This window comes from Medicago sativa, chromosome 7 (genome assembly GCF_051527215.1).
Source record: "Medicago sativa cultivar Bolivia chromosome 7, Bolivia_mono, whole genome shotgun sequence".
Taxonomy (NCBI): Eukaryota; Viridiplantae; Streptophyta; class Magnoliopsida; order Fabales; family Fabaceae; genus Medicago; species Medicago sativa.
This window is the reverse complement of record NC_140755.1, coordinates 98,331,750-98,400,698: the sequence shown is the minus strand read 5'-3', so window position 1 is coordinate 98,400,698 and position 68,949 is coordinate 98,331,750. Positions and strand designations below refer to the sequence as shown.

Here is a 68,949-nt window from a genome sequence, read left to right as displayed (position 1 = left end):
ATTTTAAATTTAAATAAAATCAAATCTAGTTTATAAAATAATCTCAATAAATCAACTTTAAAAGAATCTATAGGCAATTATTTGAGTTATGCTCGATTCCGATTAGTCGGTTGATATTAGCATATGTTATTTGAGTTTCTACTCACGTCCAGTTGTTTTGAAGTATTTTTTCTTTCCTTGATTTCTCTTGAAGATTGTCTAACACTACTAGTTGATTGAATGTGAGATTAACTTATATGTATCGTGTAAAACTTTTTTACACATATATTCAATCAAATCATAACAAATAGATGTGTAGCAATATTTTATGAACTAACCTAAAAAAGTGACATCATAAAAATGATTTGATTGAGCGTATGTATAAAAACAAAAATATACCGTCGGTGTATATAAATTAAATTCAGTTTTTTTTTTTTTGAGACAAAATTCAGTTATTTATAAGTTAGTAGTTGATTGAATCTCGTTCAAAAAATATGTATTGAAGATTGTTTTTCTGACATTCATAAGTTCATAATGACACATGAAAAATACCAAATTGCCCCTAGCGTTAGTTAACTACCGCTGACATATCTGGCAACAGTTAACTGCCGCTGGGTCCCAGCGGTAGTTAACTACCGCTGAATTCATTTCTTCACAGCTTCACCGGTGAAAATGTCTTCTTGTGAAAACAACAGTAATCCAGAAGAAAACAATTCTTCATGAAACCCATAAATTTCTTTTCCCCCGTTTTTTTCCCTTCATTCACTCACCCGCATATATCCCTTATTATTTTTTCAATTTGATTCTTTTTTCTTTCATTCACTCGGTCAACCTCAATCGATACCTTCTTCGATCAATCCAATTCAAAACCTATTTACACCAGCCCCTTCAAATTGTTATTTTTTTTTTATCATACTAGCTTCAAGTGTAGTTCAAACTTCAAATACAAAATCATTCTAAAATTAATACATTAAAACAACACAGACCAAAACCCATTCTTCAAAAAGAGTTTGAGGATTTGAAGTTTCTGGGAAATTGGTGAGAACGAAGCAATTGAGAGTCGATTTTGGAGACGAAACAAGATTCGCGATTCATTGAGATAGTGATGATTCGATTTGTATGAAGTGATTGTGAAGAGGAACAAGAAAATGAGATTGAGGCAGAGGGATTGTGAAAAGTTTAGTTTGTGAGAGCAATTATGAAGTTCGATCGATGCTACGGATCTGCGACTGTGAAGTGTTTGATGGTGAAGTTCAATGCGTGACACATGAATGAATAATTATGCACACAAAGACATTTTCACCGGTGAAGCTGTGAAGAAATGAATTCAGCGGTAGTTAACTACTGCTGGGACCCAGCGGCAGTTAACTGCTGCTGGATATGCCAGTGGTAGTTAAGTACCGCTAGGGGCAATTTAGTATTTTACATGTGTTATTATGAACTTATGAATGTCAGAAAAGCAATTTTCATACGTATTTTCTCTTATTGGGCTGAGAGTACAAATGTTTAGTTTTGGGCTTACTGAAAGCCTAGCCCACCGTGAAATCTTCTTCTTCACGAGGCACCAGCTTTGGTCTCTGTAAATTAGGGTTTGCAATTTGTTCAATTTTCTCTCCTCAATTGCTCTGAACCTCGTTAATTAATCTTCCAACAATGACGAAAAATAATGATGAACGCAACGATAATCATGAAGATAAGCAGAAACAATTGACGATGAAGAAGAATAAAAGGAGGAACGTTTCGAGGTTAGGTGGAAGTGGCCTTTCACTTAATGCTTTCGCTAATGCCAAATCCAATAACAGTGGATACAATCCATCTCTCATAAGTATGCAATTTTCTCTCTTTTTCAGCATCTTTCATAATTTTTGGTGTATAGTAGAGTAATTAATTACTCATTTGAGTTATAGTGTACAGAGAATTGATTTGAGTTTATTGCTGCAATTTAATGCTTGGGTTGGTAATAGTATAGTATACCATATTGTTTTTATTATTTTTGTGATGGATGAGGCAAAAAATTTGTTCCATTACATACCCAAATATGAGCAGAAGAAACGCTGGGATATTGGATAGAATGGAATTGTGTGTATTCCATCATGTTTTTAAATATATAAGCAATTGGAACATAATATCATTTCATTACTTTGCACTGTATTCCGTCCCTTAACACAGAGTAACATAATTCGTTGGTTCCATTGGAGAACCGCGAATTGGTTCGCGCGAACCAATTCGCGGTACTTCCGCGTACTGGTTCGCCGGAATTCGCGTGAAAATTCGCAGCCGCAAGCGTACCGGAGTATCCCCAGAAAATCTGGAAAAATAGATCTAGAAATAGGGAAGAGATAGTTTCTGAAAGTCATGATGAAAAGGAGGAAATAGCGATTTTGTATGAGAAGAAGGCAGAGGCAGAAGATAGATCTTGAATCTGGAAAAAGAGGAGCCGCTGCTGTTAGGAGGAAGAAGATGACTTCTAATTTCTGAAATTAGGTTTTTTCATTGGGCCTCTGGAGTCTGGACAGTAAATGGGCCTTTGTTTGGACTATTTGTATTAAAATATAATGAAGTTACAATTCCTAATCATACCCCCTTTCACAACAAATTATAATCTTACCCATAATAGTGTACCAATTAATACATTAGCGCGTACCGCAAACCAAAATAGCGTACCGACTATGTATACCCCCCACATACCGGATTCTTTGAAGGATGCGTACCGCGTACCCGAACCCGTACCACGTACCGAAGCGAACCACGAATTATGTGATTGTGCCTTAACATTTGTTGCTCGGCTTTTTTTGTTCCACCTTTTTGGGCAATCTTTTTTACTTAACCTCTTTCCCAAATTATTCATCAAATTGTTATTTTGTGTTCGTATTGTTTATATTTTTATTTATATTTATTTTGTAAATGTATATTTTTAGGACTTAGATCTTTTTTAAAACTACTAAGATTATTGGTCTAAATGTGAAGGGAGTCTAACAAGATACGGTAACACTCTTAGTGTGGATAGTGAACCCAAATCCGACATGGTTAATGTACCTAAATATATTGGTGCTTCGCTAGAGCTTGTTGGTAATTCTAGTTTCCATGGTATATAGTTATTGTCCTCCTTTCATTTTCTTCCAACATCTCTCTCCCTTTCTGCTTTTGTTTCTTTGTCCAACGTCGGTATTCATTGTTGCTTCGGCAAATTAGGGACTATGCAATTAATTATGCTAAAATCGTAGTGAGGGGTCTAGCGATCCGTAAGACTCATTTAGGTTCTATTATAATTCATACCTGGCATTTAAAAGCATTGGCTGATTTCACAATTTGAACTCGTTATGTCCTACCATGCAGCAACAAATCAGTGGTTTGGTCAAGTCTCTATTTCAAAGGAGAAGGTAGATGTTGGGATTCAAAGAAAAAAGAATGGAAGTAGGCCATAGGAAGCATGAAGCATGTTACATAAGAAACTTCAGAAGTCATTTTTTAACATTAAGCTACATAGTTTGGCGTTGTGAACATTTGAAATACCATGAGAAGTATTTTTTTTTTTCACATGTCAAGCTCCATTTTAAATTAAAAAGCACCAAGCACGGTGGTCTATCCACGTAATAATGTCGTCGCCGTAGACAACTTCTATGACTAAAAAATCCAGCGAATTCGCTGTATTTATCTTTTTATTTTATTTTTTTGAATGACAAATGTTAGTATGTTAATTGTTAGTTTGTTAATATTTTCCTCCTTGCGAGTACATGAACCTTTAAATGAATTAGGGTTCTTCTTTCCTTAGATTGGCGAGTTTGTGTTAATCATGTCTATGGAGAAGCTAACAAGGTTCCTGATGATTTAGCTACTTTGGGGGTGCTCTTTAGATGATTATTTGGTTATGGAGCAGTCTGGCTCCTTTGTCATAGAGTCGTTGCTTGCTGATGTTTTAAGAGTTTCTACCCCTAGTGTTGTTTCCGTGTAACTTTGTTTTCCTGGGATTTAGTCCCTTCCTTCTTTTTTAAAAAAAAAAAAAATCCAATGAGGCAAATAAGTATAGTACTTTGGTAAAGTTTTACTATTGGCACCTCGCCTCTAGTTAGCTCACGTGATTTTATTATCTTCATTGAATATTTTGGTGATAATCAAACAGTAATTCCTTGCGTTGTTTTTTTCAAAATATTTTATGTAATAAAAGTACAAAAAAACTTCTTTCATTTGGTACTTTCCAATTGTAATTTGTTCTGAAGATGCTATATTTTCTCATTTTATGTGCTCTTTAGAGCATTGTTTTCCTCTCACGACCATTTAAGATTTTCGAACATTACCCTGATTCTGAATATATACCATCACTTTTAATATGATTTGGGATGAGAATGTGGACCGCCATACCTAACTGAAGTTCCATTGCTATATTTTAATATGTCAGTGGTGCACACTTGTCATGGATTTGTTTTTTCTTTTTCAGAGAAGCAGAGGGAGATATACAACAATGCTAAGAAAGTGAAGAAGTATAAGAAGATGCTAAAGCAGCAAAACCAGCAGAATGATCCCTCAGTCTCCCAAAGACATATTGAGGTTTGATATCATATTTGCTGCTTGCCTTGAGATTGTTATTATTACTATCTACAGGTCAAGACCTACCTAATACGTCAGATATGCTGATGATTTTGATTTTGTGTTACCGCTATTTATGGAATTCAAATTTATCCTGTGTCATAAAAGAGAAATTTTTATTTCAATGTTGATCTCTCTGAGGTTCTTCGTGCCTAACATTGATTGATGTTTACTTTTTTATCACACTATTTATTTTCCTCTCTACTTGCTGTTGCAGAATTTGAATGAAACTGAAGAGGACAAGGATAAGAATGAGAGGAGGAGAAGGAAGAAGGATAGTGCTTTTAGTTTGGAAGAACTATACAAGAAGCAGCATGAAGAAAAAGAGAAAGAAAGAATGGAGAGGGAAGCAGTATTCAAGGAAAAGAAGGAACAGAGAGAAAAAGCTGAAGCTCGCAGAAAAATTTTACGGGAAAAAATGTTTAAGAAGACACGAAAAGGACAACCTATTATGAAATACAGAATTGAACATCTTTTGGAGACTATCCAAGGCTCAGCTAGCAACAAATCCTGATTAGTGGACTAGGGAAGAGCCAAATGCAGATAACATCAACATCCCATTTATTTTCATCTGAATTTTGTTGCTGACAATGAGTTACTTTCTTAATTATTGTCAATGGTTGTATCAAATTTTGAACCTTAATTTATACCGGTCATTACCGTTGTAGGCAGTGTGTACAAGTCCAAGCCTTTCATGTTATATAGAAACAGTTAAGAATTGAAACAGAGAACACTTAGCATGAACTTTCTTCAGTTTATTCATTATATAATTGGGTACCTTTTCCCTCAAAAATAAATTGGGTACTTATTTTTAATGATTACGAATCAAACTCGGTACTCTGGATTTACACCACTTACACACTTTATGCATCGACGGTTTGCACGTATAGTTGATTACTTGAATATGCATTTCGTCTTCTAGTTTTCATTTTAAACAGTATCCAAACGCAGGAAAGGTACAATGATAGTTGCAGGTAAGTTTTCTTTCACGTATCTCATGAAGTTTTTTCCAGAAATTTCACTGGTATTTCCATTTCACCTAACAACCTATAGTGGGAATTTGCCGAAGTTGTACAAATGAGATGAGATAGAAATTATGCAATAATCATTATTGGCTTTTGAAAGAGTACCTGCTTTGTAGCTAAACTTATTCTTATTGATGGCACTTTAATGAACTTTAGCAAATATAACAATAAACGACCGCGACATTGCCAAATCCAAAATAGATTATTTTCATTCACTATATGAACGCAGTATAATTGCATAAGTGAGAGAAAACCAAAGGAATAAACATTTAACCGATACACAACAATATAACAATATTAAGATCAACAGAAATTGGTGTTGAATCTCTTATCATAATAACAAAATATAGATTCTGACTAGAAAGGGAGGAAGGAACAAAGGTCAAGGGTAACGACACACCACAAATCTCCTCTTAGGCTGAGGTGAACATATGAGCATAAGAGTGAGAGCAAGAAGTAGCACCATCAGAAGTCCTGTGAAATCTATACATAACTCCGTGCACGCCATCCTTATGTGTGAGTTGCTCTTGTGTGTAAATCCTTCTCTTCTTTCCAAAATGAAACAATAGCAAAATAAGTTAGTGTGTGACCATGGTATTCATGTTATTTTTATTTATAATAAAACTAGTCTTTTCTACAAATATATTGACCTGCTATTGATAATTCCAAGTCTTTTTTAAATATGAATTTATGGCGAAGTTTGTTGAGATAGGAACTTTCATTGTTGTGAGTTGCACCAATTGTTGACTGAATGAAAGGGCATATGATGCAATGCTTACTAAATTTTTATATTCTTTTGCTAGTTGGTAATTTTATTTTATTTTTCTAGTTGGTACTAGTTTGTTTAATATATTCTGATCTCAGCCATGTTTAAGAATTATAAAATTAGTGACAGCCCTTTTTTATTTATTTTAAATTATCAAGTTTCTCTAAATGGAAATTTTCCAAGATCATCCATCCCAACCACAAGTTTAACCTTTAGTCAATTGACTTGCTGTTCACAATTATAGTAAGTTGGTAAGCCCTACCTTCTGTAACTTCTGATTTTCTTACATTCCTTTACATACTTACAAACCAAATAACAAATTTGATTAGGATTATGGTTTCGATTTACATAAACTACTAGTGGGTTCGATTATTTATGTTGTTTGTTTTAGGAGAGGTTTAATTTTAGTTGATAATGACTTTTTTTGACAATATGTTTTCATTCAATGACTAAGGTACTCGGTAGCAATTTCTGGGTTAGGTTACAAAAAAGAAAAATACTAGGGACAATTGGAGCCGTATAGTCAAAGCCAAAGTCTATTAATCCAGTACTAAATTATTACTCTTTATCTCTTATCGTTAGAAAAAGATGCATTTGCTTATTCCTTTGTTTTAAATTCATATTAAAATTAGACTCAAATACAGTACTAACCAACCAAAAAGGTTGATTCCTTAATGAAAGAAACGTCACACTAAATCAATTATTTTGTTGAAATTTTTTTTGAATCAGTATTTTGTTGAAAATTGATTCGAAATGAAACCCAATGTTTGAAATTGAATAAAAATATCAGTACAGTGGTCATATTTTATTAATTGGATAAGTATGACAATTTAGTTTAAACAATTAAAACAACGGAGATTTTTTTTTATCAATGTGAATAACTAAAAGAGCAAGGACCAAAGAGAAAAAAAACTAAGGGCGGAAGAACAGAGTTCCCCCTTAGCATCAACTCTAGAGTAGCTTGAAAGATGAGAATGAGATGGATACGTTGGGGATATTTTGAGCTCATGAGAAAGCGATGCATCCAATTTAGCAAGAGAAGTACAAGAGTTTCCTTTGCGCAAAGTATAAGGAAACACAACATTCCAATCGTGTGACACACAAGAACAAATGTTATCAATAAGAGAAGCATAACGTGAGTGGGTGAGATTCCGTCCTTGATAAAAATTATGTATCTAAATCCTTGTTCTCAAATAAGAGTTGTTTGAGAAACTTACTCGCAAATGATGTATATAAATCCTTGTTCACAAATAAGTTGTAATCCATACGAAATAGGAAGAGGCTAAGGATCAATATTAGTGGTATGACTACAACTTTCCGCAAAACCAGTGATCCAACCATAAACTAAATATCTGATAGGACTCCCAAAGCCTATCTTCCATGGTTACCAATGGAATTACCACCAACATTAACTTTAATCACATTCTCTGGAAGGGGTGGCAATAAACAAACCTAGGATAATGGATAAGAGATGGACCACCAAAAATCTTCTTAGTGGAGTTAAAAGAGAGTAAATTTGGCTAAGAATATACCAAAGAGGGTGATTAATGTCAGAAAACCCTTCATCATTTCTATACTTCCAAATAATCCAACATCCGATGAGAAAATGAATGTTATGATGGCCAGTTGCATGCATCTTGAACAATAAATTGATATCATCTTTATAAGGATCGAACAATCACGCAACACATATAACAAGAAGCATCTGACGAGATGTGATGATAAAAGAGTTAACCAATAATAGGCCGATTTAGTGGTATATGTACTTAAAATAGATGGCTCCCATACAATGAAGTCATCATAGTCGGAATTGGTAAAAATATTTTTCATCTCCATTTTAATATCTTGATGAATCTAATAGGCGTCCATATATGAGATCAAAATCTCACACTCCGTTAATAGACATCGTTAATGAGAGTTTATTGAAGAAATTTCACTAGTATTTCCAATTCACTTAACAACTTACTTATAGTGGGAATTTAATTACTGAATTAGCACATAAGTGAGATATGAGATATGTATAAATCATGTAATAATCTTTATTGGCTTGAAAGAGAACCTACTTTGTAGCTAAACTCATTCTTATTAATGCCAAGTTAATGAACTTAGCAAACTAAATATCTCCCTACTAAGAGAAGCAGGAAACAAGATCCAAAATAAGATTATTTTCATTATATGAATACAATACAATATAATCACGCAAGTGAAAGGAAACCAAAGGAATAAACATTTAGCCGATACACACAACAGTATAGAACAAAATTAAGATCAACTGAAATTGGTGTTGAGTCTCGTATCATAATAACAAACTATATGTTCTGACTAGAGAGAGAGAGAGAGAGGAGGGAACAAAGATCAAGGGTAACGACACACAACAAGTCTCCTCTTAGGTTGAGGTGAACATATGAGCATAAGAGTGAGAGTAAGAAGTAGCACCATCAGAAGTCCTTTGAAATCAATACATAACTCCGTGCACGCCATCCTTATGTGTGAGTTGTTCTTGTGTGTAAACCCTTCTCTTGTGAGAAAATGAAACAAAGGAAAACTAAGTTATGTGTGACCATGGTACTCATATCATTTTTATTTATAATAAAACGAGTCTCTTCTAGTAATTTACTGATATATTGACCTGTGATAATTCCAAGTCTTTTATGAAATTTATGACGAAGTTTCTTGAGATAGGGACTTTCATGATTAAGTTGGTAGTTGTCTACTACTACCTCCGTCCCTAATTATAAGACCCTTTTGAAAAAATAATTTGTCCCTTTTTATAAGACCCCTTTGATATTTTCAAGTACATTAATTATTTCTTTACCAACATACCCTTATTTATTTTGCATTTTTTTCTTCAATCAACAATAAATATTATATTGAAAACATAAATTAACTCTCTCTCTTAAGGATAAAATTGTAAAAACAATAGTAATTATATACAAATTTAATACTACAACCAACTTTCTTAATCTCCGCAATTTTGGCAAAAGGCTCCTATATTTAGGGACGGAGGTAGTATTTAATTGCAAATTTTCCAAGATCATCCATCCCAACCACAAGTTTAACCTTTAGTCAGTTGACTTGCTGTTCAAAATTATGGGAGTAAGTTGGTAAGCCCTACCGTTTGCAATTTTGATTCTCTTACCAACCAAATAGCAAATTTAATGTCATTCTAGCTAGTAATCGTGGATTTTACTCATCTTAATCCCGAACTTACGGTAGAGCAAATCAGGGTTTGATTAGTCTTATGGTTTCAATTTACATAAACTACTAGTGGGTTTGATTAGGCTTAACTTTAGTTGATGAGGACTTTTTTGACAAAAATAAAAAATAAAAAATTTAACAATAAGTTGATAATGACCATTGACTAAGGTACTCAGGGTAGCAATTTCTGGGTTACGTTACAAAAAAGTAAAATATTAGGGACAAGTGGAGTCGTATAGAGTCAAACCAAAAGTCTATTAATCAAGCACTAAAACTATTATGCTTTACACCCTCCGGTCACTATTATAAGCAAAAATCTATATTTTAGATTCATTCATTTAATGATGCACATGGTCTTTATTATAGACCACATACATCATTAAATGAATGAACCTAAAATGTAGTTTTTTGCTTATATTAATGACCGGAGGGTGTATCTCTTATCATTGGAACCCTTCAAAAAAAATCTCTTATCGTTAGAAAAGATACATTTGCATACTCTCTTGTTTTTAAATTCATCTTAAAATTATATTCTAAAATACATAGCTAACCAACCAAAAGGGTTGATTCCTTAATGAAAGAAACGTGACACTAAATAGTTCAAACAAATGTTTTGTTGAAAATTGATTCGAAATGAAACATAATATTTGAAATTGAATAAAAGAGAAATATCAGTACAGTTACTTTCTTCATTGGATAAGTGTGCGATTTAATTTAACGATTTTTTTTTTTTGAGCAATTACACATCAGAGCCTTACAAACAAAAAAAAAAATATCACACATTAGAGCCTTGAAAAATTCACTTATTAGAAAGGAAAAAAATATAGGAATCAAAAACATGGTTAGACCAATATTTTACGAATTCAACATTATGGGCTTAGTATGTCAACATCTATTCTTTTCTTTCTATTTAAGGGAATTAGTCACTTTAGTCCCTGAGTAAGAAAGGAGTCGTCACTTTAGTCCCTGAATGCAGATAAATTGCAAAATAGTCCCTGAATGTAGACTCTGTTAATCAATTTAGTCCCTGAATGCAGACTCCGTTAGTCAATTTAGTCCCTGAATGTAGACTCTGTTCGTCACTTTAGTCCCTGAAATTGACCAACAGAGTCTACATTCAGGGATTGTTTTGCAATTTCTCTGCATTCAGGGACTAAAGTGACTACTCCTTTCCTATTCAGGAACTAAAGTGACTAATTCCCCTTCTATTTACTTGTTGAATTATGCTCTTCCCCCAACACAATTTGCTCGCGCCCAGCATGTTTTCCAAATATACCCCTGCGTGAGTTAAGTCACGCTGCGTGACTTAACTCACACACCTTATAATCTCTGCGTGACTTAAGTCACGCACCATTGAACTTTTGTGCGAGTTAACTCACGCATGTTGGCCGGTGGTCAAAACTGAAGAACAAACGTTTTTTCACTTTGGTCAGGTTTTCAACATTCAATTAACACGTTTTTAATCACTTTTACACGGTTTTTTTTTTTGCCATATTTATGGTAGATACAAACTAGGTTATCATTTTTACCTATAAATACCCTCACAAACTTCCTCTTTTCCTCACATTATCTCCTCCCACTCTCTCCCCCTCTTTCTCTTCTTCTTTTTTGCTTCTATAGTCTCTAGGCTCTTTATGCCCCTTTAGGTATATAGTAGCGGCTCTTGGGGGAAATCGTGGTCAGTCGAGTTGGGGTAAAAGACATCATCCCTTGAGGTAAAATTAGGTTTGCTTCCTTTTACTCCCAAAATCTTTTTACCGTGGGTAAAAAGAATCATCATGGGGGTATAAAAGGAACCAAATTTAAATTTACCTCAAGGGATCTTGATGTCTTTTTCCCCAACATGACTGATCAATATTTTCCCCAAGAGCCATTGCTATACCGAAGAGGGTAAAAATAACTTTTTACCCCAATAGGGTAAAAAGATAATAAGTAGATTAGTGAATTCAAATAAAATATATGTATTGATTATTGTAATATTTGAATGATATTAATAAAACGAGAGTTATATTTTTAATTTTGTTTTTTATTTGTATTTATATTTGCATTTATTTTATGTTTATGATTATGTATTGAATAAATAAATATTGAATAAATAAAATCGAATTTATTTTCTAATTTTGAATTTATTTTAAGTGCATAAATAAATTAGAATGTAGCAAATAAATAATTTAGAATAAAGTAAATAATTTAAGTGAAAATAGTAAAAAAAAAATTAGCCACTGTGCGCCACTTAACTTAACTTGCGCCACTTAACTCACACCACTTAACTTAACTTGCGCATTATTTTACGCTTACGCTAGTTAACTAGCGCAGGGGCATTTTGGGCATGGCTGCAGGGCGCGAGTGTTTTGTGTTGGGGGAAGAGCAGAATTCTTACTTGTTTCTAGGGGTGGCAAAACGGGCTCGGCCCGTCGGGCCAGCCCGTTTAACCCGCCATTTTAGGCGGGTTGGGGTGAGATTTTGAGCCCATCTCTCTAGTTGGCCCGCCCCTGTTAAGCCCGCTGAAAAAGCGGGTCATAGCGGGGTGGGGCGGGCTGGCCCGCGGGCTTATTAAAATTTCTTTTTTTACTATTAGTGACCGAAATTTTAATTTACACATCTCATAAACAATTGGGACAAATGATACTAACCCAGCCTCAAATTGTCCCACTCTCTCTGATAGTGATAAGTGATAACTGATTCACCACTAGTCCAATACCTCTAGAAAAAAACTGATTCACCACTGCATTATATTGAGACTTATTTATGTTGTTGGATTTATTTTGTAATTTGTTTTATGTTGGATGTATGGTGGATTTATTTTGAGATTTGTTTAATGTTAGAGTCTTTATATTGAATTTATTGTCTTTATAATAGCAGCGTATTTGTTAATAACAATAGACAAAAAAATATTTAAAAAATAAGACGGGTCAGCCCGCCAACCCGCTAGTCCGCCTTTAGGCGGGGCGGGGTATAAGTTTGAGCCCACCCCCTCAACTTGGCCCGCCCCGCCCCAACCTGTTTTTGGCGGGCTAATAGCGGGCTGGGCCTAAACGGGGCGGGCTGGCCCGTATTGCCATCCCTACTTGTTTCTAATATGAAGTGGGGAAAGCCACACTAAGTTTACAATTGTCCACTATATGAAACACATCTAAGAAAAGAATTCCGCTTTTTACCCAATCAAAAATGCTCATTCCCAACTGAAATGATTATAATGCCCCTGTGTGAGTTAACTCATGCTAGTGTAAATCTCTGCGTGAGTTAAGTCATGCATATTTAACACCAGTGTAAGTTAACTCGCGCAGAGGTAGTTTTGGAATTTCAGTTATGAAATGAGCAAAATGTGTTGGGTAAAGAGCAGAATTCCTAAGAAAATTCAACAAGCGTTGAAAGGCCGTAATTCATAAACATATGTAACTAAAATCACTTCACGAACAACAAAACTAGGAGAAAAGTGATACCAACATTATATTGGAAAAATCAATGTGTCTCTTTAAAAAAAAAATTGAGTTCGATTCTAAGTAATCCGTCTCGGAGGCTCCCCAACCCCAGTGGCGGAGCCAGCGAAAAAACTTTGGGATGGCCGTTCATTAAATATCAAATAGTTCACGTCCTAAAGAGTTCTCAATGTCATCCGGGTTAACTCTATTAACCTTTGAAACAATTCTACAATTGACAATGCTCCTCTTAATGTCTAATGAGAAACAAAACACCAGCAACATACACATCCAAATACAAGTACAACAGTAAACCATAAAACACTTAAAAAATTGTCATAAACATCTATCAACATCAACAATTTTGATACACATCAATGGAATCCTGATCCATTTTTGTTACTGCTATGATATAAAAAAAAAGTACATATTGAAATTCCCATAAACAAAAGGAAATTGAAAGGAATTATTATCTGATTGCATGCCTGCTACAAGAGCATAATCTTTAGAACAAATGAAGACAAATTTCCATTCCTAAAAATTGTGAAATGAACACATAATAACTCCCTCAATAAATTTGAAGTGACATCCTTTGAACACATGCTGCAACAATGTTTGTATGCCTTCAATATATTTTAGGGTTATGGAAAAATTGAAATTGAAAACCAAATCAAAAATCAAATTCATTAACAAACAAAAGAAAATCGAAGCAGGGTTGTAACTAAACAGATGAAGGAATCAGAGATACACTTACAATTTTTTAACAGTTTTAGGGTTTGTGGAGAGATTGAAACATGAAAAATAAGAGACAGAGATTGATACAGAGAGTATACGAAGAATTCGCTGGTCGCAGCCTGAGTGGGAAGAGTGAGTGATGTGGAACTGAACTCGTTAGGGAGAAAAAGAGAAAAAGCGCTTCTTTCTGGTTCTGGAGAAAAGAGTACTGAGAGTGGGATAGAGAGCGAGTGGCATGTTTTGTAATATTAAAATTAACTCAAGGGTATTATAGTAATTTCACCAAATTAATGGGTAGGCCATGGCCATACCCAGTCCTCACGTGGCTCCGCCACAACCCCATATAAAAAAGAAACAAATGTCTCGCTGGAAGCTTGTTGATTAGTCTCATAGCAGACTAAATTGACTTAAGTTGTGAGAATACCATGATACGAGGTCAAAATCGTGATTACAATTTGTTACCAAAAAACGACCAAGGTAAAAAACAACTAGCGATTTAATTGACACGGGTTACTAATCTCATTACATAATTTACAATTCATTATGCTTTTGTTTCGTGTTTACTAAAAAAATTACTCTCTCTATCCTAAATTATATGACTTTTTGATCATTTCTTAATTAATGTTGTACAGGAAAGAGAAATTATAATTAATTTTACAAAATTATCTTTCATTAATAGCATATTTCATCCGGTCATTATTATAAGCAAAATTTGACTTTTTAGATACATTGAACAATTAATGTATCTAATCTATAATAAGGACTAGATACATTAATTATTCAATGTATCTAAAAAGTCAAATTTTGCTTATAATAGTGACCAGAGGTAGTATGAAAGATAAATTAAAAAATTAAAAAATCAAAAAAAGTGAGAGTAATAAATAATCAAAGATATAATAGGAAAAATGGTATTTAATACTTCGTTGATATGGTAATTCAATTTATAATTTGAAACAATTTTTTTTTTTCCAAAGCAACCTTTTTTTTTTGAAGGGTCTCCAAAACAATTTACTTATGACAAAAATTTTCTTCGAATCGACTTAATTTTAAACTGAGGGAGTGTACTTGTTTGAACGTTTAAAAGAAGAAGTATAGGAGTAACTAGTAAGTAATAACTGGGCCGGAGCGTGAAGATACCCGTAAGTAATACGACGTCGCAACGAACGTTTTTTCTCTCTTCATTCATGTGCTAAATCGCGCTTTTTCATTTCAGCGTCTAAAGTTAGGTAAAACCCCAATCAGCTTCGATGTCGTTGCGATGCCCCCAAATTGTGTTGTCGAAAAGCTATTTTTCATATTCGTTGCTTTTGGGTTTTGATCGAGTAGTTTTTTTTTTTTTTTGGTGTTTTAATTGAAGAATGAATTGAATTGGGGTGAGTTGATGTGTAGCTGATGACGAAAGTATTATTGGCATGAGCTATAACAACAATCTGCGCACCGTGAAATTGACACGGGTTGTTACAGCTTTGAAGAATGTGCCTATATGCTAATCTGAAGCATCTTCATCTTTGTCTTTCATCCTTTTTTTCTTTAATATTTGCGTATTTGATGCATTAATTCCACGTATTTCATTTTATACAATCTCATTATTATTTGAATTTTGAAAGACATTTATCATATTTAGGACGAGTAGCTTATGCTAGTGAAACATATATATATTTTTTTGAATTCGAAGTATGCGATCAACAATAGTTATAACAATAGTTTGACTTTGACTCTAGTTGGATAATAATTTTCACTTTCTTTTGAAAGCTTGGTTCTATGCATCTTCTAACAGGAGTCTATGATTCAATTCTCGTGCTGCATGCTGTGGTTTTCTGGTCTATGTGGAATTGATGTTTCCTCTGCATATCTGTTGGTGTTATTGTTTTTGTTTCTGTTATTTTTTATTGTTATTGAAATTCCTGTATTTCTATCCTCTATTAGTACTCTTTGTACTAATGGGCCTTATTTAATCTTTAATCGAATTCTTTTCTGTCTTGGCAAGAAAAAAAGAACTTTATTGATCCAAATGGCCACAGAATTCGCTTCTATAAGGTCTCCTACTCATATGAGTTGATATCCTCTTCATTTAATGGATACTTTCATTTGGAGGGACGTAGACAAATGAAATTAAATGATAATTTATTTCAGTGTCTATCTCTCTCTAAATGGAAGTGTCCATTAAACGTAGAGGATTTCAACTCGCTCATATGCCTCAAAGGGAGTTTGGAGTTGTGGAAAAATTGGTAATATCATTCTTCAAATTTGTAACTAGATAGCTTGCCCAACATTAAACCTAGAGCTACTGCTCATGTTGATTTCCCAGGCTGATCCGTAACCAATGTTGGCTTATTCTTCATTAAGTCAGACTATAAATTCCTTCATTATAAGAAATCAAGGGTTGGCGATTCATATTCTATTTAGAATTTCAAAGGGCCTCCTTAAAGGATCCAGTCATGACTAACTTCTTACACATGAAGATTGGGATTAGAAGGGGCATGACAACTAGTGATGACTGCAGAGACATAATGACCAGGTTGAGTCTATAATGCATTTGTTGAAAGATTGAACGTTGTTTAGGAATTTTGGAAAAAGTCGTCTATCATGATTATTTACTGTTGTTAAATTTTGATCATAGGTTAATATCAATGTGTTGAGTGGAATCTTTCCAATGGCAACATTGATTCAACTTATCATAACTGGCACTTTGTTTTCTCTTTTGATTTGGATGTTGTGGAAATACCAAAATGCATTTGCTTTTTTATTTTCAAACTTATGCAAAGGAGCTTTTATCAAAGGTTTCCATAGTATGTTAGGGGGCTTATTTGAAATCCTTTAGGAGTTTTTATCAAAGGTTTCCATAGTATGCTAGGGGGCTTAATTTGGAACCCCCTGTTGGAGCTTTTATCAAAAAAATTCATAGTATGTCAGGTTCTTGACATGCCTTGAGCACTGAACCATGGAGTTTTCTTTTGGACATTAGGTTATCACGCAAAGTCATCTTTTAGTGATGTTTTTCTTAGATGGACTCTAGGGTTGTTGTGAATCTTATTGATAAAGATAGCACCTTCATTGCTTACCTCAAATCCTTTTTTTCTTAAGTGTTCTCGTTGCTTCAACTGAATAATTGAAGGCCTTTTGTCAGCCATATGTATCAGAAAGCAAATATAAGAGATGGACTTCTTGTAGTCACTCAACAAGGAACAATAACAATAACATGAACTTCTTGAGCAAATATTAAATTTAGCTTGTCCGACTTTTGCAGGTGTTGGGTATGCAATTTTTCATTGGCTTGGGCTATCCACAGCATTACATAATGGTGCATTGCATCTAGATCGGTTTGAAGGATTAATCGGTAATGGGAGAACATTTTCAAAGCGGGTTAGTGTGATTTGGTTCGCATGTTTTGGGTGAATTTGGAAGTCTAGACACGAGAAAATATTTCACAACAGAGATATATGTATGGAGAAGTTGGTTGAGTAGGCTAAAATGCATTCGTGGAATTGGTTGAATATCAAATCAAATTCGTCCAATTGCACATGAATCCAAGGATTTGCCTCAGTTGTATCATGACTTGAATTGGATATATAAGTTTGGCAATGTCTAGAGGCAGGCTTTAGTTTTGGAGTCTTGTAGGATCATTTAAAAAGCTTTAGTTTTTCACTTGGTTCTTGCTGTCAATGTTAGTATTGGAGTAGTTCTCTCTGAGCATTTTTTCAGGAGCAGGTGCTGATTCGCTACAGTTAGAGCAGATTTGGGTTTAATTGGTTGCAGTCCGATATTGTTGTCATTGGCTCATTGCTAGGGATGTTGTGTGGCTTGATGCAGAGCCTTGTTTATCTGGGAAATTCATAGCACCGTCGTAGTCGACCTTATTACATTTGGTGCTTGTTTCTGATCGTCTCCGCATTTTGTGTGGTATTGGCTTTCTATTGTTGTGCTGCTGGTGGGGTTTGGGTGTTCTGGTCTCATTCTATTAGTTTAAGAGACTGGAATTGGCATATTTGATAGACAAATGCTTTGGTGCCTCTTGTCCTTCAAGGGTGTAAACTAATTTGTCAAAAGTGTAACCAAATTTAATCTGCTGCCGATTTATGAATCTACAGCAAGTTGATGACAATGTGTTTTTCAGGATCTTTGGGGGCATTGGATTTTTGAGGTTTGATGCAGTCTGTTTTGTTCATCAGCTCTATGTTTCGTTTTGTTCATCAGCTCTATGTTCCGAAACCAAACACACAATAGTAAAACTATTATGAACTACGTATGAAAGCGGCTCACTAGTCTATTTGTTCAACAGCTGGTCAACAGGATCATTTGATTGATCGTTGAAGTGACAAAGTATATTTGCCTGGTGCTGAAGTTGGAATAGATAGATTGAATTAATTTGCCAATATTACATAAATTCTGTATACTGAAACGACAGAATCCATCTGAACCATATATCTTGTTTGATTCATAGGTTTGAAAGGTAGCTAACCATGCACCCCTTTGACTGTTAGTTTTTGATTCATTCTTAATTCACTCAACAAGAAAATTTGTTGAATGTTACATTACATCCCATATATATGAGTCAATTTTGTAGCTTTGTGTACTCGTCATATCACAGTCACATAAAAGGAGCAAAACAAATAAATTTTACTACCCTTTGGCCTCATAATTCATTCTGCTGTAGCTGAACCTTATTCTCCCCAGTTCCTTTGCCGTGGTGTAATTTGGTGCTGCAAAGATAGCCAATTAACCATATGGGACCTGGTGGACCAGGAGGGCCTGGTGGACCCGGTGGGGGCCTTGGACCTGGCGGGCCTGGTTGGAGTCCTGGGCCTTTTGGGCCCGGTGGACCTGGTTGGGGTCCTGGACCTGGCTGGGGTCCACCTGGACCTGGGGGCTTTTTTGGTGGATTTGCTAATGGTTTATGCAGCTTCATATCTTCATGGTGAGTTATAATTAGACTCATAATTATGATGATGATAAACACAAGTTCTTTTGATTTTGAAAGAAAAAAGGTGTATTATGTTGTTTTGTAGATGATTAAATTAAATTTTAAAAACAATAGAATGAGTTACTCAATCATGAATGATTTTCATTTAGTAGCTAATGGATTCTGTTCTAATTAAATTTGAATTCCTCAATGCAGCCTTTCCTGCTTATGCTGTTGCTGGTTGCTACAAGATTGCTTCGGCGGTCCACCACGAGGCCCAGGCCCTTTCTAGTACCAGGATTGTCATTTACTCGTGTTTTTTAAGTTTGTTGTCTGCACTGAACTGCTACTACTATTTAAGCTGGATCAGTAAAGTTGAAGTTTCACTACACGCTGCCTAACTAGTCATGTCCACTGTTCAATTTTAATGTTATATGATGACCAAAAATTAGATTAAATAAAATAAATTGGTGGTTGTGTTACCTAACTTTCATTCTAGCTTACCGTTTCTATTTAATTATTATTACCTTAGCATTTTTTTTTCTAACATATTTAACATTAAGTCCGTGGAATTCGGGTCATATTACCCATCCGTGGGTCAAAAAAGAGGTACTACTGGTCTGGTACAAATCACCAACGATAAATTACAAATTTTACAATACCGGCGAACAAAACTTTCAGGGAATATTTTAACTCAAGTGTACGAATGTGAAACAATTACACAGATGAAGCAGCACTATATCAATTAAACAGCGTGATTTTATTTTTGAACTAGATGATTTTTACCTCAAAATCAATTTAAAGTGCATCATCTCTACACACAATAAACCGAATAAATCTACATTGAACGGTAACGTTTCCCAGATGCACTAGATATTGTCCACGGAATGAATTAAGAGTTTTGCAAAGATGAATGTCCACTTTTGAGCAGTGGTTGCTCCTAAGAGTAAAGAAAGAGAAGTAGGGGCAATTAGAAGTAATTGGTAAGTTTTATGTAGAAAAATTTACATTTTTTAGTTTCAATGTGTTGAGTGCATCTCAAGGCATTTGTTAACATTTTTCAAAGAAATAATTAACTATGTCTTGCCATTTCACTTGTTAACTCCACAAACACAGTCATCCCAATTGTCAATCAAATTTTGTTATAAATTGTTAGAGACGTTGTAAATAAGATTCCTATCATAAAATTTGAATCATGTGATTTATGGACAAGTTGTGATTCATGTTATTCATCCAAACAAATCGAGATTTAATGATTCATTTCTAAAATAGATACACATAGAATTTATATCTCAATTAAGTTCGGGTTAGTAGTATCAAATCAAAATACAACTCACACGTATCATGCAAGAAAATCAAATTAAACCATATGAGTGCTGCTCTAGAGTATGGTTTTTAATATACTTCTACTTTTTGGCCTTCAAAAGAAACTACTACTTCACATGAACGTTGCGATAAAAAATGAGTGATGATACATGTACACCCATAGGTGGCATACACAATTAAACTTCCACATAAACATGTGACATGTGGCCTAGACTCCACAAATACTTTGTCCCTCTTCCCTTTCATCCATCTCTCTCCTCTCAAATATGTGGGGGTGTATGAGTGGTATGAAAATATAAGTGGTCTACCAATCATTTTCCTAAAAAATAGTACAATAATTGACTAAATAAAGTGTGAGTGCGTGACATTGCGATTCCAACCGTTATATCAGTATCTTTCATATCTCTCTCTCTATGTACGCTCCGTCACGTTTGTAAATTCATAACCCACACGGCCATACCCACATGATTTTTATTACATTCGAATATATTAATCATCCATCATATGCTGGTCTTATATTTTGGATTAATTAATTGACAAATCATATTCTTAAGTATAACTATTACAATCTTTCAAAAAAAGTATAATTATTATATTGTATGATATTATTGATATAAGATTAACTTTCACTATGTGTATCTTTGTTTTGGTTCCGTTTAAAGCAGCGGCGAAGCTAGCAAAGTTTTCATGAGGTGGCCATATATAAAGCAAAATAAATTATATTTCAAAATTAATAGTAAATTTTACCAATAAACAAAAAAAAAAATCAAAGAATATTACTATCTTTTGGGTGCTAACCCTCCGGTTTTTAGGGGACGAGATCAAATATTAATCCAAAGTTTGATTGAAAAGTAAGTAAAATCAAACAAAAAAAAATTTCTACCTAAAATTGAACTTGGAGTAGCCAACTATATATTATTAGGGGTAGCTAAATGTAAATATACACCTACTTATTCAATATTTTTTTTCTCTTTGGGGGTAGCCATAGTCACCCCTTGGCCCCGAAAGCATACGCCCCTGATTTAAAGGAACTAAAATTGATTGAGGAGATGTAGAATTGACTATGATGTTTAGTTTTTGGCTTTCTTGCCGAGTTGAATTGATTCTACCTATTTTCACATACAAATTTTATAATTCATTCACTTTTATACAAACGTATATAAACATAAATAAATTTTAATTTAAAAGTTTTATCAAAATCAATTCTTTCCACCGTATAATCAAACAATTAGCACGCCTAATATTGATATAGAAATGTTATTGGAACAACCCTTTACTAAAACAACTTGTTAGACAATCAAAATACATAAAGAAATTTAGCATTTGCACAAAAAACATAATGTGAGTACAAGAGAAAAAGTTGTTACAAAGTTGTCGAACAATGATGGTTCAAATATCATTTCTCATATTATTATTGATAGGAAAATGTTAACTTGTGCCCATGGGGCATAAATTAAGAAGGCAAATGTAGAAAGTTTTTCTTAAAACTTGTGCATTCAATGTCTTAAAAGTTGCAAAAATTATACTTTCAATATAAAATTTATTTTTAATTTCCTTTTTAAACTCTTTAACTTGTGTCTCACAAGTTAGCGAGTCCATCTTTGCTCCATTTACCTTTGTACCATTTACCCCATTTACCATCATGGATGTGTGACATGTGGCAAAATAATATCCAACGGTTGAAATAAAAAAGGCAACAATAAACAAACACACATGTGATTACTTCTAGAAACACATCTGTCAATCTCCATATCTTTTTCCAGAACCTGTTGCTTGTTTCAAAACAGAAGAAGCTTGAAACCAACCCAATTCCATCAATTTCATTTCCGCCCAAATTGCCAAACTTTCATCCAAATTGAGTTTAGAATGACTGCGTGAAATCCATTAGGCCAATTTACTTGAGTTCACAACTAGCAATGGTAACAACTAAAACATTGTGAAATCCAAACTTTCTCGTTAGTTTTTAGTGCTAATTCAATTCATTCGGTGGCTTCCCTTAGTTTATTTTATTTAATCGAAACTCATAGCACTCAAAGTAGGTGGAACAACATCTGATTTTGACAACATCTGATTTGAAGAGAAGATTTGTTACGGGGAATACAGGGAAGAGTGAAGGTTTTGCTTCGTCGGAGGACGGTGGCTCCGTCGTTTCCTCCGCCGGATGTGGTGGTTTTTGGTCCATTTTGAAAATCTAAAAAATCAATTGTGAAGGTCGATATCGCTTTTTTCCAGAACCTGATTGCTAAGGATTTTGTTTTATTACCTATTTGTCCCTTTTTAATTTCAACCATTGGATATTCTTTTGACATGTTTCACACATCAAATGGGGTAAATTGAGCAAGCATAAATGGAGCAAAGATGGACTCCAAGTTTACATGACCCTTATTGATAATACTCCCTCCATTTCACAATACTTGTCCATTTTGAAGAATAATTTTGTTTCACTTTACTTGTCACTTTCAAGTTTCAATGTAACATTAATTATTGGTTTATCAATAATACCCTTACTTATTTATTGTAGAGAGAAATAATGAAATGAAATAATAAATGAGTAAATGTATTATAGAAAAAACACAAAAAATTTCATCAAAAATGACAACATGTATTTGATTCCTTAATATATGTAATTTCTTCAAAATGGACAAGTATAGTAAAACGAAGAAGTATATACTATGAAGTAGTGGAAATCCGGATTTGAGTCCAACCCGTATGTAACAGAACAGGGTGAGGTGGTCGGTTTATCCATGATATTAAATACACGTGGCAGACTATGATAGGTAAGGATTTGAGAAGGAGACAAAATAAATTGAAAATTGAGAATGAGAAAAAGTAGTGTTAAAAAGAGTATTTATGGTGCAACTTCCCTCTGAGTTCCTCGAGTGGACGCTACTCCACCACTATTTGTTTCAGAACACAGAAGAAACCACTCTAATCTCACACCAATTTAATCAAGTACGTTCATTCCCATTTTCCTTCTTTGTTTTTACATTCGTTTTACGCAATGTCTATCTTTATTCTTTAATTCAGAACAACCTTCCCTCCTTCTTCTAATCCATCACTCATTTTTAGTAACTTCCCTTTCTTCTTTTTATTTCCATCTTTCGGTTCATAATAATCTAGTCTTGTTGAAATGACGGGAATGCCCTTGTTCTGTTCTGTGACATTGTGTTTATCTTAATAATAATCGGTGCGTGTTGTTACTTGACGGCACGCGAATTGAATTCTGATTATTTTGTTTTGTGTTTTTCATTCCAATCTTATCTTGTCGTTACAACATAACATTATACAAGTGTTTCAAAGCATGTGAAATTCATGTTACTTTCTCTCTTTTTGTTGTTTAACATATAGGGTTTTGGGGTTAACCAAGCAAAAAAATAGTGACGAAGAAGAAGAAGAAAAAGATGGCTGGAATAATGAACAAGAATCAACAATCAAATTGGTGGTGGCTTGATAATAGTCACACTAACAATACTAAACGTTCCCCTTGGCTTCAATCCACTCTATCTGGTATGCATTATTTATAACAATCTCTTTATTTAATGACTTATATATGTGTATTCAATTCAATTCAATTCAACGATGCTTTAATAATTCAGGAAATTGTTTTTCATGCCTTTGGGACATTGATGGTTGGTCTCATCAAAATCAATATTTTTTATTTTAAAATAAAATATATTGTTTTGCATCTCTCTGTCCCAAATGCGTGAACGTTTGTTTCCCCGAGCAGAGAGAATCCGTATCTGTCTTTGCATTTTTACTTTAGTGATTTCCCCCAAAATAGATCCGTTAGTAGTTATCAAAATAAACTTAGGTAGGTGGTGTGAACATATTAAGAGAGTAGATTAGATGGAGGATACAAGAAAAACTATAAAAGAAATTACTAAAAAATATTTAGAGATTAATGAGTTGAATAGAAGTATCATTTATGATAGAATATTATGACTAAATTTGATCTATGTAGTCAATCCCAATTAGTGGAATAAAAGTTGGTCGTTGTTGATTTGTAGTGCTCATAGAAATTATTGTGTTGATAGAAAAGGAGGAATGCTGGTCTAAAATAATGTGTTGATACAAAAGGTCAAAAGGTTGTAGGTTACCGTTGTGATTTGTTTGACTGTTGTTTTTAACGTTCTTTTCTTGTCCCACCTTTTGTCTTATGCATTTAGCCGTTGGACACCTTTATTTGGTTTCAGCGTGACTTAGTCTTTGTATGCAAAAGTTTAGGTGGGTTCGGCTCCGGTCACCATCAGGGTTAGGGCACGCCTCCGGGTCTAAAGGGTATTTATAGAGGTACTTACAGATCACCCACCAACACTGCCCTCACATCGGCAGAGGGAATCGAACACACAACCTTCTGCAAGGAAGTGGTCCGTTCCTTACCAACTGAGCCAACGTGTGTTGGTGACTTAGTCTTAAACTATGTTTTGTCCTAGCTAGCAACAATTGATTTTATAAATGAGTTTGATTTTCATATATCCTCCGTGTAAAAAGTTCTACACTGTAACAAATAACACTTAGTCATACTATCATTGCTCTATGTGTAATGTTAGAAGTAGTTATGATTGAGTGAAGATCTTCTCCATTTATAACTTTTTCCATTTGTTATAATTTGGAGAGAGATAGACACATAAAAAAATAATGATGGTGGGATCCACTTAGTGATAGGACCCACCACCTTTTTTTTTTTTTTTGTCAATCTCTCTCTAAATTGCAACAAATGGAAAAAGTTATAAATGGAGAGGATCTTTACCTGTTATGATTAAAGTTAAACCTTGAAATAATCTTGCAATTATGATTGATCCTCAATGTAATTTTTTTTACACTTTGAGTGTGTATGAATTAAATCTTGTATAAAATTATAAAATTTATTTTGGTTAAAATTTAGTACTATTGTTATCTATTCATGTTTAAGTTAAAATTCACTTTGTGGTTGTAATTTTTCTTTTTGTGAAACCCGAATACTCAAAAATGTGCCAAAATAAATCAATTTTATGATTCAAAAATCACCTTTACTATCAGAAGTGTATTCAAACATGCACTTGTATATATTTGGTATGCCAGAATCTTTTTATTTGTGCCACATGAAAGTTGTATTACGGAAGAGATAAAATTGATGTGCGACTCTGTTCCATGTTTATTGCAGAGCTGAACGAGAAGACAAATGCAATGTTAAAGTTAATTGAAGAAGATGCAGATTCCTTTGCAAAACGTGCAGAGATGTATTACAAGAAGCGACCCGAACTTGTTAGCATGGTTGAAGATTTCTATCGAACACACCGCTCGTTGGCCGAGCGGTATGATCAAGTGAAACCCGACACTGGAAATGGCCACCTCGTGTTAGGGGGATCGCCTTTTGCTTCAGCTAAGTATCAGATAGAGAAGTTGATGAGTTTTGCAGACACTGGTTACGATACCTATTCTGAGAATTTTGACATAGACGAGTCTATGGAATCCGAAGTTGATGATCCCGAGCATGAAGAAAAAGAGGTGGCTAAATTTCATCATAACTACACAAAAGAAGAGCGAGTTTCGTCTGTGGCTGTCAACGACGAAGTGATGAGGCTGAGAGACGAAATTAAGAAAATAAGCCAAGAGAACACGGTTCATAAGGAGCAATTGAAACAGAAAGATGTAGTTTGTGATGAAGTAATGAAGTTGAGGGAAGAAATAGAAAAACTAAGGGGAGAGAATGTGGCACAAAAGGAAGAGCTCAAGCAAAAGGATGAAGAGAAAATAGAGGTGATTAAACAACTCAGTTTAGCAATAGATATGTTGAAACAAGATAATATGAATATGAGAAGCTTCATTACTAAAGAGTCCGCAAAGAAATGGAAGTTCCCATTTGATTTCAACAAATTTGGAGGAGCATTTTCTATGAAATTGTTCAATGGAAATCCAAGGAATCAGCCCAGTGTTGAACTCTCTAGATGTGGTTTACAGACTCACCAAATAGCATAGTTATGTATAACATTCTTATTCTTATAAAATATTTATACAATAAGTTCCTAGTCTTAGATTCATAGTTTGTGTGCTTATAATGTTAATTGTATTTTTTTACACGTGCCCTTTACTTGCCCAGTTATATGTATTCCAATTGTTACAATTTTTTAATTCTTTATGCATGTGGTGACTGTGTTTTAGACCACCTTAAACCCTGTTTATGTATTCTTTCAAAAAAAACCTTGTTTATGTATGTTACATGCTACATTGATGTCATTTATGGACTTCAATCTATAAACAACATGATGCTAATTACCATTTTACAACCGTTTTTTATGAAATTGCAAAGTAAAACTTTTACGATTAACCTAACACATTACACATCATTCACTTACCCGTCTTTAATCAATAATAGTTCAATCAATTCCCAGATAGTTAGATGGTGATGATAAGTAGCGATGACAATGGGTACCCAATGGGGAGGGTAATATAGTACCCTTCCCCATACCCGTGTTTGTAAAAAATGTCATACCCGAGTCCGTACCTGTAACATCCCAGACTGCTTTTAGGATTGCCGACTAACCCCACAAACCAACACGAGTCTTTTCAGCATGCTTTGTCCTCACTCACATGCTTACCGGGAAACTTCCCGGTAGGTCACCCATCCAAGTACTACTCCAAGCCAAGCACGCTTAACTGTGGAGTTCTTATGGAATGGGCTACCGAAAAGAAGATGCATCTTGTTGATATGGGTAGTACCTAACAATTCTTATAAGCCTTCCTTCAACCATGTAGTCCATACCTACACGGCCTCCGGATCCCTCTCATTCCGATGTGATTCGGTTCCTCTTATTAACGTGGGGTCATCCTTACGGATAGTGCCCGTTCCAACTGGCGGGAACCTTTCGTATCCAACTGGCGGGATATCGAAAGCCACGTCGTGGGTGTTACATGCCCACCAGCTTCCGCCTGGTTCGTCCCCGAACCACACCGTACTGGGAGAGGTCTGCTCTGATACCATTTTGTAACATCCCAGACTGCTTTTAGGATTGCCGACTAACCCCACAAACCAACACGAGTCTTTTCAGCATGCTTTGTCCTCACTCACATGCTTACCGGGAAACTTCCCGGTAGGTCACCCATCCAAGTACTACTCCAAGCCAAGCACGCTTAACTGTGGAGTTCTTATGGAATGGGCTACCGAAAAGAAGATGCATCTTGTTGATATGGGTAGTACCTAACAATTCTTATAAGCCTTCCTTCAACCATGTAGTCCATACCTACACGGCCTCCGGATCCCTCTCATTCCGATGTGATTCGGTTCCTCTTATTAACGTGGGGTCATCCTTACGGATAGTGCCCGTTCCAACTGGCGGGAACCTTTCGTATCCAACTGGCGGGATATCGAAAGCCACGTCGTGGGTGTTACAGTACCCTCGTGGGTAACAACTTTAGTGTCTTTCCCCATACCCTATGGGTACCTAAGTGATCATACCAGTACCCATTACCCGCACTTTAATTATAAAAAGACAATAAAAACATCACAATTGAAATAAAACTATGATCCAAAATATTTTAAAGCAACTCATCAAATAGTAGAAATCGTAGTATTTAACAAATAAAAAAACATCCAAAATATTCCTCGAAAATTAAAATAAAAACATTTAAAATACATATAAAAAAGTGCATGCTAAAATAAACATCAAATTGATTTAAACCATAAATTTGTAGCTCGTGAGCTTATGAAGGTAAGGATGAAACGATTACCGTATTAGTTTTTAGGTTTAGGTTTATGCTTAAATAGCTAAATAAATTAAATAATTGTACACCAAAAATAAATAAAATATTTATTATATTATGTAAATATGTATGTGCGGGTTGCGGGGCTGGGTAGTATAGTGCCCTTACCCGCACCCATACCCATCTAAATTTGCAGGTAATTACCCGGACCTAAGACCATATCCATAAAAGCGGGGTTTTATCCTACCCATTGCGAGTATTTTTTGCGGATGTCCATCGGATCTGGGTCCAATGTGAAGAACCTACTCCTTACATTTCTACGTCTGATAATTCAGGTATATTTTATTAGTGGTATTTTAAAAATGTTTGAGTATAATCCCATGACACTAGCACATTCTTTATGAGTAAATAGTCAATTATGTAACGCCCTCCTTTTTATTTAATTATTTTTATTAAGTTAGAGTCTATTTATGTGATTTATTTAAATATGTGAGGTGTTAGTATTTTATTAAGTGGCATTATTCTATTATTTATAAGAATATGAGAATTATTAGAGTAAGTAGATTTGGAGGTAGTTTTGAGATTAGATGTCTTTTTATGATTTAGTCGATTTATTTTGATGAGTGGTATTTTGTTATGTTATATGTTGGTATTTACTAGCATAATATATTTGTTATTTGTTAGAGATATATTTGTTATTTGGTGTAGAAATATATTTGTTATTTGTTAGAGATATATTTGTTATTTGGTGTATAAATATATTTGTTATTTGTTAGAGATATATTTGTTATTTGGTGTAGAAATATATTTGTTATTTGTGAGAGATATATTTAATTTAGAAATAAATAAGATTATGAGGAGTAGTTTTGAGGTGTAAGAGAAATAAGAAGGTGTTACAAATAGAGAAGCTTAGGTTGGAAAGAGTTTTACGTTAAACCGCTTTTTGGAGAAAGAGGAGAAAGAGGAGAACTCAGAGAGAGAGAGAGAGAACCCTAGGAACGAAGAACGCTGCTTTGATTTCAGAAAAACTATCTAAGGTAAGGGTGAGACTGTCTTTCACTAATATTAGGTCTGTGAATCATTAGATTGCATCTAACATGCTTTAGGATGAGTTTGTAAGGAGGGAGTCTTTATTCTTCATAAGGGTTGTGTACTCATGTGGGTAGTGAAGGGTTTTGTTTTCCATTGATTTTTTTCGTAATCTTTTGATGATTCTTGTTAAATTAATATTCTTTTACATTGCTATAATTATATGTTTGATTTTTGTTTCTGATTCAATCATTAATTTAAATGTGATTTGTGTATTTTATGACTTGAATATATGCTAAGATGTTCATGTCGTATGCCTCTGTGTGTTCGAGAATTAATTTAATTGTGAGTTCGAGAATTACCGATTGAATTCGGTAAATGTAATTTTGTGAAGAGAGTTCATGACATTATAACTAATCCCATCAATAATTTCATACAAGTCGTACACTAATATATATGTACATGCCCTTCGTATATATATAAGTTAATTGGATAAAAAGAGCCATTTGCACTAACATGTATAAATATATATAGCATATGTGTACATGTTTTGTGATAGATTTCTAGTAGATTACTTGAAGCTGCCGAAGTCAATTAATTGTCCTGTATATACAATTGTGTGCAGTGAAGAATAATTGCCACCATATGAATTATGATAAACCTTTTGAGATCATAGTTATAATGAAAATTGTTTCTATTATTTTTAGATGATGTTTTATTTGATGATTAGTATTAATGTGTTATTTGAAGATGTGTGATTTAAAGATGGGTTATATAAAGATGTGATATTGTTATTTATGCACTATGTGTGTTAATTATGATGCTTATGTTGATGCGATCTTTAAAAATGTTGCCGTTTATCATTTGATACTGTTAAGTTATGATGCTGATATGATGTGACTTTATAAATGTTGCATATGTTGTTGTTGATCTTATTTAAGATGTAAATGTCGGTCTAAGTCAAAGAGTTTGTTAAGTCGTCGAGTCGTTATGAAGTCATCAAGTTGTTAAGATGTCATGTTGTCAAGATGTTAAGATGTCATAGATGCTCATGAAGTTTCTAAGATGTAAGATGTTGAGTCCATGCATACTCATTTAAAGATGAGGGCTCATGCCCTGGAGCTTTTGCTCAATCACGACGATGGAGCTTTTGTTCAACCACGACGATGGAGCTTTTGCTCAACTACGACGATGGAGCTTTTGCTCAACCAGAGACGAGGGCTCATGCCCTAAGAGCTTTTGCTCAATAAGCGACGAGGGCTTATGCCTAGATTGGTACCACATGCATTTGCATTTTCATGATGATTCAAGATGGTTTAAGACGTTAAGAGTTGCATAGTCGAGTCTAGATGCATTGTCAAGTCAAGTTGTTCAGTTGTGATGTTTTAACGAATTACTTTGTGATGCCTTTTAGTATGATGATATGTGACGATGATTGTGACTGCTATATGATGATATATTGCTAAGATGAAATGATGATGTCTATGTATTTGATTATAATTGTTAAATTATAAGATGTTTATATTGTTAAATGTAATTTATGATTTACGAGCTTAATATTATTGTTTGAGAAATCTCACCCCTTCTGCTTGAAAATGTTGCTCTTCGTATGGGTAACTTGCAGGTAACCAAGAGTAGGCGTGGTCGTGAGTGGACTCCTCACAGTGTGTCCTTAGGTGCTCTGATACGTAACGGGATGGAGATTTTGATACTATTTTCTGTTCCTTTACGTATTGCTTTTGAAGTTTAAGAATTATTATTGAACTAAGATTTATGAGACTTTTATGATGAGGCCTGCGTGCCGAGACTATTTCTATTGTTAAACTAAATCCGCTGCGAAGTTTTTAAATATTATGTTGATGAATTTTTGAAGGATAAATCATTATCTATTTTGTTAAGATTTTATGAATAAAGAGATGTAGCATTCCGTTTATGTGAATTACTCTGATAATTTATTATGAAATTTTTATGTTGGGAAAACGGGGTGTTACAAATTACACCCCTGAAATTGTAAGTTTCGTCAATTACCCCCCTGAAATTAACAAAACTTCAATTACCCCTCTGAAATTGCACAACGTTAATCAATTTACTCCCTCCGTCAAATTTTTCTGTTAGTCAAGATGATGTTTTGCAAATACCCCCCTGAAGTTTTGCACTTATGTTCAAAATGCCCCCTGAACTTGAAAATTTATATATTTTTTTCTTATCCTTAAAAGTGATTGCATTATCACTGAATTGTGGAGCATATTAGCTAAATTTTGACGGTATACAACCATATATTTGGCAGTATGGTAGAACAAAACTTAGCTAATATGGACTAATTATCCAAACAATGTAGTTTAAGCCAATCCTTTTAAGCACATAATAAAAAACACACCACTCACTAAAATTACTCTATCTAAACAGACATTGAGGTTTCTCTCTGTTTACGACATTAAGGAATTCTAGCAATAGGAAAGTGAATCTATGAAAATTTGACTAGTTAAGGAATTAATAATCGAGGCTCCAACTTCTAACAATCTTAAGACAATACTAACTACCTGCAAATATGATTAGAAAATGGTAGCTAGGAATATATAGAATCCGGAAAATGGTAGCATATATTGCCACATCCTTTTGAAACTTATTGTAGATTTTACCAAATACTGCCAATTTGTTCTACCATACTGTCAATATATGGTTGTATATCGTCAAAAACTTAGCTAATATGCTTCTCAATTCAGTGATAATGCAATCACTTTTAAGTATAAGAAAAAAAATATAAATTTTCAAGTTTAGGGGGCATTTTGCACATAAGTGTAAAACTTTAGGGGGTATTTGCAAAATGTCATGTTTACTAACAAAAAAATTTGACGGAGGGGGTAAATTAATTAACATTGTGCAATTTCGGGGGGGTAATTGAAGTTTTGTTAATTTCAGAGGAGTAATTGACGAAATTTACAATTTCGGGGGTAATTGACTATTTACTCCATTCTTTATGGTACATGTTACAACTGCACTATTCAAAAAACATGAATGTCTACTAAATGCAGGATTCATTGGATCATTGACTAGTTGTCCTATTAAATGTTAATAACTTATTTTAGTTTTTTTTTTGGTTTACAAAGCTAAGAAGTAGGGATGACAAAAAAATCTGTACCCGTGGATATCCGCGGATAAAATCCATCACGGACGCGGAGCGGATACCTTAATGAATATCCATGGATAAAATAAACGGATATTTTAACTATCCGCTAATTAATGGATACAGATGTGGATTTATTGGTATCTGCACCCGCAGATATCCATACCCGCTATTAAACCGAATAAATTACATAAATAACCTTAATACATTTCAAATTCCTAAGCAAAAAAAACCTTGGTACTGTGAGTTGTTATTAGTTATTACACGACTTTTCAAGTTTGTATTACACTCCTTTAAAAGATAGTAAAAGTGGTCGGGATTGTTGAAGCAATAGGCTTTATCTTTGTTGAATATGATGAGTTTTATTTATACTTTTGTCAAATCAAAGAACTTTATTTTTATTAAATGAACTTTATTTATGTTTTTGTTGAGTCAATGATCTTTGTTGTTATTGTAATGTATGAATATTATGTTTTGCTAAAAAGAAAAGAAAATGCATGTGATTAACTTTGGTTATTAAATTTCACCTAAAAAAATTAACAAATTTTTTTAATTTTTTATAAATGTTAACCATGGATATCTGTGTAAACCCGCAGTTACCTCAAAATCTGTTGATTACCCGCTAAATGGATATCCGGATAGGGTACATATTTCATATTTGTCCAACGGAGCAGACGCGGATATCACACTATCCGCATCCATAAATATCCATTTACATCCTGGCTAAGGGCTAAAAAACAACATAAAAAACGGAAAAGAAAAAGACTACAATCCACAAAATCAAATCAAATTTACATAAAGTCTGTGAAGAGAAGGTCTGATAAGCTTGGCAGAAAAATACAAGCAGTGGCGGAGCCAGGATTTTTCTAGAGCCTGGGCAAAATCCTAGTATTACCACACCTGGGAACCTAAATCCTTGGCAAAATCTGCAGGAAATGTGTTTCCATAGGAAAAGCTCAGGAAAATCTGCAGGAATTAGCCCAAAAATCCGCAGGAAAAGCTCAAAGTTGTAGTAATCTCAGGAAAATCTGCAGGAATTAGCCCAAAAATCCGCAGAAAAAGCTCAAAGTTGTAGTAATGGCTGGGCTGGCTACAAAGGAAAGTTGGAGCTGAGCCTAGGCACTAGCCCAGCCTAGCTGGGGGGTGGCTCCGCCCCTGAATACAAGTGTTGTCGCGTCGATACAAAGTTTGGGTAATAAGTCATTACAATTATCTTCTTCACCAAGGTTGATGAGATCTTTTATGTATCAAATTTGTCAAATCTAGGAGTGGACCCCATTTAGATATAAACATAATGGAGGTTGATTGGTTTAGTAAATACACCATCCGGTCACTAATATAAGTAAAAGTTTGATTTTTAGATTCATTCATTAAATGACGTATGTAGTCTACATACGTCATTTAATGAATGAATCTAAAAATCAAACTTTTGCTTATATTAGTGACCGGAGGGTGTAACATCATGAAAATTCAACCTCTTAGCCAACAAATGACCTAGCATGCACCTCGACAAGAGTGATGTCAGAAGTGTCTTCGATGTAGCCAAAAAAAAAACTTAAAATCCAAGATCTAGAAGGATGTCGCAGTAAGCCATTATACCAGCTCTTACGGAAGTTCTAAAACAGTTGTCATCTGTACTTGCAGAAAAGTACAATAATAGAATCTAAGTTTAGACTGTTTTTGAGATGCCTTGAGAGTGATTCTAAGGGTGGTATTTATAGCCTCCTTGTGGACTTGTTTTAGCGTGACTTCAACCCAAGAAAGTTGGGTTTTTGGTCTTTTAGGTGGTTTCTAGAAGTTTCAAGAAGCTAAGAAAGGCGGCGCCCTAAGAAGGGCGCGCCTAGGCCTCAGGAGCCTTTCTGGAGGGCGTCTGAGCCTTTCTAGAGGGTTTTTAAGCCTTTAAGAATATTATGACGGTCTACAGCCCCACAAGCACGAGTCTTGGAACAATGTGAAGTGATGATTTAAACTGTATTGCGTAGATCTGATTTAGATAGGTATTTTATATGAGGGTTCTTGTGGTCCCTTTCTAAGTCTCTGTGAAGTTATTCTGATGGTCCATCATCAATAATAGTGCAAATGTGATTAGAAGGAATTTTGTTGTTTCTATTCCTCTATTATCTTTATGTTGTTCTTTGGTTTGATTATTTATGTTTCTACACATAAATTTAAAATTTATCTTTGCTTTATACTATCATTACTTGGACCGTTTAGTTTTGGTTGTCTTTGTATTTGTCTCACACGTTTTCTTGGTGTGATTGATGTTAATCACACAAGGTTTAGCAGAGACACGGAAATGTGACACGAACAATGTGGAAGACAGCTATAGTTGATTTTTTTTTTTTTTTTTTAGCAAGTAGATGTAGTTGATAATATGTCGTTTTTTCATATTTTTTTTCATAGTTGGTAAAAGTCTACAAAGATCACTTAAACTGCCATCCTTTCTCAACCACAAAAAATAGAGAATTATCAATTGGGAATCAAAAACAAATTTGGTGAAATCAAGTTCCCTACTGCATCTAACGTTGTACTATAACATATTTCTCTTGTTTCTTGTTTATTTATCATTTTCCTGAGTAGTACAAACTTAAAACCAAGATTAAAAAAAAAAAAAAATTAACAGAATGCATGAAGCACCGGTGATAATAATCGGAGCTGGAACATCCGGCCTAGCCACGGCAGCTTGCTTAACAAAACAATCCATACCTTTCATCATTCTCGAAAGAGAAAACTGTTTTGCTTCTTTATGGCAAAACTACACCTACGATCGTGTTCATCTTCATCTAAGAAAACAACTTTGTGAGTTACCACACTTTCCTTTTCCACCTTCTTATCCTCACTATGTACCCAAAAAACAGTTCATAGAATATTTAGGTAACTATGTCAACAACTTCAACATCAACCCTATATACAACAGAGCTGTTGAGTTAGCAGAGTATGTTGATGATGATGAGAAATGGAGGGTTAAAGCTGAGAATAAGAGTTCTGGTGAAGTTGAGGAGTATTCTGGAAGATTCTTGGTTGTTGCTAGTGGTGAAACAGCTGAACCTCGTGTACCTGAGGTTGAAGGGTTGGAGAGTTTCAAAGGGAAAGTGATGCATTCAACTAGGTACAAAAATGGAAAGGAGTTTAAAGATGAGCATGTTCTTGTTGTTGGTTCTGGTAATTCTGGTATGGAGATTGCTTTAGATTTGGCTAACTTTGGTGCTAAACCTTCAATCATTGTTAGAAGCCCGGTATTAACAAAATTCTATGTTCCTTATTCTTTTTCTCCCTAATTAAGTGCATTAGATCTTTACTAGTTTAGGCTAAATTATGGTCCGTGATTTGCAACATGCAGATTCACATCTGCGATTGATTGATTTTGATAGTTGATTTGAGATAGGATTTTAGAGAAAAAGAATCTCAAAATTCAACTATGAAAATGGCTATGTAATGTAAACAATCCTATCTTAAATCAACTATCAAAATCGACCGTAGCAGCGTGAATCTGCGTGTCTATTGATTTTTATTTTATTTTCCGTTTTATTTTAGTCCCTTAAGGTACAATCGTCACACACTTTTGTCTATTTTGTGAGTTTTTCATTTGTGTCTGTCAAATGTTGTTTCCTAGTGTCATTTCATTTTGGTAAATTGGTAATTAAACATCTGACTTGACAAGAAGGAGGAAACATTTGACCGACAAAGAGCTAAAGTGCTGTAACTTAATTTTTATTTTTGCTAGTTGGTTTTGGAAGGTTTTAGAGGCTAAGTTTATATTTTGATGTATATTTGATATTTAAAAAAAATTAAAAGAGCATGATATTATATATGATATTATATGTTCATGTATCATGTTGTTCATTCAATTTTATTTTTTTAAATGTCAAATGTATCTTAGTATGTGTTTGCTTTGGCAGTGGGAAATCCACGTTCAGCCAAAATCGCAGTAACAATCCGCGTTTGCAGCAAAGCTAAGAATATTTGCTTCTTAAAATCACGGTAAAAACAGTTCCAAAGTGCGGATATTAAAGCTGAACCAAACAACACATGCTTAAAATGTATACTTAATCCTCCAAAGGTTTTCCCTCCAAAATTCAACTTGCAAATCACCCTAAGTGACCAATAAAAAAAAACTCAAATGACCAACATGTCTATCCTTTGTAACTTACGACCAAAATGCAATTTATCTACTTAACTTGTGCAATAATGTATTGTTATGCACATGTAGGTTCATTTTCTTTCTAGGGATATGATGTATTATGGGGGCGTTTTGTTTAACTATCTGTCACCAAGCACGGTGGAGAAACTAGTGGTGATAGCAAGCAGGATTGTGTATGGAGATCTGAGCAAATATGGTATACCTTTTCCTAGTGAAGGCCCGTTCACCATGAAGATGAAGTATGGCAAGTTTCCTATAATTGACGTGGGAACTGTCAAGAAAATCAAATCTGGAGAAATACAGGTATCTATGCATGTAATACAGATATATAATCTTACTTCATGATACTGTTATTAACACTAAACAGGAAATGCCTAAATACTGATCTCTCTTGGAATAAGCACATGACATGCATAGATGGATTTCATAAACGTTAATTACTTTATCTTTTGCCCAAATTAACATGTTTGGATTGACTGATTTGCATTTATATATAAGCACTTGTGAATACATTAAGAGGTTGAGTGATGCGGCCATACATATATGGAAACTTGACACATTAATTCTTTATGTGATAAAGACATAGATTGACGAGTGGCATAATATTATTTTGTATATATGTAGGTGTTGCCAGCAGAAATAGAGAGCATAAGTGGTAACCAAGTGTTGTTCCGTGATGGAAAATCCTACCCATTTGACTCCATTATTTTCTGCACTGGTTTCAAGAGATCAACTCATAAATGGCTTAAGGTATCATATTTTATGGAGTACTACTTCTTTTTGGTACAATATTTGCTACTTTTTTAAATAGAGAAACCTGGTATATTAAAAAGTATATATGGAAAAACCTGTTAAGTCTGTTATACCAATGTTAGTCAAGTTTAACAAATTATGCAAAGTACCTTGCAAAACACTCCTTCCGTTCTCTCTCAAAATAGGTGACTTATTTTTTTTTTTAAAAATGACTGATCTCATTTCAATACAACACTATTACCACTTACATCACTTTCAATTCAATATTTTTCACTTTGCTTTTATGGTAAAAGTGAATAGACCAATACATGATAAGGATACTTTAGCAAAAATATATTTCTCTCTTCCATTTATATACTTTTTTCTAATCAAATCAGTATGAACTAGTTAGTTAGATCAGTTATTTTGAGACAGAACGGAAGTAGTAGTTTACTATTTAGCTATACTGATAGAATCATGGCGACTTAGACAAAATCACAAGACACTTTAATTTGGTTGAAATTTCAACGTATATATAATTTTTGCCAAGATGATTTTGTCAAATTCATTGTGAATTCAAATATGCACTAAACTTATGAGTATATAGTTCATTATAACATATTTATAAATAGCAATCAATCAACCAATCAAAATAATTGTATGTTGAATCATATATCTAAGATGGTATGTGAGCTACTTTGCATAATTAATCTAACTGACTAATAATAATAGCACTAATTAATTTAAAAGATTTCTCTATTGTAATATAGCCCTTGATTGAATGCAGTGTCATGTTCAATCTAAATTAATCTAGTGTTCATTATTTTGAACAGGGTGGTGATCTTTTGAATGAGGATGGTTTTCCAAAGCCTGGTTTACCATACCATTGGAAGGGTAAGAACGGTTTTTACTGCGTTGGGTTGTCAAGGAGGGGATTTTATGGAGCTAACCTCGACGCTCAAAATGTAGCAAATGATATTGCTATGCTGGTTCCTCAACATGAAAGAAATTAAGAATTGGGAGAGTCATGTCATATGTTCTGTGATTGGTTTGAAGCAGAGAATGTAATGTGCCGATTGTGTGCGATTTAGGATGGACCATAAATTAAGGTTTAAGAATCATGTGTTCATAATTTATAATTTGTTGTTCATAATTTTATTGATAATTTAGGCCTTGTATACCGATTGAAATTCACCCAAAAGTTAAAACTGTATGTTTTCTTTCTTCTTCTTCTTTTTTTTTTTTTTAATTCCGTTCCTATACAACATGAATATTAAAAATTAGATAAAAAAAATGATTAACTGTTATAAATTCTGCCACTTTTGCAGAAAAAATTTGTTCATAATTATTTCTAAGTTTTAAAGTTCAATGCAACCTTCCTTGAAAAAAGTTGAATCCAACCTTAATTGTTGTTATGGAAAAACTAATCGTTCTCGTGAGTATAACTCAGTTGATAAAGACAATACATTGTAATATGTAGGGATCAGGTTTGAATCTTAAACAGTCCATTTATTCACCTTCAAATGTGAACTTTAACTACTAGATTACTTAACAAAAAAAAGACAATTAATTAACTTAAAAGTAAAAATTAATTAATTTCAAAGAAATATAGAAATAACCTTAATACCTCATGAATGAAATATAAACAAAAGTGATAGTTGAAATGTTAATATGGTGAAAAATTAAATCCATATACATCAACTTTTTAACTATATTTTTTGCTTATATTTTATTTTGGATGAAGTAAAACGACAAACAAAAAGAAAGAAAGTATTAGTGAAGTATAATCCTTTTCATGTTTTAAAAATGTTCTCTGGATCCCTTCTCCTGCGCTTTTTATATTGAAAAATGTTAAGCATTCTCCTGCTTTTTATATTGGAAAATGTTAACCTTGAACATTAGTTAACAAAACAAATATAAAATTATTATCACCATCTCAAAATATAAGATCCTTTTAAGTTTTTTATTGTTCATTTTTATAAGATCTCCTTTCAAATTTTAAAGTGCATTAATTAATTCAATAGAAAGGATAAACTTTCTTAATTAATTATAAGACCCCCTTTTTATTTGCTTCTGCAAAAATAAAAAGACCCCTTTTTGTTTGTCTATCTCATAAAGAATAATTTTGTAAAACAATTGAAATTATCAAACAAAATTAGTACAATGAATGACTAACTTTTTTAATTTTCGTGTTTTTTTTTTCAAAATGGTCCTATAAATAGGAACGAAAGGAATATTAATTTAAAAAATAGTGCAATCAACTTTTTAATTGTTTAAGTCCTTCAAAAAAACTTTTTAATTGTTTAAAATTATAATTTTCAATGCAAATTTATATATTTTGTCTTCTCTAACGGTTAACATGAACCTTTTATGATTATTTTTTATTGTTTAACATTAAAGCATGGGGACTTCTCAATCTGGACTGTCACTTTGTTGATTTTCATCACAAGGGCTTTCAAAATCAAAGTAATCAAAGAAACACATTAGTCTCAATGGTTACATTATATATTGGAGATTATATCCTCTCAGTTTCTACGGTTATAATAGGTTAATGCGTAATGTATAAAGTGGAGTATAATATCTTCTTTATATACATAGTTACATGACCATAAAACTTTAGTCAAATATGAGAAATGGAGAAGAAACACATAGCTAGTGTCACTTCCTAAACTTCAAAGGATGTTTCAATATCAAGTCTTTTTATTTTGTCATGATTTGAATTTATCAAAGTGAGACAACCTTTATATAGACTCAACATATTATAGATTGGCTGTTTCAAATTGCACTATTGCAGCATACTACATGCGTAACCAGTCCTCGGGGTATAGAAACCTTAACATGCAAGCAGCATCAATTATTTCACTTTGTAGCTTTTTGAGTTGCTTATAATTAGCATGCTCTGTAGTAAGAGACACTTGCTCTGAATGTAAAAGGCAGAGTCTCAATCAGTCAAAAAAAAAAAGGTACAAGGAAAAGGGCTAACCTTAAGGGTAACCAAAATATAATAAAAACTAATAATAATTTGGCATGTGATTGCGTAGACTAGGTCGTAAACCTCTATAAATTGGTCTGACTTATTTCTACCCCTAGTTCCATGAAACCAAACTCATACGTACATACGTACATCTTCGTCTCTCTCTTCATCATTTGAAATCTAAGTAAATTGATCATTGTCAGTTACAAACTTACAATTTCCTCCGGTTGTTTGCTTCATCTCATCTTATTTGGAACTTGAGAAATCAGCTGCACAGTAGTAATCTTAAAGCCTAAAAAACCATAAAAAAATTATATAAAAGCATAAATAGCTTACGGTTCCCAAAAGCAAATATACTACATAAGTAGTAGGAGTATATGATTAATTTCTTCACTCTCAAGATAACTTAAAGATGACATCCCCTCAAAAAAAAAAAAAAAAAAAAACTTAAAAGATGAAATGTTCATTGTGTTGGACACCTATTTTATTTTTTTTATGATAATAATAATAACAAGAGGAATGTTAGAGGGTGTGACCCTATCATTTCTTTAATAATAAATAATACAAATATATATACCTGTAGGTACATACAAATTACAATGGTAAGAGATAATTTTATATTTTAAAATATCATTTACTTTTTTTACTTTATAAAAGTATTGTAAGGGGAATTTTGTTTCTAATTATATGATTAAAGTTGAAACGATTTTTATTCAACATGATGTGTTTATAGCTAACATATTATTTATCTAAAATTATAAAAAGAAATAAGTGAGAAAAAGAAAACAATTATCCTGTAGTATAAAAGTTTTTGAATAAGTAAATGATGATTCTAAATTGTTTAAGTTATGTCTACCATATCAAATTATTTTTAAGCAATAAATTTATCATTTATTCATTTCAATGGTACAACTTTTTAGGATAAAAAACGGCAATAAGCACTAGTAACAAAACGGCAATTAAGCCTATATATTTATACTTGCGCTTCATTTTCTCATCATCAATATATTACCTTGTCTATAATAGCCATATATATATATATATACACAATAGATGGATCAAGAAAACAAAAAAAGAGACGAAAAAATGAAGAAAGAGAATGAAAGAGTGATAGTTGTTGGAGCAGGCCCTTCTGGTCTCTCAGTAGCAGCAAGCTTAACAAACCAATCCATTCCTTATACAATCCTCGAAAGAGAAAATTGTTTTGCTTCACTATGGAAAAAATATTCATATGATCGTCTTCATCTTCACCTCAAAAAACAATTTTGCGAGCTTCCTCACAAACCATTCCCACCTTCTTTTCCATCATACATTCCTAAACAAAAGTTTTTACAATACTTAGAAGACTATGTTGCTCACTTCAAAATCAATCCTCTGTATCACAGAACAGTGGAGAATGCAGAGTATGATGAAGGTTCTGAGAAATGGAAGGTGAAGGCTATGAATAAGGATTCCGGTGAGGTTGAGGAATATGAAGGAAGGTTTTTGGTTGTGGCTAGTGGTGAAACTAGTGACCCTTTTGTACCTGAAATTGAAGGGTTGAAGAGTTTTACCGGGAAAGTGATTCATTCAACTGGGTTTAAGAATGGGAAAGAATTTAAAGATGAACATGTTCTTGTTGTTGGGTCTGGAAATTCTGGAATGGAAATTGCATTGGATCTTATCAACCATGGTGCTAAAACTTCAATCGTTGTTCGAAGCAAGGTAATTGTTATTTTCAACTTCTATTTGATTTCACTCACAAATGAAATCAAAATATGTTCTGTTATTTAACTTATGCATGCCAAATGTTTTTTGTTTTGTTTTCCTTTTAAGATGCACACATCAAATTTAAAATTTATAGATTTTTTGTACCATGTGCTCTGTCTATAATTTTAATTTAGTTATCTCATCAAATTTATACCTACAAATCTGTATTTGTAATCTATTGTAACAAAAAAAAAAACTCTATATTTGTGATGAAATATATCAGACTATAGGCTACCGAGTAAAAAACCTTTTTGTTGATGATGAAACGGGTAAAAAGTTTTACTCGTTACTAATTCAATTGTATTTGATTATACTCAAATATTTCTTGAGACATTTTATTTGCTTCCCCAATATTCCCTTCACGGAAGATGGTAAGATTTTGTATAGAATTGCACGGATATATATGGGATAAAAACAGAAAAAAATTATATATTTAAAATTGTAACACGTATAGTTAGCACAAATTTTTTTTAGAATAAATATATAAATGACGGGATGAATGAGTGGTCTTTGAACTTTTTATAATTATTAACTTTTTTGTTCTTTGTTAGCTGTTGATTATACGTAGGTGTGAAGAAAATTATATGATTGTGATTGATTATGTAACTTTGGTTAAACTATTGCTTAAAAGAGTACTATTAATTAGTTTGCCTGTCACCCTCAGATATACTTTATACTAATAAATAATATAAAGTGCATACAACGAATACAATGTAATGTGCAGGTTCACATTTTGTCAAGGGGCATGCTGAATTTGGGGTTGTTTCTGATGAAGTATTTGTCAATGGAGATGGTGGATTCAATGATGGTGATGCTTAGTAAAATGGTTTACGGAGATGTCACAAATTATGGAGTTGGTAGGCCCAGCGAGGGTCCCTTTTATATGAAGGTCAAGTACGGCAAGTATCCTATTATTGACGTTGGAACCTTTCGCAAAATTAAGTCTCAAGAGTTAAAGGTACGTTAGCAATAATTGGCATTGGTTGCTTTGGTGTAACTTGAAAGTTCAAACTTTCAATCACCTAAAATTTGCCTAATATGGTTTCGAAGTCAATTTAGTCCATAAGTTATCATTATTTCATCAATTTAGTCTCTAAGCTATTAAAATCAACTAAAAATTCCTTAAATTATGTACTTGAATACATCAATTTGGTCCATAAACAAGTAAAATAAAGGATTAAATTGATGGATGAAACAATAGTTTAAAGACCAAATTGGTATTGGTATGGATAATACATAATATATGCAAGGTCCGGGGTTCAAACCCCGGCCACCACAAAAAGAAAGATCAAATTGATGAGAGAGTGTTAGTTTCAAGACTAAATTGGTATTTATTTGCATAACCTCTTAAAAGAAATTAAGAGGTAAATACCAATACTATATTGAATATATTATTTGCATAACCTCTTAGTAGAATATGCAAACATATTTGCATAACCTCTTAGTAGAATATGCAAACATATTCTACTATATTGAAATCCACAAGAAGTGGATAAGTTGATTTGGCCTCCTCAAGATTTAATGTACAAGCTCTCTTAGCTTCAGTCTCAAGATCCACAGGACGAAGTGTGAGACTATAAGGTGTATTTGGGTCAACCAAACCAATCTAAAATAATAAACAATGTAATTAGAATGGCTTAATGTTAATGAACACTATCATTAAATCAAAATAATTTGGAAATAATTTCATGTAAATTAAAATAAATTAATAATAATAATGCATACATCTTCAGCTAGGTAAAAGAAAGATGAAGCAGCAAAAAGTATTCTCTGTCCACTTCCTCCTCCACCACTCCAAATTCCACCAAAAGTGCAATTCTGATAAGGACATGGATAGTTCAATTTAAGTGCCTGACGAACTATCTTTTTGCATTTTTTAAAACTGGCTCCAGAAGCAGGGGCATTGGCCTTAAATTCTTCTCCAGCATATGTGTATGTCCCTTTGAAAAACAAAATATTTGTTATTGATTCTAAAAATAGCGAAATTAAAAAGGTAAAATTGAAAATCGACCGTATTAGTTTTTTATTTTTAAAACTCGGTATCTGACCTAACGATCGGCTAAACCAAGAGTTGTTTTAGTCAACTTAATCTCTTAAATAATAAATAATTTGATCGAAGATATTTTCAATTTCAACAAACAATTTAAAACTCAATAACTTGTTAAAATAACTTGTATTTACCATCAAATCCAGCTAAAATGCAAGGGTTAGGAGAATTATGAGTGACCTTCAAAATCTCTGCCCCTGAAACTAACACTCTTAAAAGAAATTAAGTGGTGTTAGTTTCAAGACCTAATAAATTTGTTTATGCAAAGAAATACCAATAGTTACATAACCAATACCTAAAATAACATTTAGATGGGGTATTTATTTGCATAAACAAATTTATTTAAGTGAAAGGTTATGTAACTTTTTTTTTGAAAGAAAGGTTATATAACTATAAACAAGGTTGAATGTCATTTTACTAAAAAGATGGAAAACTGACTTCAAATGTCAATTCCCCTTGCAAAGTACCTCACTTGAAGAATGATTCAGATTCAGATAGTGAATAATGATATAAATTCACATATACTAGTATTGAGTTAGTTACACGAATGAGTTTATTTATATCTGAAAAGTGCAAAAATATAATTGCGCTAACTTTGTTTGTTGTTGTGACGTGACGAATGGGCATTGTGTTGTATGTTACTTTAGGTTTTGCCGGTAGAAATAGAATGCATAAGTGGCAAGAATGTCCTTTTCAAAAATGGTCAATTGCACTCTTTTGACTCTATTATTTTCTGCACCGGCTTCAAGAGATCTACCCACAAATGGCTTAAGGTTTGGAAATTTTCTTGTCTTTTTTATTAGATCATTTTTAATTGTATTAAATATTATTTTTATTAAATATTAAATTTTCTTTTGATGATGAATAGATCAACATCAACAACAGCAACAACGGTAAAATGAAGGTTAAAAAAAAAATATAGTTTTTAAGACTCTTTATTTTAATATATGTTACATGAAAATGGAAAATGTAGAAACCAAAAGAAATGTGGCCATATATACTTTGACGTATGTTGGACTTTATATATAATCTAATTAATTATTTTTTGGTAGGGGGATGATTACCTTTTGAATGATGATGGTATTCCCAAGCCAAGTTACCCCATTCATTGGAAGGGAAAGAATGGTTTGTATTGTGTTGGACTATCAAGGAGAGGTTTCTATGGAGCTGGTGCGGATGCAAAAAATATAGCAAATGATGTGAGATCTATCATGCAAAATCTATGAAGTTCAGAAACAGTATTAGAGATGATTATGATGATTCATCCGCATATCGTCGTGATCGTTGATTAGATGTCAGTTGAGGTTAGAGAAACTCGAGTAATTTATAAAATAAAGATCAAAGGAGAGGAAGAGAGAAAGACTCAAGTATAAGCTTCAAACATATGGGGCTCAATACAATTTTGTGTAATTTTTCTTCCGTGTATGAAAAGAATTAGAACTTGCTCCACAATTTATTCACTTTTTAATTTGATATACTTTTTAATTTGATATATTTGTTCCGTCAAAGAAATTGATATATGTTTTAAAAGTATGCTCCAATTATGTGATTAAAATGTGTTTCAATCCATTTTTGTATGATTATGTTATTTGAAAAAAATTACTCTCACGTTCTTATAACTTAATTTTATATAACAATTTAGTTATTTTTCTTTTCGGTTAATGTCTTTTACGTTTTTGAATGTTGGCATTGTTACTCTTATAATGAGGTTTTGCTACAAATTTGTTAAAAAAAAACCGATGGTGCAATAAAAAAACATATATAATGTCCCTTGACCCTTGCGAGTTGCTACTCTAAGATGAAGAATAAGTCATACGAGAGGAAAGTACTAAGCCATGCTTCATAATCACCTGGGGTTGATGAGATTACTTAAATCGCTATGAGACAACGTGATTCTGACGAAGATAATGTTTTTTTTTTTTTTTTTAAATTTGGTTTAGGATTTGCTATTTGTTGTCTTTATGTCTTGTTTAGACCTAATTAAAAATGGTTAAGTTGTTAGCGGGGAACATAAAATAGTCAAATTTATGGTCAATCGATTTTTCTTTAATCGATAAAGGATAGTCGAATCCAAGACAACTAATTATAAGATAAGCGAATATTTCTCAAGTCCGTTTAAGTTCACTCTTATCGTGGGAGTGCCAAAAATAGGGAAAAGTACACGGAACTTGACAATTCAACATTTTGCTCATATTTCGTGTTTGCAACACCATTATTAACGAAACATATATCTTCATTAAGGGGTGATTTGTGTAAAAATCAATTCTACAGCTCTATAATTAATTTTGACACCTCAAAAAAGTGAAACCAAGCATACATTAAGTGTATGTTTGATTATGTTGTGACGCACAAATAGCTAACTGCGAAGCGATTTATTATTTATAATTTTGTATAAAAAGAGGGTCAAAGCTCAATGAAAATCAACCTAGATGGAAACTAAGGGAGGAGTAATCTACAAAAGGTGAAGGGAAAATACTATCTTAGCATTTAAAAATTCATAAAAAAAATCATTAAAAAATATGCAGTGACAAAAAATGTAGACGGCATTTTTTTTGGAAAACTATAAATCTATAAATTTTTGTATAAAAATTAAGGGTTAAATATGTTTTTGGTCCCTATAAATATACTAACTTTTTGTTTTAGTTCTTTAAAATTTTCCTTCAACTTTTAGTCCCTATAAAATTTTTAAACACTACTTTTAGTCCCTATTTTTAAGTAATTTTTTTTATTTTTTAATGAAATTATGCAGAAATGAGTAGAATATTGTAAAAATCTCTCCCAAGAAAAATTAGATTTTTTTTATGGTGTCCGGGGTTCGAACCCCAGACCTTGCATATATTATGCATTATCCCTATCAACTGAGTTAAGTTCACGAGGACAAAATTATATCTTTTTAACAAAACGTAAATTAAATATGAATTTTTAACTACAAAAAATATAAAAATTCGTATTTAATTCATGTTTTGTTAAAAAATTCTATTTTTTTTTGGAGAGATTCTTATAATATTATAAATTCTACATATGAATTTACTTTAAAGGAGGGACTAAAATGATGATAAAAAAAAAATTTGGGGACTAAAAGTGGAAGAAATTTTTTAGAGAAACTAAAACGAAAACGTTGGCATTTTTATAGAGACTAAAAGTTTTAATATTTAACCTAAAAATTAAAACAAAAAGTTTTAATATTTATATTGAGTTATTGAACAAACACAGGGTGAACATATTTAACTTTTTGTCTTTCAAAATTATTACCCTGTCCTTGGAGTAGGCCTAATCCAGAAAATTACTCCTTTCGTTTCAAAATGAGTGTTGTTTTAGCAAAAAAAATTGTTTCAAAATGAATGTCATTTCCAGTTTCCAATGCAATAATAACTTTTTCTGGTCAATTGTACCCTCCAATTAATACTCTGCACACTACTTCCAAAGTATTACTTTTAAAACTAACCAATAGTTAATAAGGATAATTTGGTAAAATAATCATTCTCTTTCTTTTAATCATTGCATTTTTTAATATGTGTGTAAATACCTAAAACGACACTCATTTTGAAACGGATGGAGTAATAAAGTTTCTGAACGAATGGCTCATATTATATTGGCAGTACCTGTCCCTGTGCAATTGCTTCTTTATTTTTCTAGTCGAGCAAGCGGAGAAGACAACAACATCATCTATAATGTCAAGCTTGAAATTGAATCTAGTTCATACCATCATTCTATCTCCCCGCAGCATCATCCCATTCACACCATCTTCCTCCTCCGTGACAGTAACATTCACTCACCACCAATACGCTTCTTCTTCATCTTCCTCTTCACCAAAAATTGTCCACACTACTCGTACCCATTCACATTCTCATCCATTTCCAGAACCCGATGACGACCAAGTTGAAGACCTTCGTGTTCCCCCTCATTGGTTACTCCCAACCAATGCCTCCCAGGTAGGTACTCTTTTCATTCATTCCTCTCAAATTTTAGAAACACGTAGTTGTACTTGTAGCTGAGATGTTCATGTTAGAATTGGTTACATATTGTTAAGGTAGTTACAATTGAGTTATGATTAGTTAAAAGTTAGTTAGAATTAGTTAGCTTAGACCGACGAAGGACACGTCAACACGGTAATAATTTGAGAAAACAGCATTGTTGAAAGTAATCACATGTGTCCGTGGCCTTTCGGTGTTGAAATCACTAGGTGGTTAGGATCACTATAAAAAAAATGTATCCTGCGCTCATTTATATCTTCATTAATTGTTTTTTTTTCCATTCACAATTATTAGGAATCAGAGTGGCTTAGGGTTACTTTACATAAATGGTTGGATGATGAATACTGTCCTGAGGAAACAAATGTGGAGATAAGCAGAGTTGCTGCCAAATCCTACTACAATTCTTTGATACGGAAACAAGCTGATTTAGCTGACATTTTGTTGAATATGGCACGTGAATTGGAAACCATTTCTTATAAGGAAAGTTTTCATGGGGCCTACACATCTGCAAATGCGGCTGTAAACCTAATCGCGCAGCGGATTGAACAATTCTGCCACCCAAATTGAATTTCATAGCTCCACATGGTTTGGTTTTTTCACTTCTATTGTATAGTATAGTCTTGTAACTTGTTTCTTTGTCCTAGAATTTCCTAACTCACTTTTTGGTGACTCTTTCATGTAACACTGAATTTATTATCAATTTATGAACTCAAGTGAGTTTTACATGTTATCCCAGTTAAAGAGTTTAATGAGAAATCTTGTTTGAGATGTTTAGTTTATTAAATTTAGTAATCTATTTTTAATTTCTGTACCCGATTTAGTGTTTGGAACCTTGGACTTGTGAATCTTATGGTGTTTATTTCAGTTTTCTGTTGTGTTTTAAGGACTCAATTCATTCATCAGAAAGTTCCATCCAAACTCCAAAGTATGCATTGGTTAACTATTTCCTTTTAATAACCGATTAAGACACTTAATTATTTTCTTTTCAAACTCGCCTTGCTTGCTTAGTCATTTTTCAAAGAGCTGTGATATGTCTTACTAAAACATGGGGACCATAAAGGCTTTTTAAGCATAAGGAACCAAAGTTTTTTGCATAGTTTTTTCATAGAATCCAAATGAATATAGTTTTATGTGATATAAATCACACTGGTCTGGCTGTGTACTACGGTGGTTCTTTGATATCAATCAGTAGACAGATTCCAGGCTGATTTAAGTTATACTCCCTCCGTCTCACAATAATTGTCTCTTTAGCATTTTTTATTTTTCTCAAAATAATTGTCACTTTAGAATACCAAGACAACATTTATTATTTTTTTCCATTATTATACCCTCATTTATTGAATTTCATCCAACTTAACTACTCCACTAACTACAATTAATAAGGGTGTTTTAGTAAATGCAACTAATTTTACCATTGAAATCAACACAATTAATCATTTCCCTAATAATCGTGCACAAACCTTAAACGACTAATATTGTGAGACGGAGGGAGTATTTGTTTAAGCATCTTCGAAAGTGGAAATTTTTTTTTTTCTGACCCTATTGCCAAAAAAAATGAAATATTTGACCCCCTTTGAAAATTATTTACCAAAATGACCCACTTTGGGATTTTTTTTTTTTTTTTTTTGTCTTTTTCCCCATTACGGCCATTTGAAATGGCGGTAATGGGTCATTTTCTCTTGCACACCGCCTGCTGCACCTGCTTTGTTCAGTTCTTGTCTTTTTTTTTTAATTTTTTTTATTCATTACGGTCATTTGGTTTGGCCGTAATGGATTTTTAATTTTTTTTTTCGTTTTTCCTTTTTTTGAGCACAATATATGTATTTATTAATGTAAATAATAATAAATAAATAAGTATTAATTATAATTGTAATAAATATTAGTTTATTAATTTAAATACAATAATTATATTATACATAGCACAAGGTTTACCTCAGCTTGAAGACTAAGATAGTGTGTCAAGGTTTCTTCCTGGTTCTTCTTTGTATAAGTTTACATGAAGTGAATGACGTAGTTATTGATAGAAAAATGTAGAGACTAGAGCACTTACTATGCTAACTCAAAAAATTTACCCCATGTGAATTTTGTATTGAACAAAGAATCTGAATCTTGTCATGCATTATAAGACTAATGCATGTCAAGATTCAAACTCCATGATCAGTACAAAATTCACATGGAGTAAATTTTTTGAGTTTGTATAGTCTGGGCTCTAGTCTCTACATTTTTCTATCAATAATTATGTCATTCAATTCATGTAAACTGCTTAATTAATATAATAAAAATCACAAAACTGCTTAATTTCTTTAAACTACGAAATTTGATTGAAGGTAAAAAAACAAGTCATAAATACTTATAAAAGATAGGTTGAACACATAATACATAATGTTCATCCGAATCGTATATACTTTGAATGGTATTGGAACTTTTTTGGAGAACGTCTGTATCTTTCTAGAGAAGCACTATTGGCAAATCCAATGGCACGCTGTGGAATGATTTTAGGAGGTTTGCCGTCACACTATCCCGCAGCTCCAGAAACCAATATGATGCCAGATGCAGACATGTGGTCAGATACACATCCACTAAACAGCCAATTCATTACACCTTCACCCCCTTACTTTGACCAAAGCTTTAACCCATCCACCAACTACAACTACAGCCAAACTTACCAATCACCACCACAACCCACAAACCCATTCTCACAAAACTCCCCAATTCCATATCCAACTTATTCTCAACATAGTCATCATGGAGAAAGCTCTCAAATATCAAACCATTCATTCGATGACTTTAATCCAACTCAAAACACCCCACAAACCAGTTACCGTGACCAATCACAATACACCTCTTTCAACCTACCAACCCCTCCACAAAACGTACATTATCCCCAAACAAACTACGCACCCCAATGGGCACCACCACATACTAATACCATAGAAAGTCTGGCTGCAGGGTTTAACGAAGATGATTTCATCAATGAAATTTGGACGAACTCTACTCCACAAGTGCAAAATGACGTCACTATGGAAACTAATGATGAGGAGGTCGAAGAGGAAGAGCCTGAGGAAGTGGAAGAGCAAAACCAACGACCCGTACGAAGAAAAAAAGATAAATTATGTGCTACGGGAGGTCATAATTTAAATTGGCGTAATTGGTTTCGAAAGTAGTTTTTTGTTTTTATTTCTAATACTATAAATAAAATAATTAGTGTTTTTAAATTAATATTTTTTTATCATTATCATCAATATTTATTTATTATTATTTGTATTTAATTTAAAATAAATATATTGTGCTCAAAAAAAGGAAAAACGAAAAAAAAATTAAAAATCCATTACGGCCAAACCAAATGACCGTAATGAATAAAAAAAAATAAAAAAAAAAGACAAGAACTGAACAAAGCAGGTGCAGCAGGCGGTGTGCAAGAGAAAATGACCCATTACCGCCATTTCAAATGGCCGTAATGGGGAAAAAGACAAAAAAAAAAAAAAAAAATCCCAAAGTGGGTCATTTTGGTAAATAATTTTCAAAGGGGGTCAAATATTTCATTTTTTTTGGCAATAGGGTCAGAAAAAAAAAAAATTCTCGAAAGTGTGGTTCGGGATCCCTTAGTCAATGACAACAGGTGATACACTGATACATATGTTATTATAAAGACAAAGATTCATGTTGATAAAAAAAATGATTGGTTACAATTTTGATTGTGAGGTTTCTCTCACATGCATCAGTGGATGTAATAAGATTGATGTAGTCTGAGAATCGTAGCTTTGGTCATCTATTCAAGCTCGACTGTCACTATTAGCATCTTTTTTATGCACTAAAGTCAAAAGGTAAATAGGAAGGATCATATTCTTCATTCTTGTATGTCAATATATGAAGTAATGAAGGACATGAATTGACTGTGTGGCTCAACACAGTTCGTTGTGTGTATTCTGTTGGCGGAAATTTTTCTGGTTCAGTCAATATTCTCATTTGAATCTGGTATTTATGTCAGGCTTTTTTTTAATTAAAAGAGCATAAACCATCATTCATAAATGTCACCTCAGAGGAAGAGTGAAAGCTCTTACACAGGCGGCCATGTGTTCCGTTCCAGTTTCTTACTAATGTAGTATTACTAATTTTCTAAGTGTGTGTTTGTTTCCGTAGTGTGTTTGTTCTGAATGCACAGTTGTTGACATCTACTAGGTGTAGCTTCTAAGCAGCCGCGCGGCGCGATTCAGTGGCACCGTGATTTTTTTGTTTTTCCAAGCACGCATTAAAAGTGTACTCCCTCCGGTCACATTTATAAGCAAAAAACACTTTTTTAGGTACATTGAATAACTAATGTATCTAGCATGTAAATGTGACCGGATACATTAATTATTCAATGAACCTAAAAAAGTGTTTTTTGCTTATAAATGTGACCGGAGTGAGTATGTGTTTTCTCGGTTGAGAGCTTCAAAAGCTAGTCTATTCCACGAGAAAGACTTGTGTGGACCAGGACCACACAATTGAGTTTGGTCACACACATAGTTTTTTCTTTCTTTCTTTACTTTTTCCATTTTCTCTCTCTTCTCTCTTCTCTCTTCTCTCTCTTCTCTCCCATTTCTTTGGTTGTGACCACACAATGGGGTTTGGTTCCTGGTCCACACAAGTATTTTCCCTAATCCACTTCTTTTGTAGATACATCTCTATTCTAATGTGTACTGAAATGCAAGACAACAGTTAAACAAAGACAGGCCAGTTATCCATTGCTTCCAATTTATTTCTCCTTATAATTCACAACACTTAATTTAGTTTTTTTGTTTTCATAAATAATAATAGGCTAGATCACTTTACAACAATTTTAATGTCTTCAAGTTTGATTCATCAGTGCCATGTTATGCTAAGCAACTGTGAAATTGTCGCTCATTTAACAGAATGAGATGTCTCATTTCTTCTTCTGCTTTTCTTCAAAATACGTATAGATGCAAACATTATTTAATGTTGAATGATACGAAAATCAATTTTTTAGTTAAGCTGCTAGCTTACCGCTGCCATGGTATTCTAACTTTATTAGAAGGATATTTGTACTTGTTCTTGATAAAAATAAAAGTTCCATCACCACCTCATTAATATTACTTCTTAAGAAGTCATTTCATCCATCTACAATCAAACTGTAGGGTGCTCTGAGAGCTTCAGTCACTCTTGCTTTCCCTACAGACTGAATTCAAATGCCATGCGTTCTTAGTCCCTTGAATTGGCATCCAACCTTTTGGTATGAAACTAACCCTGTTCAGAGATGCTACTCACATGGCATGATGTGTCAAGAACATTGAAAAGGTGAATTTGACTCAACTTTAAGGGGATGTTTGGATCGACAAGTTAATTGATCACTTATTAAGTGTTTATTGTATAAAGCCGTATGTGTAAGATGTTTCTACAATCAGATAGGGAATAAAGGTAAACTCCGCACAAGTTCTGAATAATTTGTTATTGCAAGTTATCTTGGAGAAATTAGAAAAATAAGCTGAAATCACCATATAGTTATATAATGAGCTATTTGTAATGAGTTTTGCTTTTCCAACCTTACATATTTATTATTATTATACAAGTCTAAATAAGCTCTTTCAATCCACCCCTTTAAACAAGCTTTAAAAATTGAAAGCAGAATATCTTTCTAATGCACTTGATCTGGTGCAGGAAACTCCAAATTCTTGAAAGATGTGAAACCTCCATCCACAACCAAATTATGCCCGCTGATATACCTAGCATCATTAGATGCAAGGTAAAGTGCAGCATTAGCAATATCATCGGGTTCACAATTCGCTCCTTTCAGGACACCAACATTACGAACAATTTCTACAAGTCGCTGCAAGTCAAGATGTGGATATATCTGATCCATTTCGCTCATGACAAAAGGAGTAGGAATAGCAAAAGGCGATATACAATTGACTCGGATTCCATGCCTGGATAGCTCTGAAGCCATGGATTTAACAATGCCTATAACCGCAAACTTGGATACAGAGTATGTATGCTGCGCCATCCCTCCAATCACACCAGTGACGCTGGCAGTGCATAGAATGGATCCAGTTCCACGCGGGATCATTACACGCGCTGCATGCTTGATGCCAGCCATAACGCCGCGAACATTTATTTCCATGACTTTGTCAAAAGATTCTAGATTGAGGTCAACAACGCTTGGAGGAGTTTTACAGGGTATCCCTGCATTGTTATACATGATATCAAGTTGTTTGTATTCAGAAATGGCGAAATCAACTGCGTCAGATATGTCTGATTCTTTTGTGACGTCGCAAGTTATGAAGGTAGCATTAGGTCCTAGTTCTTTTGCAGTTTCTTGGCCAAGTTGTTGTTGGATATCAGCAATAATTACTTTTGCTCCATTATTGATGAATTTTGTTGCTGCAGCTTTTCCTATTCCACTAGCTCCCCCAGTTATCAGTGCTACCTTGTCTTGTAGCTTCCTGGACCACCACATCAGACGTGAATGAAAGGCATTAACATTAAACAACAAAGATCCTTTTGATAATATTTACTTAATGTTGAGCATCATTTGATCATCCTCTATGGTTTCTTTTGGCCTAACCTCGGTCGTTGGATTAATCTAATGACTAAGAGTATTATATCATGGTTGTTAAATTAATCCCAAAGTCAAGAGTTTGCCGAAGAGGTTTCAAAGGCGATACAGTATTCAGTTCAGGGTGTCATTTTTTATCATAATAAATAACAGTTTGCCATCTTATAGATAAATAGAAAAAGAAAATGTAAGCCTAAGACAGAGAAACTGAAGGATTGTTTGGCCATACCTTCCAGTCTGAGTAGATAATAATTTGTTGAAGCTCTCAGCAAACAAAGGCCTTGAACAGGGGAGATTTTTTCTGTTTTCAACAATTAGCAGAAAAAACGTAAGCTGAAAACTTATTTACAACTTGGAAATAATCAGAGAACATGAAGGAGGATCCAAAGTTATAAAATAAAATATACAGTCACTCATTCAATAGAGAAGTTGAAAAGTACAAGCAGAACATCTTATACTTCATTTTTTAATCATCAAACTGAAAGTATAGATAAGAGCATAAAAATGAAGTGTGAAACCAACCTCAAACAAATGCTTAACATGACTTTCTGCCAAAATGAATCAGATCTCACACACTGGAGTGTAATGTAGTTTGAGTCCCTATGAGACAAATAAAAATTAGAGAGAAAAAACAAGTTATTTGCAGTGCTTGTTATAGAAAAAGTACTGCAAGGGTAATTTGGTCAACGTGCCAACGAATATATGCAAATTATATGCATACCCCGTGATATTTTTTGGGATAAGATGCATGGACTACATTCATAGAATAATTTTTATTTTTTGGATAGTAATAGAATATTTTGTCACCAAAGCTTTTTGTCAGTGTATTTTTTTTTTTTCCAACAAAAACAAATGCATCATAGCATTATAGAATAAGTTTTCCTCGACATCGATGTAATATTCAAAGGACATTTATGATACAGTCAAACACATTTACCGCTGATATGGAAATAAAAAAAATGAATATTATATTAAAAATGAATATTATATTAAAATGCAAAAGGGGCATTCCGAGCAAAGCTTTTTGTCAGTGTATTTTTTTTTTTCCAACAAAAACAAATGCATCATAGCATTATAGAATAAGTTTTCCTCGACATCGATGTAATATTCAAAGGACATTTATGATACAGTCAAACACATTTACCGCTGATATGGAAATAAAAAAAATGAATATTATATTAAAAATGAATATTATATTAAAATGCAAAAGGGGCATTCCGAGAATTGAACTCGGGACCTCTCGCACCCTAAGCGAGAATCATACCACTAGACCAAATGCCCATTTGTTGTTCCTCTTTCGAATATATATGTATTAATTACTTAATAATTGCAATCATTTTCCCGCTAAAAATTTCCGCTTCATATTCCCAACAATTTTGATTTTCCCCTCTCCATTCATACATAAATTCTTATTCTTTTCCATCTTCACCCTCATCATCTATGTTATCAATCTCATCATAGTGTTAGGGTTTTACTTCATTTTCACTCTCATCAAATTTATCATCCATATTACACTGTTTGTAATTTCAAGCAAGTTTCACAACAACAAAAAAGAACCAAAGGATTTCTCAATCCAATGGCGAACACTCAACCTTCATCTGCACCTTCTGGTAATTTTCGATTCTTCAACGCTTCTCTTTCTTTCATTATTTTTATTTATTTATTCTATTTACTTTATTCAATTTTCTCGTTTTCTGTGCGATTTGAAGTTGTTCAGAAACTGCGATTTTTTTACTTTCTGAATGTACTATTGTAGTTTGGTCTTGAATTTTGTTTTTTAATTATTATACCTGTTTTTGATGGATCAATCTCAATCAGAAACTAAAATAGAGATTAATCCACTTAATCTGATTAATTAAGTATGTTCGATTTCGTATCATCCACTGTGCAGTACTGCATTGTAAAATATGCTGCAACATGTTGATTTGAAAAATGTAGTAAAAATTAAGAACTAATTGTGAACTCTATAGCACCGACACTTGTGAATGAAGCCGGACTCCTACACAACACCGACACATGTAATTACGTTCAATTAATTCATTTTTTCAAATTGTTACCGGTGTCTACATGTCTGTGTCGTGTTTGGTGTTGGTATATGTGACAGTGCTTTGTAGATTATGATATTGTTGCCTATGTTTCTTTTTGTTGATTATTATGGAATATTGTATAGATAGAACTTCGTTAGGTTGATAAGAATGTTGATTCAATATGATTAGGAGATGAAGCTAAAGATGCAAATGGAAATGAGAACCATCAAGAAACGGAGATTTTTGAGGACACCTTAGTGGTCGATGGTCCATTCACCGAAACTGGGTTGGAAAATCTCGATCTTAATAATACCGAGATTGTAGAGGATTCAGAGCCTGTAGAGGATATGATAACTGGTATAACATGTGAGTATGAGACAGAAGTGGTGCTTGATAGCGAGGACGAAGAAATGAATAATACAGGCAAAGTGACAGTTGGTGAAAGATTTCTTCAGGATAAAAGTAGTCCAGCGGTGAACAATTCTTCGGTGCTCTTCAAGAAGAGATTGCCTAAGTTACCATGTGAGCAAGCAAACTCAAAATCAAATGTCACAGCTTGTGGGAAATCTGGTACTGGTATGTGTTTTTTAACTTTTATCACAGCCATTTAACATTAAGACAGTTTTTTGTATTTTTGATAAAAAAATTGTTGTGAACCATTCTTGCTTTGACTTACCATAATACCTTATTAATAAGTAGTTGACTGAGTAAATGCAATTTCTAGAGCTGTTCATGAATGATTGACTTTTATAAAACATAATGTGCTTGAAGGTGACAAAGGAGCTTCAATTGATGCTGAGAGATTTGATGACAACAACCATCAATGTCTACCTGCTATGTCATATGATGCTCACTCACCAACCGTAGCTGCACTAGGTTTCGTGGATCAGTACTTGTCGTCAATAGATGTGGATCTATTTCAAGGGTTTCAAAATGGAAAGACCGCTATGGAGAAATCACCTCAAGTCTCGAGTGCGAGAGGGTCAATTAGTCTGGCTAAGAAATTTAAAGCTCGAACTCAAAATGAAGATAAAGACCCTTTCAAATGGGCTGACAGTAATCAAAATTTAAAAGAAGCTGGTATTTTCTGTAAAAAACATGAAGCATCTTTCAATTTTGGAAGCCATGGACTGACCTATAAGAGAAGAAGCCAGAAAAAAGGTAGTCGTCTTCAGAACCAAGGAAAATGTGGTGCAAGTAATGGATGTGATGAGAACCAAGGAAACTATAGTGCAAGTTATCAATGTGATGAGAATTTAGTCCAAGAACCAACAATGGCAGCTGACAGTAATAACTCTCTCAAGGAGTTGTATGCTGAGTCATGTGCCGCAAGAGACAACGTGGATATTTATTCTAGTTTAGCACGTACAGAAGACATGTCTGATATTGGCTTAGACACTCAAATAGCTGCTGAAGCTATGGATGCTTTGGCCAATCTGTCCCCTGCCGGCTTTCATTTCAGTGATACTCATCAACCAGAGAAAGTGTTTGATGCATCTTTGAGTTATTTGAAACAAGCTCATCAGAAAAATTCTTCATTTAAAGAGAATCCTGGTTCACATTCTATTGCACTAAAATCCGACATGCGAAATGTATCTTCTTGTAGGTTCAGCAAAGTAACTTCTAAGTCCGCTAGCAAGCAAGGAAAATGTGGTGCAAGTAATGGATGTGATGAGAACCAAGGAAACTATAGTGCAAGTAATCGATGTGATGAGAATTTAGTCCAAGAACCAACAATGGCAGCTGACAGTAATAACTCTCTCAAGGAGTTGTATGTTGAGTCATGTGCCGCAAGAGACAACGTGGATATTTATTCTAGTGTAGCACGTACAGAAGACATGTCTGATATTGGCTTAGACACTCAAATAGCTGCTGAAGCTATGGATGCTTTGGCCAATCTGTCCCCTGCCGGCTTTCATTTCAGTGATACTCCCCAACCAGAGAAAGTGTTTGATGCATCTTTGAGTGATTTGAAACAAGCTCATCAGAAAAATTCTTCATTTAAAGAGAATCCTGGTTCACATTCTATTGCACTAAAATCCGACATGCTAAATGTATCTTCTTGTAGGTTCAGCAAAGTAACTTCTAAGTCCGCTAGCAAGCAAACTTACAATCAAGACTCAAATCTTGTCTCAGGGGAAATGGAAAAAATAATGGGAAGTAAGTTAACTATTGAAGGGGAGTTCAAAAATATTACCAGTTCATCAATATGCAGTGAAAGTGTATCACATGAAGAGGTCTGCTTACGAGGAGAGGGTATGATTTTTCAACCTGCTTCCAAAGAGCCCAAAATCCAGAATAAGAGCAGATGGAAAAGAATGAAACATCAACCAAGCCATTCTAGAAAGAAGAACAATAGATGGACAAGAATGAATCATCGACCAAGCCATCCTAGAGAGAAGAACAATAATGTTGAGGAGGATACTATTAAATATAAGAGGAAGGGAAAGTGTTTAGTGGCAGATCCAGTGGTGTCAGACGTTAAGGCTAAACGTCTTAGTTTATCTACTAGCTCATATGGTGTGGCTAGGAAGAGCAGTTTGAACCACCAGGTTGAAGTTAGTCCGCAGATATCAGTTACCAGCAGTTTTTCAAAGATTGATTCTTGGGATTATCCAAAAGGACCAAGAGGAAAAAGAAAGCGAGCTAATGCCCCAAGAGTTTTGGGTATTGATGATAAAGAAAACAATTTCTGTTCCACTAGAAGTCTAGAGGGCCGAAATGCTGTGCGTAAATCTTGTCTTCTCCCAGTTTCAGCTGGTGATGCTATAAAATTTGAAAACCTGCATGATATGCGTCCCTTGTTGCTGGCACATGTTGAAATATTATCAAACAAGAGTGTTGTACAATCAAGTTCAGAAATTTCTGCTTCAGTTGCTCCATGTGAAGGCATAAAAAATTCAAATGCTAACCATACACGCAATGAGCACCGCAAAAAAGCATGTGAGAAAAACCTGCCAAAGTCTTCACTTTTGAAGGAACTTAGCAGGTTAGGTGTTCCCAAATCCACATCAGAAATGATGAGTAAAGATTTGAGACATCGAAGAGATATGACAAATGTTCGAGTTCTGTTTAGTCAACATTTGGATGACAATGTCCTCAAGCAACAACAGAAGGTAAATTATTGCTTTTATGTTTATCATAGGAGATGCTAAATGTTGTGATTATCGATTAATGATGTTGTTCTATCCTCCTTGCAGATCTTGGCACGTCTTAATATATCTACTGCATCAAACTCAATGGAAGCCACTCATTTCATAGCAGACAAGTTTGCACGTACAAAGAATATGCTGGAAGCAATGGCTCTTGGGAACTTAGTATTGACACACTCATGGCTTGAGAGTTGTGGACAAGCCAACTTTTTGATTGATGAGAAAAATTATGTTTTGAGGGATATGAAAAAGGAAAAGGAAATAGGCTTTAGCATGCCAGTTTCTCTTGCTCGAGCAAGACAAAAGCCACTCCTGAAGGTATTTGTATTATTGTATAAACTTCAGTTATGCTAAAATTCTTATGCGCTCTTGCCTCAAAATCTAGTTGCTTCGCTCTGCAGGGTAAACGAGTCTACATAACACCACACATCAAACCTAATAAGGAAGTAGTTGCAAGCTTGGTTACTGCTGTTCATGGTCAGGTATGCCTATTCATCTATGCATGCCACTCCACAGCTGCAATTGACCTGTGGTTTCAATATTAGGTGTTTTGGATTATTTCTTATGTCGTGTTCATCACATATTCTTTATAAATTGTTTTTCATTCTTCAGCTAGTGGATGAAAATCAGATATTTGCAGACAAGAATGATAATATCTTAGATGATCTATTGATTCTTTCTTGTGAAGAAGACTTTGCAATATGCCGCCATTTCCTTAAGAGAGGTTTTGAATCCTTCCATCTTGTCAATGAACAACGCAGTTGCGTTTTAACCTTTATTCATGTGACATATGAGAAGACTTAAATTTGCAGGAGCTGCTATTTACAGTTCGGAGCTTGTTCTGAATGGAATTATAATCCAGAAGTTGGAACTCGAGAGGTATAATTTGATATATGAAAGTCATTTATCCTTCATATTGATGATATGATATTTAGATGTCATTTGGAACTTTTGAGGTATAATGATATAATATTTGGAACATGATATATTAACCTAACTATACAAAGGCTACCTTTGATTTGTACTATGTTAGCTAGATATCTCCCACTATGATGAACCTAATATTTTCATTCTTGCCAGTTGCCACTCTTGAAGTTGTTGTATCTGAACTAGGTACGCGGTGAAGTTATATTATCTCTAAAGTGAACAAATATAGTTATATTTGTCCTTCATTTTTGGTGTGTTAAGACCACAAGGCACTTAAGGGTGAAAACACTCTTGTTCACTTAGAGATAAATTAACTTTGGAACTTCGTATATATGATGTAGCAAGTCTATTGTTTTGCGCTCTAGAATAAGAAAAAATGCACTGTATTTTTGATAAAATGATCATTAACGCATCATCCTGACAATCTTGTTAAAATTTAACATTGCTGTGAACTTCATCTTTGGCAGGCATAAACTGTTCGCGAATCAAGTTACAAAGAATAAACTAGGTAGATGTAATTGGTTTGGGAAGGTTTACAGAAGGCGTTTGAGGCCTGTATCTTGAGAATAGCTCATTTCTGAGGTAATATTACTATGGTCTACTGAATTGATAAAAACAATGGCCCTTTCTTTGTCAGATGTTTGTTTACGTACAGATGCTACTTGATCAGTTACTTACAAATGCAACTTAGTCTCCTTTATGTTGTTTTGAGCCATGTTCAAATCAAGTGACTCAATGACGGCAAATGATATCTATGGAATGCTCTTTTTTGCAAAGGGAGCCATTTTAATGTAATATAAGTTGACCAAGGTGTGTATGGATTCTGATTTTATCTTTAATAGATAATATGTTTTAATTTTTATTTTCTCATGATTGCAACTGACAGCTTAGCTTTGTGTCAAACACTTTCTGATGTGTTATTCTAAAGCATAATATATCACTGGGACACCAGAATGTGATCCAAAGAGACGCTTATTCACCTTTTGTTGGAGATAAGTTGTGTAATTTGTGAAATATAACGACTAAAATTTTGTTCATTATTGATCCGTTCAAATCATTGAATGTTTAAAGTTAATTAAAGAAAAAATTATTTTATTTATATAAGGCAATTTCCAGTCACATCCCAAAATAATTTATCAATTGTATTCAAAGTCACAGCCCTTGCAAGTTTCAGTAGTCTACATGAAATAAGTTTATGTAAATTGAGTTTTTTATATAGCATGCTTAACATAGCTCATGTAAACTCAATTTACGTAGTTTTTTAACATATGAATTTTAAGACATGTAAACTTAGATTGCGTACATATACAATTGCAATTTCATTGTTATCATTTAATTTTAATTCAAATTAGGTGTAATGGGAAATTTTCAATTAGAAATTGTTCTTATAATTTAGATGATTTCATTTGAATTCTATCTGCGATGAATATAAATACTACACAACCTTGTGAGTTGTGAGCGAGCTAGAATGTAGCCACCAGATTTCATTGGGTAAGGATACTTTCCAGCATGAAGTTGATTGACACCACTAGTCACTGATTTGGATTCAAAGTAACACTGGCCAAGTTTTTTCAATGTACCAAAATATCAAACTTAGATCATCAAGGTTGACGAGCAAGTTGACACTGTAACTAACTAGCAGGTATGAAAACCAAATATGCAAATAAAAAAATTTCATTAGAAGGCCTAATTGGATATTCACGAGGCAAAAACTAAAACTGGAAAATTTCATAGGCCTAATTACTGCAAACCAATAATGTTAAAGCATAAGTTAAGACTAAAGCCAATTTTAATTTGGATTAGCTTCCAACTTATGGGAACTTTCGAATTCAAATATATGTATGGCTCGGTATAATATATGATATAAGTGTTTAGAGATAGATCTATCATTTTTCACATACAAAAAATAAATTGTTTAGAGACAGATCTATCATTTTTCAAACGGCCGTGTACAGTGGCAGCGTTTGAAGGCCAAATATTTAAAGTCATACTACTTCACTAAAATTTTAAGAAACTTCTTTGGTATGTGAACAAGATTTTAACATTTTCATTTTTTACTCCTAAAAAAAGTCACCCAAAACAACGCATCGCCATAACACTTACAAATTGCACATTATGATATGAGTGGCCATTCAATAAACTCCATGACAGGTTCACAAGTCCCACCATGTCAAAATAATTACGATTATTCAGCACAAACATGAATTAAAGACACAGCAACCAAGTAGCCTAAAAACCCAAAAATCAGCAGCATACACACAACAGAAAAATAAAAACCAGAAAAATCAGCAGCAAACTTCAATGTTGCTATCAATTTCAACCCCCACCTCCCCAAAACATAGCTGAACCACTTGATCTCTCCTATGGTAATTTCTGGAACTTCCAAGCACAATATTTAGTGCACAGTCTATATCCAAGAATAGTGACCAATCCTATCTTCAATTTACAAATGGCAATTGACAGTTTCATTCCATGGACTATCACAACACAGACTATCATATAATAGCATATGCACACCATCAAAACCATCATCTTACTGAATACCGCATCAGAACCTCAAGAAGTGATGCAATACAAAACATCCACCCAGCAGGCCACAATCCAATTCTTTTCATAGACATAGAGCAGGACAGTTCAATTTCATACAGCACTACAGCAGCATCAAAGGAAAGATGGCATTTGCAGCGTAATAATTCAATTTCATACATCAGTACCAGAAAAAATACCCAATTCTTTTCATATTGTAGCATCAAAGTAGCAACGACAATAAATCAATTCAATTTGCATAGGAAACTAATTCAATCACAACATAAAAGTACCCAATTCGCATAGAAAATCGATTAAGGAAGGATTGAACTTATTGATTCCTGAGGGACAAACAGAGACGACAACAGACAAACTGCGTGACGCCAGACGCACACATTAGAGACTGGACAAACAAAGACACACAGTGGAGAGGGGGGGACATTGTGTCACACACGCAGGCAAACGTGCACGGAAGGAACAGTACACAGCCAGGCGGCAAAACATGAGCTGGGGCAAATGGAATGGAGTTGCAAAAGGAGAGCATGGGTATGGCGTCTGCAGGACAGTGGCTGGTATTTATGGTTGGAGTGTAGGGGTTATAATTTTCTTTTTGGAGTGGTCGTGGCCACCATATGTCCTAACTAAGTTCCGCCAATCGTGGTGTACTACTACGACTAAAAGACTTGAACTTACAATGGCATCTACGAATTCTTTACAGAGGAGAACAGCTGGTGGTGGAACCTTTGCCATCAAATTCAACGATTTTGGGTATCAATCCATTTACTGAACATATTTTGTTAACAAAAGGAATTCATCACACTTTACAAGAAACAGCAGTGCTCAGTATCAGTTTTCAGTATTTTTTTTTTTTTTTGGTGCAAGTTTTCAGTAAATTTTTACAAAGTTATTATATCCAAGGAAAATTCTAGGCAACTAAAAATTCTTTCACTCAGGAATAGTAATCCGTACAACTTTTCCTCACATCCATGCCGCTTGAGAAACTACATTCCAAAAATCTTAAAATAATGTTGCTACAAATACAAGATGGCAAATAAGGGTCCCCCAATTGATCAATTGCTGATAAGAAGAGCATAAAAAGATATAATCGGAACTCCCATGGACCATGGCAAATATAAAACTTGCAGTCAATGTGAGAATCTATGTAAATAACTAACTCCCTCTGCCAGTTACCATAGGAAACAGCAAGAATAAGTATTGTATTAGGTACTTCCATACAAAATAGCATTATGGCAGACCAGGTTAGTTATTTCCCTCAGGTGGTTGAGTGTTGGCATTGTAACTTTCATAGCCTCCGGTTGATGGTGGTTGTGTGTTGGCATTGTAACTTTCATAGCCTCCGGTTGACGATGCTGATGAATTGGCTGGATACATTGCTGATGAAACCATGGGGGGAGCGCCATTGGAGGCTGGTGCTGCAGTGTTTCCAGGAACCATCGGCGGTGGAGGTAGTGTCGGCGGCCTAGGAAGGGTGTTTGTTTGACCAGGTACTAAGGGAGCACCAGGTGGAGGTAAAGTTGGTGGCATGCCAGGTGCAGAATAATATCCTCCTGTGCATTCCAAACGAAACCAGTTACACCACATGAACAAAGCAACTAGTTGTTGATGCTTGAACATGAGCACAGGCACAATTTGACTTACAATTTTAATTCAATAGAATAATAGATTTTTAAAAATTGAGAAAAGCCAAACAACCAAGTAACATAGTTGGAAAAATTGAAATTCCCAAGAAAATGAAAGTCAATCAAGTAATTTGCAGTGAACCATCAACATACTCATAATCACATTCGAGGTAAACAGAATAAAAAGAAAAACTATATCTGCATGTAAAATGAGGGAAACAGATGCTTCAATGAAAAGAGCGGACGAGTGGTAGAGATGGTATCTACCTGGTGCAATAGGACCTGGCCTAGGCATCATCATAGGTCTCATCCCTGGGAATAGTTGTTGTCCACCAAAGCCTGGAACACTTCCAGGAATTGGCAACCTTGGTGGTGGCAAGATGGGCATAGAAGGCCTTTGAGCCATCATGGGATTAAAAGCTACACCAACTTGCTGAAACGCTGCAGCTTGCCCGAGATGTTCCTTAATCCTTTGATCAATTAAACTTTGGGTTTGTTGCTCTTCAAATTGCAGGTAGTATTGCCTCACATTTGCCTTAAAAGATGAAAAGACATTAACATCACAGATACAATGTAAAGCACTTGTCTTAAAAGATCAGAATGAAACTATAAGCCTTAATACAATCATCTTGTCGTCAATAGTCACAGTATATTATTATATATCCTGACACAGTTTTGTTTGGCAAGACACAATTTTGAGCTTATAGTCATATGAGCTTATTGTAAAATAGAGAGAAAAGATGATAAGCTTTATTATATATCCTTACGAGCATTTTTTTTAACGGGATTTTTTCATGAGTTTATAACTTATTTTTACTAGATTATAGCATTTTTTATAAGCTAATTCAAGCAGCTTAAAGCTTATCATCTTTTCTCTCCATTTTACGCCTGATATCTCGATTGAAAAAAGTTAAATATTAATTAAAAATATCTTTTTTATATCATTTCATGTTTATAAGTTAGTTCAACCGCTAATTTTACCAAATACTACAAATTTATCTACAACAAGCTATCAATTACCCACTATAAGCTAGCTTATCAGCTATCCACTATTTTTTACCAAATAAAACCTTAATATACACATTATAAATATACTAATTTGTCTTGAGAGATGAGAATTCAAAGTTGGACACATAACACATTCATACACAAAATGGCCGCATTAAAAACAATGCTGACTTTTCTTAATACCATGTGAAAATAGCAAAAAATAACTTTTTTATTTGAAACAGCAAATGTTAGTATTGTTAGTTTTTATGCTGGATCTGGAGATTGAACCCAAACCCAAGACCTTCTTATGACACCACTAGCAGAAAGAACATACAATTAAGGAAAAGATAGTATTTCATATTCCATAGTACCTTGTGTTTGTAACCTGAATTATGTTGCTTTCTTACAGATGGCTGCAAGAAACAAAGAAAACAAAGTAAAAATATGTAATTGTGATGTGACTAACAACCTTTTCATGGAATTAAAACAAAAACTTAACTTTCCATCAAAATTGTATAACCCTAAACTTACAGAATCGTGGGTCAAGTAGGTATCGCAGTAGTCACAGTAGTAGCTGCAAATTGGAAGGAAAAAAAAAAGTGAGTGATTGAGGAATAATAACATGAATTGAATTCAGATGAAATTTGAATAAAGAAGTACCGAGGCATCGCGGTTTGAATTGTAATGGCTCCTTCTCCTTCGAGAGCTGACCGATCAGTGATGATGAATTCGAAGAAGAAACAGAACAGAAAACCCCTAAAACGCTATTACTTGCTTGCTATGGTGTAGTGGGGGTAAATTGAAATTAAAACCCTAAAATTTTAAAGTGAAAATAATCTATCTATCTTGGTTTTTGTCAAGGTAAAATAATCTTCCTTAAAAAAAATTCAAGGTAAAACAATCTATCTATTCTTTTTATATATATAGTAATAGTATAAATTTAATAAAATAAATTAAATAATTTTATCCGATAAAAATTGATTAATTTAAGACTCAAATATGTTTAGTCTTTAAAAAAATATCAACTTATGATACGAGTTTATTTCAACTTCCTACATTGTTCGTTACATCCATCAGAAGAATGATGAATGTATTTTGGTGGGGTCATGGAGGTCCAAATGATATAGGCATTCATTGGTTGTCTTGGGAAAAATTGGCTATGCACAAAATACATGGGGGCATGGGTTTTAAGGATTTATTGGATTTTATCTCGCCATGCTTGGTAAACAAGGTGGAAGCTGCAAACGGAACCCATGTAACATCTCATACTGCTTTCAGGATTGTCGACTGACCCCATAAACTTGGTAAACAAGGTGGAAGCTGCAAACGGAACCCATGTAACATCCCATACTGCTTTCAGGATTGTCGACTGACCCCATAAACCAACACGAGTCTTTTCAGCGTGTTTTGTCCTCACTCGCACGCTTACCGGAAAACTTCCCAATAGGTCACTCATCCCAAAATTGCTCCAAGTCAAGCACGCTTAACTGTGGAGTTCTTATGGATTGAGCTACCGAAAAGAAGATGCATCTTGTTGATATAGGTAGTACCAAACAATTCTTAGAAGCCTTCCTTCAACCATGTAGTCCCATACCTACACAGCCTTAGGATCCCTCTCATTCCGATGTGATTCGGTTCCTCTAGAAACTGTCGGAAGCCGCTCATTGTCGTGCCTTGTGCACTGGCGACCACTCCCCTGTCCTCGTCAACGGTGGGTGTTACATATGCCCACCAGTTTTCGCTTGGTTCGTCCCCGAACCACACCGTACTAGGAGAGGTCTGCTCTGATACCATTTGTAACATCCCAGACTGCTTTCAAGATTGTCGACTGACCCCACGAACCAACACGAGTTTTTTCAGCGTGTTTTGTCCTCACTCGCACGCTTACCGGGAAACTTCCCGGTAGGTGACCCATCCCAAAATTGCTCCAAGTCAAGCACGCTTAACTGTGTAGTTCTTATGGATTGAGCTACCGAAAAGAAGATGCATCTTGTTGATATAGGTAGTACCGCACAATTCTTATAAGTCTTCCTTCAACCATGTAGTCTCATACCTACACAGCCTTAGGATCCCTCTCATTCCGATGTGATTCGGTTCCTCTAGAAACTGTCGGGAGCCGCTCATTGTCGTGCCTTGTGCACTGGCGACCACTCCCATGTCCTCGTCAACGGTGGGTGTTACAACCCACCTCTCTCGTCTCTCGTTGTTTAAAGCAAGGTATTTCCCATCTTGTAATTATCTTGCTACTAAGTTGGGTCACAATCTGAGATACATATGACGTATTCTTCACGCTCGTTTCATTGTTCGTGGAGGTGTTCGATAGTGTATAAGCATCAGTTCTTCTATCCCAATCATTGATCAACCATCGCTTCAAAATGGTCGATGCATTGACAGCATTGTGCTTAACACCTCTTTGTTTCGAGATTTTACGGTTAATAGCCATATTGATGATGCGCATAAACAGTGGAAAGTGGAGCTGAATCATCAAGTTTTTCGATAGGATATGACAAATGATATTATTGATACGCTGTTGATTCCAAATGTTTCGGAGGACCGTATAGTTTGGAAAGCGGAAAAGAATGATATTTACCTGGTAAAAAGCGCTTACAGACTTTGTGTTAAGGAACTAGTAGATACTTCGCTTCTGAGACGACTAGGTTATTGGTCAAGTATATGGAAGTTGAAGGTACCACCAAAAATCAAGAATTTCATATGGTGTGTGTGTCGTGGTTACTTGCCAACAAGGGTCCGGTTACAAGATAAAGGAGTTCAATGTCCTGTGAACTGCGTTGGTTGTAACGACGAAGCAGAGGATTTAGCTTTTTGGTGTCCTTTTTCTATTCAAGTGTGGCGGCAGATGTAACACCCCGTTCTCCCAACAACGTAATATTAATTATTATAATCAGAGTAATCACACAACGGAGTGTCACACTACTTTTCAAAAATTCATAAATAGAAAATATCTATTTATTTAAGGCCAACATAAAGAATCTTAATAAACTGCAGCAGAATAATTCTTTAAAATATAATTTCCACCAAAATTCAACATTAATGAAAATCTTGGCACAAAGGCCCCAACATAATTCAACTTTATTTTCAACAACGATAAACTCTAATAGCAAGTCTTTTCCAAAATATGTGATACATAAAAGAATGAGAAGACATTCGCAACGATTTCCCCATCCTAGTATGTATCAGAGCCCTAGACACTTGAGCCGACCAAACCTACCAGTCATCAGTACCTGCACATTACCCACGGTCGAGGCAACATATACGCAGAAGGGGTGAGAAACTTATCCAATAATAATAATATATAATTCATCAAATTAATGAAATCAACAAGCATATCACAATAGACGTCATTAATAATGTATATAAATAAACACATAAGCAACGACATAATTATTTTCAGCAACAAGGTACAGCAACAACAACAACAACAACGTTATCCACAACGACACCGACAACTCGACAATGCGACAACGACAACAACTCGACAATGCTACAACGACAACAACTCGACAATGCTACAACGACAACAACAACTAATGCATCATGCAGATGGTACCAATCTACGCGCGTTGAATGCTAAGCATTCCAGGGCATAAGCCCCCAACAAATTGGATGGTTAAAACATCCCAGGGCATAAGCCCCCAACAGGTGAATGATAAACATTCCAGGGCATAAGCCCCCAACGGGTGAATGATAAACATTCCAGGGCATGAGCCCCCAACAGATGTGAGTATGCAAATGGA

The 68,949-nt window shown here is 34.0% G+C and overlaps 11 protein-coding genes, 1 long non-coding RNA gene and 1 other non-coding gene across 17 annotated transcripts; 8 read left to right on the top strand and 5 right to left on the bottom strand.

Moving 5' to 3' along the window:
• The first annotated feature begins 1,560 nt into the window (after positions 1-1,560).
• Positions 1,561-5,360, top strand: LOC146910981 (rRNA-processing protein). Its single transcript, XM_085727370.1, has 3 exons — positions 1,561-1,804; positions 4,415-4,524; positions 4,781-5,360. Exons 1-3 carry the CDS (start codon positions 1,633-1,635, stop codon positions 5,075-5,077), a joined length of 579 nt encoding a protein of 192 aa, XP_085583496.1. The 5' UTR covers positions 1,561-1,632; the 3' UTR covers positions 5,078-5,360.
• Positions 5,361-13,206: 7,846 nt separating this feature from the next.
• LOC146910980 (uncharacterized) lies at positions 13,207-13,904 on the bottom strand. Its single transcript, XR_015019616.1, has 2 exons — positions 13,726-13,904; positions 13,207-13,594 (listed from the first exon to the last, which is right to left on the bottom strand). It is a non-coding gene; the product is annotated as an uncharacterized LOC146910980 (long non-coding RNA).
• Positions 13,905-14,753: 849 nt separating this feature from the next.
• On the top strand, positions 14,754-19,093 carry LOC146910979 (uncharacterized). 2 transcript variants are annotated; one of them, XM_085727369.1, is made up of 3 exons: positions 14,754-14,932; positions 16,954-18,621; positions 18,823-19,093. In XM_085727369.1, exons 2-3 carry the CDS (start codon positions 18,431-18,433, stop codon positions 18,896-18,898), a joined length of 267 nt encoding a protein of 88 aa, XP_085583495.1. In that variant the 5' UTR covers positions 14,754-14,932; positions 16,954-18,430; the 3' UTR covers positions 18,899-19,093. The 2 variants fall into 2 exon arrangements, with proteins under 2 accessions (XP_085583495.1, XP_085583494.1); XM_085727368.1 differs by lacking the exon at positions 14,754-14,932 and adding an exon at positions 14,977-16,224.
• A 3,625-nt stretch (positions 19,094-22,718) lies between these two features.
• On the top strand, positions 22,719-26,084 carry NET3B (Kinase interacting (KIP1-like) family protein). 3 transcript variants are annotated; one of them, XM_085727367.1, is made up of 3 exons: positions 22,719-22,888; positions 23,311-23,439; positions 25,076-26,084. In XM_085727367.1, exons 1-3 carry the CDS (start codon positions 22,783-22,785, stop codon positions 25,888-25,890), a joined length of 1,050 nt encoding a protein of 349 aa, XP_085583493.1. In that variant the 5' UTR covers positions 22,719-22,782; the 3' UTR covers positions 25,891-26,084. The 3 variants fall into 3 exon arrangements, with proteins under 3 accessions (XP_085583493.1, XP_085583491.1, XP_085583492.1); XM_085727365.1 differs by having other exon boundaries at positions 22,810-22,884; positions 23,281-23,439; XM_085727366.1 differs by lacking the exon at positions 22,719-22,888 and adding an exon at positions 22,984-23,119 and having other exon boundaries at positions 23,281-23,439.
• An 8,244-nt stretch (positions 26,085-34,328) lies between these two features.
• On the top strand, positions 34,329-37,861 carry LOC146910977 (putative indole-3-pyruvate monooxygenase YUCCA10). Its single transcript, XM_085727364.1, has 4 exons — positions 34,329-35,001; positions 35,976-36,209; positions 36,531-36,656; positions 37,472-37,861. Exons 1-4 carry the CDS (start codon positions 34,390-34,392, stop codon positions 37,649-37,651), a joined length of 1,152 nt encoding a protein of 383 aa, XP_085583490.1. The 5' UTR covers positions 34,329-34,389; the 3' UTR covers positions 37,652-37,861.
• Positions 37,862-40,480: 2,619 nt separating this feature from the next.
• On the bottom strand, positions 40,481-43,821 carry LOC146910976 (nucleoside-triphosphatase-like). Its single transcript, XM_085724981.1, has 4 exons — positions 43,800-43,821; positions 43,543-43,605; positions 43,087-43,301; positions 40,481-42,967 (listed from the first exon to the last, which is right to left on the bottom strand). Exons 1-4 carry the CDS (start codon positions 43,819-43,821, stop codon positions 42,803-42,805), a joined length of 465 nt encoding a protein of 154 aa, XP_085581107.1. The 3' UTR covers positions 40,481-42,802.
• LOC146910975 (putative indole-3-pyruvate monooxygenase YUCCA10) lies at positions 40,512-44,860 on the top strand. The gene is made up of 4 exons (XM_085727363.1): positions 40,512-41,316; positions 42,086-42,319; positions 44,056-44,181; positions 44,461-44,860. The coding sequence occupies exons 1-4, from the start codon at positions 40,666-40,668 to the stop codon at positions 44,632-44,634; spliced, it is 1,185 nt and encodes a 394-aa protein (XP_085583489.1). The 5' UTR covers positions 40,512-40,665; the 3' UTR covers positions 44,635-44,860.
• Positions 44,861-46,971: 2,111 nt separating this feature from the next.
• Positions 46,972-48,150, top strand: LOC146910974 (plant/protein). Its single transcript, XM_085727222.1, has 2 exons — positions 46,972-47,340; positions 47,677-48,150. Exons 1-2 carry the CDS (start codon positions 47,080-47,082, stop codon positions 47,947-47,949), a joined length of 534 nt encoding a protein of 177 aa, XP_085583348.1. The 5' UTR covers positions 46,972-47,079; the 3' UTR covers positions 47,950-48,150.
• Positions 48,151-49,037: 887 nt separating this feature from the next.
• On the top strand, positions 49,038-50,756 carry LOC146910973 (uncharacterized). Its single transcript, XM_085729481.1, has 2 exons — positions 49,038-49,043; positions 49,746-50,756. Exons 1-2 carry the CDS (start codon positions 49,038-49,040, stop codon positions 50,544-50,546), a joined length of 807 nt encoding a protein of 268 aa, XP_085585607.1. The 3' UTR covers positions 50,547-50,756.
• Positions 50,757-52,851: 2,095 nt separating this feature from the next.
• LOC146910972 (NAD(P)-binding Rossmann-fold superfamily protein) lies at positions 52,852-54,611 on the bottom strand. The gene is made up of 3 exons (XM_085725737.1): positions 54,455-54,611; positions 54,162-54,233; positions 52,852-53,819 (listed from the first exon to the last, which is right to left on the bottom strand). Exons 1-3 carry the CDS (start codon positions 54,472-54,474, stop codon positions 53,015-53,017), a joined length of 897 nt encoding a protein of 298 aa, XP_085581863.1. The 5' UTR covers positions 54,475-54,611; the 3' UTR covers positions 52,852-53,014.
• Positions 54,612-55,141: 530 nt separating this feature from the next.
• On the bottom strand, positions 55,142-55,213 carry TRNAP-AGG (transfer RNA proline (anticodon AGG)). Its single transcript has one exon. It is a non-coding gene; the product is annotated as a tRNA-Pro (tRNA).
• A 112-nt stretch (positions 55,214-55,325) lies between these two features.
• LOC146910970 (BRCT domain-containing DNA repair protein) lies at positions 55,326-60,900 on the top strand. The gene is made up of 8 exons (XM_085726719.1): positions 55,326-55,542; positions 56,149-56,535; positions 56,731-59,075; positions 59,160-59,429; positions 59,513-59,593; positions 59,724-59,835; positions 59,924-59,990; positions 60,506-60,900. Exons 1-8 carry the CDS (start codon positions 55,509-55,511, stop codon positions 60,600-60,602), a joined length of 3,393 nt encoding a protein of 1,130 aa, XP_085582845.1. The 5' UTR covers positions 55,326-55,508; the 3' UTR covers positions 60,603-60,900.
• Positions 60,901-63,487: 2,587 nt separating this feature from the next.
• LOC146910969 (U1 small nuclear ribonucleoprotein C-like) lies at positions 63,488-65,971 on the bottom strand. Of its 2 annotated transcripts, none has more exons than XM_085727361.1 (5): positions 65,855-65,971; positions 65,726-65,768; positions 65,566-65,607; positions 64,472-64,739; positions 63,488-64,132 (listed from the first exon to the last, which is right to left on the bottom strand). In XM_085727361.1, the coding sequence occupies exons 1-5, from the start codon at positions 65,860-65,862 to the stop codon at positions 63,825-63,827; spliced, it is 669 nt and encodes a 222-aa protein (XP_085583487.1). In that variant the 5' UTR covers positions 65,863-65,971; the 3' UTR covers positions 63,488-63,824. The 2 variants fall into 2 exon arrangements, with proteins under 2 accessions (XP_085583487.1, XP_085583488.1); XM_085727362.1 differs by having other exon boundaries at positions 63,488-64,129.
• Positions 65,972-68,949: the final 2,978 nt, after the last annotated feature.

Coding starts and splice junctions, on each gene's coding strand:
- LOC146910975 (XM_085727363.1), top strand. CDS start 40,666: ATGGATCAAGAAAACAAAAAAAGAGACGAAAAAATGAAGAAAGAGAAT. Junction 41,317..42,085: donor CAATCGTTGTTCGAAGCAAG/GTAATTGTTATT, acceptor TGTAATGTGCAG/GTTCACATTTTGTCAAGGGG. Junction 44,182..44,460: donor CTACCCACAAATGGCTTAAG/GTTTGGAAATTT, acceptor ATTTTTTGGTAG/GGGGATGATTACCTTTTGAA.
- LOC146910974 (XM_085727222.1), top strand. CDS start 47,080: ATGTCAAGCTTGAAATTGAATCTAGTTCATACCATCATTCTATCTCCC. Junction 47,341..47,676: donor TCCCAACCAATGCCTCCCAG/GTAGGTACTCTT, acceptor CACAATTATTAG/GAATCAGAGTGGCTTAGGGT.
- LOC146910979 (XM_085727369.1), top strand. CDS start 18,431: ATGGGACCTGGTGGACCAGGAGGGCCTGGTGGACCCGGTGGGGGCCTT. Junction 18,622..18,822: donor TGCAGCTTCATATCTTCATG/GTGAGTTATAAT, acceptor TCCTCAATGCAG/CCTTTCCTGCTTATGCTGTT.
- LOC146910970 (XM_085726719.1), top strand. CDS start 55,509: ATGGCGAACACTCAACCTTCATCTGCACCTTCTG. Junction 59,076..59,159: donor TCCTCAAGCAACAACAGAAG/GTAAATTATTGC, acceptor TCCTCCTTGCAG/ATCTTGGCACGTCTTAATAT. Junction 59,594..59,723: donor TTACTGCTGTTCATGGTCAG/GTATGCCTATTC, acceptor TTCATTCTTCAG/CTAGTGGATGAAAATCAGAT.
- LOC146910981 (XM_085727370.1), top strand. CDS start 1,633: ATGACGAAAAATAATGATGAACGCAACGATAATCATGAAGATAAGCAG. Junction 1,805..4,414: donor ATACAATCCATCTCTCATAA/GTATGCAATTTT, acceptor TTTCTTTTTCAG/AGAAGCAGAGGGAGATATAC. Junction 4,525..4,780: donor TCTCCCAAAGACATATTGAG/GTTTGATATCAT, acceptor TTGCTGTTGCAG/AATTTGAATGAAACTGAAGA.
- LOC146910969 (XM_085727361.1), bottom strand. Junction 65,608..65,725: donor CCTACTTGACCCACGATTCT/GTAAGTTTAGGG, acceptor TGTTTCTTGCAG/CCATCTGTAAGAAAGCAACA. Junction 64,740..65,565: donor ATTCAGGTTACAAACACAAG/GTACTATGGAAT, acceptor TCATCTTTTAAG/GCAAATGTGAGGCAATACTA.
- LOC146910972 (XM_085725737.1), bottom strand. CDS start 54,474: ATGTTAAGCATTTGTTTGAG. Junction 54,234..54,454: donor ATGTTAAGCATTTGTTTGAG/GTTGGTTTCACA, acceptor TGTTGAAAACAG/AAAAAATCTCCCCTGTTCAA. Junction 53,820..54,161: donor TTATCTACTCAGACTGGAAG/GTATGGCCAAAC, acceptor GTGGTGGTCCAG/GAAGCTACAAGACAAGGTAG.
- LOC146910976 (XM_085724981.1), bottom strand. CDS start 43,821: ATGACATTCAACCTTGTTTATA. Junction 43,302..43,542: donor CATTTTAGCTGGATTTGATG/GTAAATACAAGT, acceptor TGTTTTTCAAAG/GGACATACACATATGCTGGA. Junction 42,968..43,086: donor TCTTTTACCTAGCTGAAGAT/GTATGCATTATT, acceptor TTATTATTTTAG/ATTGGTTTGGTTGACCCAAA.
- LOC146910977 (XM_085727364.1), top strand. CDS start 34,390: ATGCATGAAGCACCGGTGATAATAATCGGAGCTGGAACATCCGGCCTA. Junction 36,210..36,530: donor TCAAATCTGGAGAAATACAG/GTATCTATGCAT, acceptor GTATATATGTAG/GTGTTGCCAGCAGAAATAGA. Junction 36,657..37,471: donor CAACTCATAAATGGCTTAAG/GTATCATATTTT, acceptor TATTTTGAACAG/GGTGGTGATCTTTTGAATGA.
- NET3B (XM_085727367.1), top strand. CDS start 22,783: ATGGTGCAACTTCCCTCTGAGTTCCTCGAGTGGACGCTACTCCACCAC. Junction 22,889..23,310: donor ACACCAATTTAATCAAGTAC/GTTCATTCCCAT, acceptor GCAAAAAAATAG/TGACGAAGAAGAAGAAGAAA. Junction 23,440..25,075: donor GCTTCAATCCACTCTATCTG/GTATGCATTATT, acceptor TGTTTATTGCAG/AGCTGAACGAGAAGACAAAT.